General features: G+C 39.8%; 5 protein-coding genes across 9 annotated transcripts in view; 1 reads left to right on the top strand and 4 right to left on the bottom strand.

The window, feature by feature from the left end:
- Positions 1 to 1,099, top strand: part of herpud2 (HERPUD family member 2) — an 8,851-nt gene extending 7,752 nt beyond the window's left edge. Inside the window, exon 9 of the mRNA XM_084051899.1 lies at positions 1 to 1,099. This exon is cut by the window's left edge and continues 597 nt beyond it. The gene's annotated coding sequence lies outside the window, so the exon portion shown is untranslated.
- Positions 1,100 to 2,059: 960 nt separating this feature from the next.
- On the bottom strand, positions 2,060 to 7,782 carry LOC311042292 (uncharacterized protein). The gene is made up of 7 exons (XM_084052940.1): positions 7,645 to 7,782; positions 7,370 to 7,555; positions 6,708 to 6,858; positions 5,801 to 6,021; positions 4,871 to 5,028; positions 4,571 to 4,773; positions 2,060 to 2,224 (listed from the first exon to the last, which is right to left on the bottom strand). Exons 1-6 carry the CDS (start codon positions 7,777 to 7,779, stop codon positions 4,593 to 4,595), a joined length of 1,032 nt encoding a protein of 343 aa, XP_083909066.1. The 5' UTR covers positions 7,780 to 7,782; the 3' UTR covers positions 2,060 to 2,224; positions 4,571 to 4,592.
- Positions 7,783 to 7,898: 116 nt separating this feature from the next.
- Positions 7,899 to 11,769, bottom strand: LOC311041787 (uncharacterized protein FLJ43738-like; the record flags this gene model as incomplete). Its single annotated transcript, XM_084052274.1, has 7 exons — positions 7,899 to 8,187; positions 8,425 to 8,619; positions 8,896 to 9,797; positions 9,954 to 10,138; positions 10,405 to 10,530; positions 11,025 to 11,241; positions 11,635 to 11,769. 7 exons carry the CDS (start codon positions 11,767 to 11,769, stop codon positions 7,899 to 7,901), a joined length of 2,049 nt encoding a protein of 682 aa, XP_083908400.1.
- Positions 11,770 to 28,896: 17,127 nt separating this feature from the next.
- LOC311042237 (uncharacterized protein) lies at positions 28,897 to 47,064 on the bottom strand. 3 transcript variants are annotated; one of them, XM_084052858.1, is made up of 26 exons: positions 46,910 to 47,064; positions 45,640 to 45,674; positions 44,552 to 44,591; positions 44,401 to 44,460; positions 44,058 to 44,140; positions 43,910 to 43,962; positions 42,684 to 42,702; positions 42,505 to 42,548; positions 42,355 to 42,407; positions 38,176 to 42,195; positions 37,940 to 38,063; positions 37,717 to 37,784; positions 37,131 to 37,229; positions 36,925 to 37,040; positions 36,279 to 36,369; positions 34,653 to 34,769; positions 34,484 to 34,571; positions 34,321 to 34,386; positions 34,034 to 34,073; positions 33,800 to 33,904; positions 33,380 to 33,480; positions 33,211 to 33,273; positions 32,533 to 32,645; positions 31,974 to 32,095; positions 31,424 to 31,549; positions 28,897 to 30,919 (listed from the first exon to the last, which is right to left on the bottom strand). In XM_084052858.1, exons 2-26 carry the CDS (start codon positions 45,666 to 45,668, stop codon positions 30,808 to 30,810), a joined length of 5,952 nt encoding a protein of 1,983 aa, XP_083908984.1. In that variant the 5' UTR covers positions 45,669 to 45,674; positions 46,910 to 47,064; the 3' UTR covers positions 28,897 to 30,807. The 3 variants fall into 3 exon arrangements, with proteins under 3 accessions (XP_083908984.1, XP_083908983.1, XP_083908985.1); XM_084052857.1 differs by having other exon boundaries at positions 46,919 to 47,064; XM_084052859.1 differs by having other exon boundaries at positions 42,684 to 42,699; positions 46,919 to 47,064.
- Positions 47,065 to 54,550: 7,486 nt separating this feature from the next.
- tbx20 (T-box transcription factor 20) lies at positions 54,551 to 63,799 on the bottom strand (the record flags this gene model as incomplete). Of its 3 annotated transcripts, none has more annotated exons than XM_084050997.1 (7): positions 54,551 to 55,037; positions 56,275 to 56,381; positions 56,967 to 57,125; positions 60,493 to 60,601; positions 61,145 to 61,309; positions 62,441 to 62,675; positions 63,670 to 63,799. In XM_084050997.1, 7 exons carry the CDS (start codon positions 63,797 to 63,799, stop codon positions 54,551 to 54,553), a joined length of 1,392 nt encoding a protein of 463 aa, XP_083907123.1. The 3 variants fall into 3 exon arrangements, with proteins under 3 accessions (XP_083907123.1, XP_083907124.1, XP_083907125.1); XM_084050998.1 differs by having other exon boundaries at positions 56,305 to 56,381; XM_084050999.1 differs by having other exon boundaries at positions 54,551 to 54,998; positions 56,305 to 56,381.
- Positions 63,800 to 72,089: the final 8,290 nt, after the last annotated feature.

The raw sequence follows: 72,089 nt of genomic DNA, 5'->3' as shown, positions 1-72,089 counted from the left end.
CATACACATGTCAATATGTATATGTAAATATAATAATACATTTAAAGTTTGTGACACCTGTATGCTTCAATGTCTGTTGAGGGGCTGTCAGTTTTTACCAGATTCAAGTTTGAATGTATCCAAAGTTAAAGAGAATTTGTTTGTAGTACATCAAACCTGTATTTTCATAATAACAAGCAATCCCAAAACAATTATTGTGAATGGTTGTAACTGTATTGCCTCTGAGAGTAGAATTAAGGGTAGAGAGAAGTCACAATTATGAACACACGTGCAGTCTATGAAACATGTTAATTTCTGGTGAAAGAACATCATGATTGATAATATGAAAGACTGATTAGGCGATGAAACCCGCGAGACTGATGTAGTCGATACCGTTAACGACTGGAGCTGTCCTCTGTAAATTCCTTGCACGTAGTGAATTTCATGTACAGGCTGTACGCAGATAAAACAAAATACAACATAATCGGACCGTAGCGCAAAACAGCACACATACACAATGTATGCAGTCAGTGACAGAAACCTCATCACTGTTGGACAAACAATCCAGATTAACTGAACAAATGAATAATAGGATCATGTCACACAGTCTAACACTTCATTTTATTTGGTTAAAAAATATAATGTGTGAAGTCAAAACATTTGGGTGCTGTGACCTTCTTATGGGGTGCTTAAGCACCGTTTCTGTATGGAACCACACCTCTTTTTCAGAAAAACAAATCAGAGTTACGGTCATGGTGTGAATTCGGCGTAAGGGTAGTTACAGTTAGATAGACATGATGGGTGTAGTCTTCCATTGTAAGCAAGAGATGAGGTTAAAATGAAAGTGATGAGGGATGTGGTATTTAACACAGGAACAAGGAAAAGTATTTGCTTCCCATTAGAATTTAATGGGATTTGTGTGTACAAAATGATATTAAAACCCACATCTGTGATGAGATGTACGTGCATTCTGAAGATGCACATATAAATACTGCTGCAACTGAAGCACATTGTTTTCCCCTCTGTGTATTTGAGCATTATGTATTTACATATGTAAGTATATGCATCTTTAAATGACTGAATATATGCTTTTTTGAATAAAAGCCATGTTGCAGTTTTATTCATTGGCTGTTTTATTGTCCTGTTGTGATACTGTAGTACTTGCCATGTCCTGTAGGCGGTGCCATTTGCTTACAGTAGGTCAGATTTGAGATGGTATGGGGACGCTTTGTAGCATTGCTCTCTTCCCTAAATTCCCCTGGTCTCTAGAGCATTCTATGAGCAAGTTACTGTGTGTGAAAATAATATAGTATACATTATCAAAAGAAGCCAAATGCCAAATCCTCTGAGGATGTCCTTCTCAGATTGGTTTTCACTGCAGACCCTCAATACTTTGATTACTGTATCATGGATAATTGTTTTTGATTGAATTGAATTGATTGTTGAGTTGAATTGACATTCACTTTATGTTGACATGAGGAGTTGTTTTAATTCACACTTTAGATTTAGGTGGAGTTACACATGCAAATAGCCAATGGTAAAATATCCTCCCACCCTGAACAGGTCTTGGTAGCACTTTGCAAATGAGCTTTAAGCAGAATAATATAAAACTGTGAAAGAAAACTGCACTAAATCACAAGCTTTTTCTTACATACTGTACATTGAAGAGTGAAACAGTATGGGGAAAAACTTTACTAGTAATTCATGTATTATGTAATTACACTACTGTTCCATATGTTAATACAAGCCGTTATTAAGTGTTCATTCACATTTTACATGCACAGGTATACCCAGCCTGCTACTGTCAGACAGAGGTGAGCGGGGAAGCAGTTCAGACAGCGATGCACTTCGGAGAGTCCTCCAAAACCCCCTAATCGAATGACCATGGATTTTTGTGTTGCTGGTCGTAGAAGGCCCAATTAATTATGCATGACAGCGGCTTGACGGCCATTTGATTTCGTTACACACGCCCCCCTCACCGAGCCGCCGATCCAATCGGGTTACGACAGACCCCCCCCCCCCTTCAGAAGGTTAGACTCTCCTTATCAGTGGGAGAGATTTCCTAAAGATGGTGTTCGGGGCCTTGTAGGACATTTCATCATCATAATAAGCTCTTGTTATGCAGCCGCTCTCCTGCTTCTCTGCTATCAGGCCTCGTTGTCTTTGGAAGAGCTGCAGTTTGGCTGGACACCTGCCACAGACGACAGAGGGGAGATACACAGCCCTGGGGAAAATTGAGAGACAACTGCAAAATGATCAGTTACTTGTTTGCTATTTATAAGCATGTATTTGAGTAAAATTAACATTTTGTTTAAATTGCAAATGAAAAATATTTATTTGCGGAAAATGACAACTGGTCAATATAATCAGACCTTTAATATAGCAAAGAAAACACATTCAGGATCCAACAATTGGTGGAATGACCCTGGTTTCCTTAACTAAGGCACCACTAACACTGTTGTTGCCATACAACTGGTCTCATTGCAAAGTCTTTATACTTTTCCTCGTTAAATAAGAATAAGTACAGGTGATCACATAGGAAGTACCTCATCAAGTAGAATAATGTGTAATGTTGGAATTCAACAGAATGGAATTGCTGCCATACATGTGGAGATGCTAATTTATGACAAATTTGGAGATTTTACCAGAGTTGCAGATGGTGACACTGAGTTTATTAGGTATTATGCAAAGACATATGAAGAATAGAGATAGAAGACAATTGGAATGGGATGGTGATGCAACACATCAACTGCCTATGTTGAAGCGACTCTTAAATAAACCACATACCGTATCTTGGTCTCTACATGTATAAGCTACATATTAAAGTAACATACATTTAGTCAACTTTGTGACCTATGCCTGACGGTGTCTGCTTAACGTATAATATAGTTCTTGCATCATTTGGTTAGTGTAAGCCTACTATGACTGATAACATGTTTAGGTTGCTGTAGGGAGGCAAATGTATGTATGACCTAACTACATCCTAAGCAGGACAATACCCTTATGCTGAGTAAACTTGAACTGTTTCAGTTCCCATTCACTAATGGGAAGTGACTTGTTTGTAACCACTAAGGCAGACTGAACATAATCTAATACCAATAAACATAATTGTGCAGTGTTCTGGTATAAAAGGCCAACGTCATTTAAAGCCTGCATATAGTTTGGAACTACAGTATGTGCTTCGTCATTGACAAAAAAAAATTGGTCCCACTTCAAATCTTCCCCAGGGTCCCACAAATGTCAGGTGAGGCTATGGAGAAGAGACAAGGAAACCACTACTGGAGCCCACATGTCACAATATATTTAGATGACGACAACAATCTCCAAGTCTATCCACAAAATTGCTTTTTGTCAGGACAGAAATTTTACTTCAGTCAGCAGGCAGTGAATTTGGTTAATTTTGAAGGACATTTTATGGACAGACAATGTAAACAACTGCTTGGGGTGCCCGAGCATCAAAGGGCTATACACCAGATAACTAGCACGTCCCCATCTACATGCACAGCGTTGCAGTGTTCAGGTTCCACTGCATACTATACATCTCAGAGTCCCCCGCATCGCCAGGACGTTCTACAACAGCACCATTGAGAACATCCTGACGAGCTGCACCACTGCCTGGTATGGGAACTGCACTGCCCGTTATCACAGAGAGGTACAGTGGATGGTGTGGATGCACATGGCCAATTGACCATTGGCATATGCAGAGACTGAGGAAGCTGATTCTCCCAGGTAGGATCTCCCAGGTAGGAACTGGAGTTGATATTTCAATTTGTGAACTCTGACTCAATTTGGACTCTGTCCGTCCTCATCCATTCTAATCCATTTTTTCTACTTAGTGGGTTGACCAATCAATCTAACATTGCACATCAGTATGGCCATTGGCATATTCAAGGACTGACAAAGATGATTTTCCCAGGCAGGGACTGACAAAGCAACATTTTCACTTTTCCCAAATGTAAGCTGTTTACTAGCATTCTTGCCAAAGGCTAAAGGTCACAGTCCCATAGCTTGGAAAAACGCCATGCCGTGGATTTATTTGTCGGTTGGTTGGTAGGGGTGTGCTTTTTTAGGCTGTGTTGTGCCAGGGTGTGTCAGAGAGAACGCCAGCAGAGATCAAGAAAGCTTTTTCAACAGTGCAAATATATAAAGGACTTATGCAGAGCAAGCAGTCGACCCAGCAAGGCTGGGCTATATAAACTTGGCACATGGAAACAATCTTGTGTTTGTATCAACAAAGCGCAGGAGTTTTAATTACCGTCTCATCAATTGTGTCTGCAAGAACCCACTGTAGCACCAGCATCCTACAGTGACATAACAGCCAATCAGCGGACGACAGGGACATTGATACAGTTATGTGGACATTCCCATACATTTTTGTCCTTAGTTGGTTGGTCAGTCGATCGAAAATTGCACATGGGCATTGACCATTGGCATATGCAGAGACTGACAAAGCTGATTTTACCCTTTTCCCAAAATGAATCTGTTTCTTAACATTTTTGCCACAGGCTATGGGATCTGCAGTTGCGGTCCCAAGTCCCCATGTACAGTATGGACTAGTGTTCCTGGAAGGTTGATCTTTCTAGGTACTGACCTCTATATGTTCCCATGGTAGATTATATGGCTGTTTTGCATGTGTTCCCATCAGGAACGTGACTCTGAACAATATAGATTCTCTTCTCTTCCTCCGTTAGGGGCCAAGGCCTTCCTCTTTCTCTGTCAGGGGCAAGGCCTTCCTCATCTGTCAGGGGCAAGGCTTTCTGCTTGTACAGGAAGGAACGCTGCCCACAGTGCTCCCTGCAACAAGCACCACACAACATTTATAAAGGAAGCTCCTATCTTTAATTTGACTTTTGCTACACAAACAGTAAAGGTTGTAACTTCAAGAACTTACACAAAATGGTACTTTTTGTACAAGGATTGATGTCTGGGGATGGCATTATTCTTGCACGTGAGATTCTTCTCCATGAAGGGCCCTGGAGCCAGAGCAATACTTTGTCCTTTTTCCACTACGCCATCAACTGAGTTGATCACGGACTGCACAGGTAAGACCTACAAACAACATGCACTTAAGTTAAGCACCTAAAGGGTTTTACTGTATGTTAACTGAAAAGCAACATAATTGAAACCGCAAAAGAAGCATTGGAACACTGAACCACTCAAAACTAATACACATCTATCAAATGCATCTAACAGTTTGCACTGCAATATAGTCATAGTATCAGGTCTATTACATAACAACAATGCCAAAGAGTAAAACGCATGCAAATTACTACATGTAGGAGTTTTGAAGATGCTGGTGGAGGATGTCTAGGAGGACATTTCCCATGATAGCCACATTAACAAAGGCAGTTCATAAATGAAGACAATCCAAATAGCTTAACTTTTATGAGCCATTCTGGTCACTTCAGCTCCATTAACAGTTTGTACAAATTCCCTTTTCAGGGAGACAGCTATGCAGTAAAATTGGGATTGTTACTTTACTGGGTATATAGACCAGGCCAACAAAAAATCTTGGGGGAAAAGAGTTCATTATATAATACTAATTAACAAAAACTGTAATACACCTGGTGACATATGAAATGACTGATGACATACTATGTGTACAGATGCTTCCAGATGCCACATATCGCCCTTTGGTGTGATCTGGGTTTATATTGAAACAACTCATTGTGAAATGATCAAACAATACAGGCAGTGAGCTGTCAATGGTAGGAACAATAGAGACATAGAGGACAGACATAATAATATTTCATCTTGCTTGGATTTAATTATACTGATTAATCAGGATGATTACACATGAACAGAATAGTGACTATTTTACCTTCAGTGCCATGCCTGGCTTCCTGAGTGAGTATTTCTGGGGCTTATCTTTCAGTATTTCCTCAAACCTCCCTGAACCTCTTCGCAGGTGGCACATGAACTCTGGGAGCTGTCCGTTGACTCGAGGGACGACGCTGTTGCTGCTGTCCCACAGTATCTTTCTCTGCCACCTGTTATACTGTTCTCTGGCTGCTTGACACTGCTCCTGCTTCAGAGCCTCTCCTTGAGAGAGAGAGACACACACACACACACACACACACACACACACACACACACACACACACACACACACACACACACACACACACACACACACACACACACACACACACACACACACACACACACACACACACACACACACACACACGCTGTGGCTAATTTGCAAAGCTCTAAACAGGGAACTTTATAAAGAACACTAAATAGAAATAAGGCACATGTATTACTTTATTCAAATAATATACAAAGACTTTATATGAAGACTAAAATCTGTAATCATTTATCATCAGTCTGTATCTAGTGGTTATGTGTCTACTTGACCGTCGGCTTCGTGCCCAGATCAGTGCCAATATCGCATGGTATAAAGTAGCACTATTATTGCTGAATTACACTGACAAATACTCTTTCGTTTCATATGTGTTGCATAGTATTATTTAAAACACAGCAAATATAAGACCATATTAGCTATGTTTACCATTTTTATATCCACTGGTAACAGTCGAGGCAGGAAGCATTATTTCTTTTCACATTTGGGCATATTGAGAGACATAGAGACAGAGATTTCTGGATTGTTTTGATATAGTTGAGTGGAATATAACTGAGAATATATGCTTATTACGCCCGGTAATGGTATTTATTTCTGCCCCCAAGTGAACATCACATAATAATGGCTGCAGTACAACCCCTACCTGTTAGGTGAATGGTGAGAGGTTGAAGGTTGAAGACGGGAGGTGGTTTACTGTAGAGCTGAAAATCCAGTGAATGCTGGCTCCACGGCCATGCGCCTCGAGTAAGTGTGGGCTTCAGAGTATTTGCATGTAGAATGTTCTCTCTCCATGGCTGTGGGCACACCCATACAATGGTCGTAATAACAGCAACATTATTTATAGTTAGTTGTTAGTTCAAACTCCAGGGTTAGTCATGAGAGACAGCAACATTGATTGCATTAAACCTTGGGTGTCACAGTATCTCTCATTATATAGTGTAGTCACAGGCATGATCTCCGTTCTTCACAGAGGCCTGACTGACTGTCTTGTACTGTACTGGTTCATTATTCTCTAATATACAGCCCTTCAAAGATACAGTGTAGAGAGACAAGAAACATGGAGAAAGAGAGGGGTGTGACTTGCAGTCGGTAGGCCAGAAATCAAACTAAGGACTAAGTAAGGAGACAAAATAATAATGTTAACAACCACAATTCTTGTTTGAAATTCTTGAGAGAGGTGATCTTGCTGCCATAGAGAAGGACGTTAGAAAATACATGATAAAAACCCCTAAATAATGTGCCCAGACTGTAAGGAATTCCTCTGTGGGCTCTTAGATTAACCCTATGTTCAGCAGTGATAATTACCTTCTTCAGCTCGGCCACGCGGGCTTCATCTGGACGTCTGGGATGCTCATGGGAATAGTCACTGCTTGCATGTGAGAAGCATTTGGAAGGGGCACTAGATGATCTGGACCTGGGTTTGGTCACATCCCCCGGCTCCACAGTGGCACTGCGATACTGCTGACTGTAGGTGAACCTCCGACCTGGCATCTGATGAACATACTGTATGATCAGAGGCATGATGCCACACTGGACATTTAACAGTTAAAAGTACAACATGATGTCTGGTCTTGCTGAACCTTAGCCATCTCCTTGCACAACAGTTCCCATGCTTCCTCGTTTGAGTTAAAGGTCTGGATGCTGTAATTGTGGGCCAGCCTGGAAGCAGTGTTTTCGGCCACACACACGGTGGATTTTGGCTTCTGCAACTGCATACTGGCGTGTTGCACTTCTTTAATGTTAGCCTGATATATTATGTGAAATATTAATGTAAATATGAACACATAAATATGAAACCGATATAAAACTGTTAGATACGATACATATGATAGAGTTATAGATTATGCTCTTTTAGGTCTATATACTGTACCTGAATAAAGTCCTTGATTTGTTTATGATCTTTCATGGATTCTCTTTTATCCATGTTGAGGGGTCTGCATGTCTTCTCTGAGATGAGTACAGAAGACATGTCTGTCTGAGGAGGGTTCACTTCTAGCTTTTGCCCACTCTTCCCAGTAAACGTGCCAAATTCCCTGCTCATGCTGAGAACCATGTCAGCTGAGGGGAACAGCTTGTTCTGCACTGCATCTTTTAGTTGCCTCGCTTGGCACATTTGGCTTAACCTAAGAAAAAATATAATTCACACAATATTGGTTAAAACGCTGAACTACACTCCACCCATATTCTATATTTTTCTGAATAATAAGTATGACCTTTTATAATGATTCTAAGTTAAGACCACACTGCAGCCTAACTCTGCGGTCAAATCTGCAGTGTTCATTTACAGTAGAGTAACTCCGACTCACTCTTAGAGTTAAAGGAACATTCTGAGTTTTAATGTATACTGTACATATTAATACCGTGACACAGCTTGAAAGCAGGAGTGAGGGACCATGTCTCTAATATAGACCAGAGGATGCCTCATGATCATCTCCAGTGGCGTGTGAAGATGGACAGGCCTCAGAGACAAATCTAGTGAGTCATAGATGCGCTTGGAGAAAGTTAGGCCTGAATTGTAGAGAACATTCACCTGCTCCTCCTCAGTCCCATCCAGCCTGCAAATACAATTGTTTGTTGTGAATTATTGTCTGTGCTGAAAAACAACAAAGCAACCTAGAGGTGTGCATAGTTGAGCCACATGGCTGTTTCAGACCAAGTTTACAGTATTTACGTGTTTCCAGTATCCTCATGTGTGGACACGAGTGGCATGCATACATACTGATAAATACAGTGAGCTTCATTAGGCTATAGTAGTTTTGCACTAATGCTTCCTGCAGTTCAACTAATATTCATGAGATTCAAGAGATTACAGAAAGTGTTGGCAGACTTACTTTGGTGGGACTGTCTGCCAAAGTATTTTGATGGCTTGATGTTTGAGCCCCTCAAGAACAAAAATGTGTATATTTTCATCTAACATGTGGAATCCTGTTACAAAATCCAGCTCCTTGTCCTCCCCGCCCATGGAATTATTTTTAAAAGTGGACAGGACTCTGTGAATTGTTTCCATGGATGGTAAACCTAGTTGGAAAGCGGATGCATTGATTCTCAGAATCTCCGACCTCAGCTTGGTCATTGTGGAAACATTCTCATACCTAAAGAGATACACGATGCGTCCGTATGGGCAATGTGAAGACCCCACTTCACAGCGATCGCTCAGCGGAAAAGCGACTTTGATCTTGACTTTGAGTTCAGAATTGGAATTAAGGTAGTGGCCCTGGGGCATGGGCTGTTTGCCAAGGATATCAGCAGCACCTGGTGGATTCATCCTTTCAGCCTTTTTTAACCTAGCCCATACACTTCTCTCAGTGGCCAGTAGCTGAGGTGGAGGGGAACATCTGATGGGCAAGTGCAGCTTGAGGCTTGTCTGACCGAGTAGCAGCTCAGACAGGTCGAGACTCGCAAGACCGTAAGAGTTATACACACTGGTCTTCTTCTTGAAGGGATTGTGGGTAGTACGTTTCCCACTGACCAGTGCAGTATTGTTCACCTTGTCATCATCCAACCCTGTGCCAAACTGTGCAGGGGGTTGGTCTGACTTCTTGTCGCGATCGTGAACCTCTATCTCCAGTGGAGGACCTGTCAAGAACTCTTGGAGTTCTCCTGGACTCATCAATCCAGTCAGGATAACATTCACATCTTTGAAGGAGACATTGTTACTGTGTCCTTGATAACTTGTCCTGTGCGTTTTCAGGTTATGGACGTTATACTGGCAATACACCGGCAAGCATTTCTCCTAAGAATAGGGATATGATATTTACACCAGAGCTCAGAACTACATGGCAAACTCACAACTCAAAATTGTGTGATTCAGAAAATATAAAGCATCAGTGATTGATGAATTAAATAAAGGTACAACAAATCGATCATTCTAACTTTGCGAGTTTGTTACCTCTAGGACATGGAAGGGGACTGGGGATGATGGCATGGAGGTGGCTGACAGTATAGTGATGACCAGTGGATTTAGTTCAGCTTTCAGATGATCACATAGTAATGGTCTGTCCAGAGATATGTTGAACATGGCTTCATTTATTGCAGGTGAACAAGTAGAGAAGCGATCAGTCAGTGTCGTCTCTCCTGGTAGGTGCATAAATAACACAGTGAAGACTTACTGATAAAAGTGATCACCAAACTTAAGAATTCAAATAGGCTTTTTGTTTTGTTTTTGGTGTGTAACGCGATATGATCTGATGATTTGATGGGACATCATTAATATATGGGATCACATTTAATTATATTATTCCTTAACCTTAGTGGCATGGAATTCGTATTGACACAAGATATTTATATTGGAATACTTGACAATTTTTACTTTAATTTACATGAACAAAGAAATGATATACCTGCCAGCAAATGAACAAGGTTGATTTCAGCTGAGGCGAAAGCGTTCCTTTTGACATTCTCCAGATGAGCTGCATCACTTGCAGGTTTCTTTTTTGCTGCAGCCAAATTCATGTCCTTGAGGAAAGCTGAGGAAAGAATTATTTAAATAACTCTCATTTGAAGCACACAATTATAGTAGAAAATGGAGGCAAAGATGTACAATTATATAGCAAATGGCGTTTTTGTACTTTTGCTAAAGCCAATTGCCATAATCAAAGGCGCTGTCTCATTTGCAAGGTGACTTCCTAGGTAGGTACTGTAGCATTCTTAGGAAATATGGTCACTTAATTTATGACTGTGTCATTATCATAACATTACTGTAGGAAGCATAGGACACATCAGGCATCAGATACATTACCTATTGATGGCCAATTTGACCGAAACGTAAATAATTATAAAAGACACAATTTTTGGGGGTGGCTCTCTATCACATATTTGATTTAAGTAATTTCTATCAATGATTAACACAATCTGATTCATATAATCCCTTCTATTTTTTACTCTGTCTTTCCTGTTCAGTTCAAGCAGAAAGGCCATACTTGTAAGTCCTTACAAAAAGCTTCAATAAACTCAGACTTACCAAACATGTCAGTTGTGTCCTCGGGTTGCGTCTGTGGCAGTCTGAAGGCTGGTCTGTCAAAGCGAGCCTTGTTGGACACTTTGTCCTTGCCTTCCCATATCTTTAAGATGATCTTGTGTGAAAGAAGTTTGATCAGCAGTTCTTTGGTAACGCTGACACTGAAAGACTGAGACCAACCAACCCATATCTGATCTCCTTCATGCCAAGGCCTCAGAATCTGTTCACCGGTACATTAAACATTAGATGCATTCATGTTTGGGTTACTCACTTTAAATTATAGACAGCATTATATCCAGTTAATGGTGTTTCCATGATAATTGCTCTGATAAGTACTATCCATTTACCGCCAATAAATGCTTAACATTCTAAGTAAATGTCACTTTTGTAAAGTGGAACACTGTACAGTACTTATAATGGATGCGAGTTGACCATTCACATAAAGAGGAATCAATCAAGCGTGCTAAAGTGAAAATAAACCATCTTAATCCCTTGAGAGGGATTGGCCATTATCTGTAACTCTAAACCAACTTGTCTTTGTTCACTGCTCGAGTTCATGAATTGTTCATACTGGGGATACACGCACACATGCTCACTCTAAGGTAGTGTTTACCTTGGACTCGTTTTTTCTGTATATTTTCGCAGTTGGCCCAAACATTGCAAGGTCCACTTTGACTGTCTCTGTGTCATCTGGCAGTAAATTGTATTCAATATGATAGTAGCCCTGAGCTTTTGGGGTGTCGACCATGTGACCGGAAGGAACTTTCTTTGGCTTTGTCCTGGCCTTTTCAGCAACTACGTGGGATTGCTCAGCCTCTCCTAAAAGGGAACATGTGCATATTGAGTATAAATGTGATCAGGGAAATCAACTATTTGTCTAACAGACATTGGATATGGGAAATTACCTCTTGGAATAGCTACTGCAATATAAACTGTCCATGAGACTTCATAACTGTCACTACTGTGTGAAATTACTTCCTCAACAGGTGAACCTGAATGAAACCCATTTGACAGGTCCTGGTCCATGGATGATTGCAAATCAGTCTCAGAGGAAAGATGTTCATTATCTTTGCAAAGAAATGCATTATCTGCATCCACACCAATATGACCTGGCACTGAATAGCAGAGATGTTTCTCTGAAAGGCTTGTCTTCAAGACTGATTCCTCTGTAATAGTTTCCATCTGTATGAAAAAGACAAAAGGATGTTAATTATCAATATAGGCTATATTAATGGTAAAGTTTTGCTATTTTTCATACAATAATAGAGAGTGAGAGGAGAAAGAAATGCAATCATTTCAGTTTACATGCAGTGGTTAGTCTATATGATGCACTAGCTGCCAGCTGCCAGCCCCCATCAATGTCACTGTCAACTGATAATATTTTGAGCAATCAACACAACCAGCATGGGCACAAGTTGTCCCCAAAAACACAGGTGCTTCCTAATTGAAAGTAGATTTTCATTATGTAAGTTTAGCATGTGGGAACATTAACAAAGGATATTTCAATATAAACCTTTGTGTAGCATGTTGTATGGAAACAACTCCAATTATTAAATAACACAGTGATAATAGCTTCACAATATAATATCAATCAAACCAATCCTGCGGTTCTATATATATATATATATATATATATATATATATATATATATATATATATATATATATATATATATATATATATATATATATATATATATATATATATATATATATATATATATATATATATATCCTACCGTATGTTATTATTATTATTGAATACAGATAAAATCAGTAGCGTTAGTAGCGTTTTCTTTTTTTGACAGCCAAACTTACTTCTGATTGGACAAACTTGTGAAAACAAGTCCTCTTTGTAGCTCCCGAGTCCTAGAATCCACTTAAATGGTATTTATTCCCAATATATTTAATCCCATGTTTTGTGGGTAGACTGGAAAAGTTCTATCCTACAGACAGATACAACACATGTTCCCATGACAACCTGTGTACTGAAGAGGTGAGTAATCGCAATGTATGCAAACACCCCATATCCCGAAAGCCACACTGTGATTGGCTTATTGGTTGGCAAGTGGAAACGAAATTCGCCATGGAAACGCATAGGGGGCGCACTTTTATATTTTGTAGATGTCATTATACCTGCCAAGGGACAACAAGCCAGGCTGTCTATGGCACTTTTACAGAAATGTGTATGAATGTGCATTGTGTCTGTAGCTCTAAACTGTATACATAAAAAATATGAAATGGAATATGTACTCAGTGGAGACTGTTATATGTATATGAACTGGAAATTAATTAATTAGTGACGGAAGCACCAACCAGCACGAATGACAATCAAATGAAATGTCCTCATTCGAGTCATTGTGAATGAGAGTATGAAGACTAAGTGTGTTCAATATGGAGAAGGATATTGTTACCACCTCTCTGTGACATATCAACTGTCTCAAAGACATCAATATGACTTCTTAATTAATATGTTCTACTTAAAACGTGCTGTAATGGTTAAAACATGTCTTTTGTTAGACAGGTCTATATGTGATAGTAATCACATTGCTATAGACTTTATAGACTCGAGTATTTGTTCAATAACAGGTTTCTCCTTCTCTCCAGCTCTTCTTTTTTTTTTTAAGTTGAAGATATACTGATAGTAATCATTGCCATTGAAGTGTTTGTTCAGTAACTGGCATCTCTCCATCACTGAAGCTCTTTATTAAACAAAAAAACTTTATTAAATTAAAAAAAGGTTTTCAAAGGTAGCCTCCTGCAGAGCCAAGCTGTAAAAAGTCCAACCAAAACATATGCAAAACAAGTGCTCATGTCCTCTTGCCATCCTGGGGAAAACCATACAGACAAGATGGTAGAGCTTATGAAACAACGTATCTTTGGATTAGGAGACTGATAGAGAAACATAGAAATTGTGTTTCTTCAACTTGTTATTTTTTCAGGATTCAAATTCAAAAACATCAAAAGTAGCAGATCTACAAGCTCAAAATACGTCGCTTTGCGCCCCGTTTACAGCTTGCAGATCTGCTACTTTAGATACTTTTGTGTGACGCTGTAGTGTGTATATTATAATATTGAAAAACTGTATGTTTCTTTTTTTTGTAAAGTGTTTGTGTTGGATTTTACAGGTGGAAACACCACAGGCCTGTGTGTGTAAACGGAACCAAATGGACCTGTGGGTCCTTCTGGTTCCATTGCACACTCTCAAAGTGAAATTAGCACTGAGGATTTTACAGTGTAGATTGGGCACCCAGTATAGAAAAATGTTATACAGCTGAATCATGTCAGAAAATCTGAACTATTCATGTCTCAAGTGGCCCATGATGATGCAACAGACCTGAAGGACTTCCAGGAGGAAGTGAGATGTAAAACATGGAAGAGTGGAGGATCAGGAATGTATTTAGAGGTGTGAGGGGAAAACCAGAGAGAAGCCTGAGGCATCTTCAACTCACCAGTCGTGCCCCAAAAGACCCTCAGCGGATGATGTCATCTGTAGGCAGCTGCCCACACACACACACACACACACACACACACACACACACACACACACACACACACACACACACACACACACACACAGAGTGTTGTTTTTAATTAATGCAGACCTCAGAGGATACGATTCAAATGTTACAATAACACTAATTAAATCTCACATGGGTCAATGCCTTGTGTTTATTTGATGAGATTGTCCAAAGTATAGGTTCAATACCTTTATATAGATTTATAATTCCCCTACAATGTTGTAGAGTATGATAATGTAACTTTATATCAAAATGTGCCAAAATAATTTATTGTTAATTCAGAGTGAGTGTGTTAAATTAAACACACGCACGCAGGCGCGCACGCACGTGCACACGCACACACGCACACACACAGTACTATAGTGTCTCATAGTGGCCCTCACATTGAAGTCTGAAAACTAATGGTGGACAAATGCTATGTTTAATATGGCATAATTAATATCATTATAAATGGCAAGTGGATGTACACATCAAATTCTGCCCGAACCCGGCCGTACCCGACCCGACGTTTTCGGGCTGGGCCGGGCCCATAATCCTATCCTACTACTATAATTGACAAGGCCTCCGAAGTTTGTCCGGGGTTCGAGTCATTGTGAATGAGAGTATGAAGACTAAGTGTGTTCAATATGGAGAAGGATATTGTTACCAGCTCTGTGACATATCAACTGTCTCAAAGACATCAATATGACTTCTTAATTAATATGTTCTACTTAAAACGTGCTGTAATGGTTAAAACATGTCTTTTGTTAGACAGGTCTATATGTGATAGTAATCACATTGCTATAGACTTTATAGACTCGAGTATTTGTTAACAGGTTTCTCCTTCTCTCCAGCTCTTCTTTTTTTTTTAAGTTGAAGCTCTATATACTGATAGTAATCATTGCCATTGAAGTGTTTGTTCAGTAACTGGCATCTCTCCATCACTGAAGCTCTTTATTAAACAGAAAAAAGGTTTTCAGAGGTAGCCTCCTGCAGAGCCAAGCTGTAAAAAGTCCAACCAAAACATATGCAAAACAAGTGCTCATGTCCTCTTGCCATCCTGGGGAAAACCATACAGACGAGATGGTAGAGCTTATGAAACAACGTATCTTTGGATTAGGAGACTGATAGAGAAACCTAGAAATTGTGTTTCTTCAACTTGTTATTTTTTCAGGATTCAAATTCAAAAACATCTAAAGTAGCAGATCTACAAGCTCAAAATACGTCGCTTTGCGCCTCGTTTACAGCTTGCAGATCTGCTACTTTAGATACTTTTGTGTGACGCTGTAGTGTGTATATTATAATATTGAACAACTATATGTTTCTTTTTTTTGTAAAGTGTTTGTGTTGGATTTTACAGGTGGAAACACCACAGGCCTGTGTGTGTAAACGGAACAAAATGGACCTGTGGGTCCTTCTGGTTCCATTGCACACTCTCAAAGTGAAATTAGCACTGAGGATTTTACAGTGTAGATTGGGCACCCAGTATAGAAAAATGTTATACAGCTGAATCATGTCAGAAAATCTGAACTATTCATGTCTCAAGTGGCCCATGATGATGCAACAGAACTGAAGGACTTCCAGGAGGAAGTGAGATGTAAAACATGGAAGAGTGGAGGATCAGGAATGTATTTAGAGGTGTGAGGGGAAAACCAGAGAGAAGCCTGAGGCATCTTCAACTCACCAGTCGTGCCCCAAAAGACCCTCAGCGGATGATGTCATCTGTAGGCAGCTGCCCGCACACACACACACACACACACACACACACACACACACACACACACACACACACACACACACACACACACACACACACACACACAGAGTGTTGTTTTTAATTAAGGCAGACCTTAACCTTCAAATGTTACAATAACACTAATTAAATCTCACATGGGTCAATGCCTTGCTAAATCAGCCGCTCTGATTAAATGTGTTTATTTGATGAGATTGTCCAAAGTATAAGTTCAATACCTTTATATAGATTCATAATTCCCCTACAATGTTGTAGAGTAGAATAATCTAATGGTCTACAAACGCTATGTTTAATTGCAATTAAACATGATCAGGCATAATCAATATCATTATAAATGGCAAGTGGATGAACACATCAAATTCTGCCCGAACCCGGCCGTACCCGACCGACCCGACGTTTTCGGGCTGGGCCGGGCCCATAATCTTATCCTACTACTACAATTGACAATTACACTTTTTTGGGGTCTTTCTGGCCTAAAAGTTTGATAATTGCCAGTAGGGCTCAGATAGGTCCAGGCCTTAATGTTCAGGCCCGTTGAGAACTCTAATGTTAAGTCATGCCCCTACTTCTGCCTCTGCCCACATGGGTGTTGTGAAAGATTACGTAGTGGCATAAGCTGGCACAGGGGATGGCACAGCACCGTGTATAAAACGTAACAACTGGACAATGTATTTAGAAAGGTGGGGGTCAGACAGACGAGGAGAGTCATGAGGGCTTCTCAAGACACACACCTGCTTTCATACCTGAACTTGACCTTGCTATTGTTCTCTTCATTCTCTGCTCTGTCTTCCTCATCTCCCTCTTCTTGTGATTCACAGGCAATGCTTAATCTCGGCAGATTTGACCAGGCTGGAGACTTTGTTCTGGGGGGTTTGTTTGCAATCCACAACAAAATCACCTTTCCTGAGGTGGACTTCACCTCAAGGCAACTGGACTACAATTGCAGTAGGTGAGTATCACACATGCAAATAGCAAGAAGGTAGATATAGAAAGGCCTAACCAGGGACAGGGGTCGCAGATTAACCTCGGCTAGAAACCCCACATACAATTCATGTGTGTATAACTTGATACATTGTTTTTTATATTGTCCCTGTCAAATAAACATAGACATAAAGCAAGAGAACAGGGCAACTTGTTTTGACAGTTTTGATAGTATGTTTATTTCTACAAATATATTGTTTTGTGTTAGTTTTTACACTGAGGCGTTCAGGTTTGCCCAGACCATGGAGTTTGCCATCACAGAGATCAACAGAAACCCCAGCCTGCTGCCCAATGTGACTCTGGGCTATAGGATCTATGACGACTGTTTCATGCTGAGAGGTGCTCTCCATGCAGCGATGTCATTAGTCAACGGGAGAGAGGAGCGATTTGAATTGGACGAGAGCTGTGTCGGGTCCCCTCCGGTGCTGGGCATTGTGGGCCCCTGCTGCACAGCAAACTCTATCGCCGTCTCTAGTGTGTTGGGTCTGTACAGAGTGCCCATGGTAACTTTATTTCTTCATCTCTAGTGTGGTAGGTCTGTACAGAGTGCCCATGGTAAGTCTGGTAAAGCCTTTTGCCAGCTCCAATTTGATATATGCTCAATTTTGGTTATTTATTTACAAATGTGATGAACATCATATATTGACTTTTTTACAGCTTGAAATACTTGATATTTGTTACAGAATTTCCATATTTCAACTTTGAAAGTTTTCTTTTTTTCCCTCTCTCTCTCTCTCTCTCTCTCTCGTAAATTAATGCCCTACTTCGTTACACAAAAGTACCAAAAATATCCGATCTACAAGCTCACAACGTACCATGATGTGACACGTTGTAGATCAGCTATTTGTGTGTGTTTTTTTTTTAAGTTAAAGTGTTTAAGTCTGTGTGGGTTTTCATAAACATTTCACCAATGAAAATTATTAGCTTTTGACTAAATAATAACTACATTAGATCCATTGGAGCAGAGTTTTTTTTTCTTATTACATTTATTGAAAAATAAGTGGCTTTCTGCCGACAGCGACAGCATTTTATTTGCAGACAGACCATGTGAGTGGAGTAGCTGTAGTTTACAACCCTCGTAGACGTATTTACGATTCTGACGTCTTCAATCTACGAGAGTTGTAGGGTGCACGTCCCATGCAGGGGAGCACTTTCTGCACTTTACCCCGCGACACTCCAAACATGTTCAAATTGAAAATAAAAGGTGCTTACCGCAAAGCCCCAAATGTTAACGACCTTCGCGGGGTAGTAGTGATCCCCGTCGAGGTATATCTTTCAATAAAGAAGTCTTTTAATCCAGCTTGTGTCGGAATCTTCACTGTTCTTCTTTTGTTTTAAATGAGTTTGAACTGCGCATTAGCGATTTGGCGGTCGGGAGGTGTATTGCGCATAGAAAACACAATGTATCAATACACCTCCCGACCGCCAAATCGCTAATGCACTGGTCAAACTCATTTTAAACAAAAGAAGAAGCAGTTCGCAATACACCTCCCGACCGCCAAATCGCTCATGCGCAGTTCAAACTCATTTAAAACAAAAGAAGAACAGTGAAGATTCCGACACAAGCTGGATTAAAAGACTTCTTTATTGAAAGATATACCTCGACGGGGATCACTACTACCCCGCGAAGGTCGTTAACATTTGGGGCTTTGCGGTAAGCACCTTTTATTTTCAATTTGAACATGTTTGGAGTGTCGCGGGGTAAAGTGCAGAAAGTGCTCCCCTGCATGGGACGTGCACCCTACAACTCTCGTAGATTGAAGACGTCAGAATCGTAAATACGTCTACGAGGGTTGTAAACTACAGCTATGAGTGGAGCATATTTTGGTTTTCAGAGTGTCAGAGCGCAATGGACCTGAAGAGGTTTCATTCTCTGCCCGGACCTAAAAGTAGGATAATATCCTATATGTGTCCCCATGTTTTCTAACCTTATACCATGGGTTCTTCAACCCCCCCCCAGAATAAGGATGATAGGGTTCAAGTGGTTAATTAAAAAAAAACAGTTCCCATCATTCAAACATTTGGCGTTACTTGTAGTAACTCTGAGGACCCCCTAGAGGTCCCAGACCCCCTGCTGAACACCCCTGCCTTAAACCCTATGTATCAATCACTTTGGTCAATGCAAAAAAAGGTTTCAAAATGCAACATGTGTGCACAACGCACGTCCCTGGTCTCGTAAGATCCCGTAGGTCATTCCTAAAGGTTTTCTGCTTAACTGTCTGTAAAGTCTGACTGTTTAATTCCTCATCAACAGCAGACCTCAGACTAACAAGGAAAATAAATCCAAGGCACTCCGTCTTCCAGTGGAAATAATATATCGTCTCTGTCGGGTGGAAACCTCATATGTTCAAAACCGATACTTTTCAGGATTCAAATTCAAAAGCATCAAAAGTAGCAGATCTATAAGTTCGAAACGTGTCGCTTCACGCTGCGTTTCGAGCTTGTAGATCTGCTACTTTTGATGCTTTTGTGTGACGCTGTAGTGTGATCAGGGCGTTTATATACGAAAAAAACACAAAAAGTAAAAATATGGAGATAACAGGTTTTCTGCCCGACAACAAGGATATATGACCTACACGTGTTGAACCTCTCAGGTCTTCATTGTGGTCTGAAGTGCCCTGGATGTCTTTCTACCTCCCTGTTCCACCAAAGAGCACCTGTCCAGTGAGACGCTTCCTTCACTTGTCTTAAATGGTTAATTCAAACGTCAGTTATGTTTTGTTTTTTTATCAGTCAATTGAAGGTGACAATTTTAAATGGAAGTGTTCTGCTTTCTGCTGCTTTTACCTCTTTTAGTGAGTCCTTTCAAATGCTTTCGGGAGAGGCCGAGGGGGTGATATCCCACTGGATTTATTTTTATATTCTCCTGTGCTCATAATGCTCATATTCTCTGCTTGCAGGGGACGTTTGGGGAATGAAAAAAAGCATATTCCAGATGTTTCTGTCTTTTTACAGATCAGTTACTTTGCCACCTGCCCCTGTCTGAGTGACCGTCACCAGTTCCCCTCCTTCTTTAGAACAATCCCAAGTGGAGCCTCCACGGTGAACGATAGATGTGTTTTTTAGTTTGTCTTAGTTAGTTTTGTAATTACACACAACACAGTTTCACTTGGTTATCATTGTTGTAAAGGCCTCTTTTTTATTCTTACTTCAGTTACCTAAAATGTTTTTTTTTTAAATTATTATCATTTTTTAATTTATTATTTTTTTGTTATTCCATTACTTTTAGTTATCTATAATAACCCTGATCTAGACTAATTAAATATCCGTCCAATCAGGTGCGAGCTATCCTCCAGATGATGAGGCGTTTTGGGTGGACCTGGGTAGGACTGGTGGTCGATGATGACGATGAAGGCCACAGTATCGCCAGGATCCTCCGGTCAGAGCTGGACCACTCTGGTCTGGGATGTCTGGCGTACGTGGAGGTTATGGGCCCGTACTATAGCACCTTTAAGAAGATCGTCACTGTGATGAAGGAATCCACGGCTCGTGTGGTCATTTATTACGCACAACATCTGTTAAATGTCATGGAAATGGCAAGCTTATTTATTGTTATATTTTGGCACATTTATTGTAAGCACCTTACAAAGAAATGTTCAAACTCTATGTCTGTCTGTGTGTCTGTACGTCTGCCGGTAGTTCACATACCTCGAGAACAGTCCGACCGTCTTCAAAGTCAGTGTGCACGTCACCAACGATTCTGTTCAACCCATTAGGTGGAATCGCAGAATGTGACAGGTCTGCAGTGGCTGACCAGGACTGGCCTTACAACATACACTAGACTCCAGCAACCTTCCTTCATGCCCTACATGACAGGACACCTGGGCCCCGCAGTCCACCGTGGAGACATACCAGGTCTGAGGGACTTCCTGATGAAAATAGATCCTAACAATGACCCTGACAACACTGTAGTGAGTCTTTTGTTTCATTCACTATTTAAAGGTAGTTGAAGTGATTTTCTTTGGTTAAAATAAGTGTTGAATAGCTCTATATTCTGATAGTACTCATTGCTGTAGAGTATTTGTTCAGTAACAGGGGTCTCAATGTCTCTCCTGCTCTTTATTAAACAGAAAATGCATTTTCAGGTCGGGATGCCAATTATATCCAATCAGGATAGAGAACTCAGACAGGATACAGAATAACAAAGTGGAATTGGAAGTGACAAATAAATGAGCAGAAAACATGTTGAACTGGAACACTATAACATTGAAGCTGATGAATGGGCACTCTCTCCTTATTGGCAGATTTTTTGTCACCTACCTGAAAATGTATTTTCTGTTTATTAAAGAGCTGGACAGACAGGAAGACCCCTGTTACTGAACAAACACTCTATAGCAATGATTACTATCACAATATAGAGCTATTTAACATTGTTACTGAACAAACACTAGCAATGATTACTATCACAATATAAAGCTATTTAACACTGTTACTGAACAAACACTCTATAGCAATGATTACTATCACAATACAGAGCTATTCAACACTCTTACCGAACAAACACTGATAGCAATGATTACTATCACAATAGGCCTATAGAGCTATTTGGCACTGTTACTGAACAAACACTCTATAGCAATGATTATTATCACAATATAGATCACTTACCCTACCTTTAAGCTACAATTTTAAACTGATGTCTGCTAATGTAATTGTAAATGTCTGCTAGTAATTCACATGGTTTCATGGTGTGTGTTCAGGTGAGGGAGTTTTGGGAGGAGACATTTGAGTGTGAATTTAACATTTCGGTGGCTGATGATGAGTATAATGATGAAGATCAGATGATGATCAGCTCCCTTGATGCGTGTACTGATTGTACACTTGGACACCTTCCTCCCACTGAGGAAGGAATCTGTACTGGAAAAGAGGACCTTGGAAAAACTAACTTTTTGGATATGTCTGACCTGAGGGGAGAGTATAATGCATACAAGGCTGTGTATTCTTTGGCCCATGCCCTCCATGACATGCTGCAGTGTGAGCCAGGAAGAGGGCCTTTCATTGGGCACAGCTGTGCCAGTGTGCAGACAATACAGCCATGGCAGGTATACAATATCAATTCACACAATACACACATCTGTTAAGGTTTTCTATTTGGACTCAGAATAGTAATAACATCTAAATAGTGCCTTACTTTGATCAGAGGTGGGGGAGCCAACTTTTAGATATTGGGCAGTTAGCAAACCCAACTACTCTGTAAGTTTCTGTGATTGCCACAGCACATTCCTCCTAATTATTGCTTGGAAAATATCATTTGAATCTCATTTCCCATCTTGTAAAATAAGATACAAATCTAAAATAGCAATATACTATCCCTGTAATTATTTCAGATTTAGGAAGGTAAGATACAACTCTTGTAGTAAAGGCAGACTGACACCATATATTAACTACAATGAATAGCCTATTATTTGATATTAGCTACCACAAAATGACATGTCTTGTCATAGATCATATGTGCAACCAAGTCCTTCTTAACAAAATGTACTGTCATTTACATCACTTAACAATAAACAGACAGCCAACAAAATTTCTCTTCATTTACATCAAATCTGGCCACTGATGTCTGCACACAGCTGCTATAGAAATATAGTGAATAGAACACACCTTTCATTGACTGTCATCATGCAAGTCTAACCTGCAGTGCACATGCACAACATTCAGATAGATGGCCTGTGTATGTAGTCAGACCCTCATACTTATTTCTTATCTAGGCTTTGATTGATCATTATACTTTGTTTTGATGTAGCCTTCACAACGTGTTGTTTGACATTCTAGATGAGCACGCTTGGGGCTGTTCTCTTCTGTTAGACTATCTCTCTCCTCTCTGCGATCCACCTACACCCCCAAAGCACATAAACCCTTAAGGCCAAGTGAAGGCTATTCTGTACTGTAGTAGTTCTACTCATCCATATTAGTACCGTTTATCGGACACATCGCTTGCTAAATAGTTTCACAAACATGGGGAAGTGCAGTGTGTGAGTTGATATTGTTTAATTCCCTTGTTGTATACACACTTTCTAGCTTTTGTATTACCTGGAAAAAGTCAACTTCACCACATCATCTGGGGATGATGTATCATTTGATGAGAATGGAGATGCTTTACCCTATATCTTGGATATTGTGAACTGGAAGTGGCTCCCTGATGGAAATTTAACGGTTCAAAATGTAGGTGTGTTCAAGAAGTCAGCCTCCGGAGATGAAGAACTCATCCTTGATGAAGACAAAATCTTCTGGAGCTTTGAATCCACAAAGGTCACTTCAGCTTTCTAAAATAACCTATGCTGATCTCATGATGTGAATGTTATTTAGTTTAGTCTGAGATTAATCATAGATAATATCCTCTGTAGCCTCCTCGGTCAGTGTGCAGTGAGAGCTGTTCTCCTGGAACCCGTGTGGCCAGAAGGAAAGGAGAACCTGTCTGCTGCTTTGACTGCATTGCTTGTTCTGAGGGAGAGATCAGCAACAAGACAGGTTAGTTTACATTGCTAGTCCATACCCAGGGATGCTCACACCCAAACTATGTGCGTACTTGAGACTAAGAATTACAGCTGCCGCTACAGATCCATAGTCTGTGGCAAAGAAATACCAAGAAAAGTCAGAGCCCATGTGCAAGTTCCGATCATTTGGTCAACTCACTAAGGAGATAAGTGGTTACAGACAGACAGACAGACAGACATTGGGATAGGATGTAACAATGTAGGCTACCTTTAGGACAATACTTTACTTGTCTGACCCTGTAACCTTGCTGTCTATGTTAGACTCTACAGAATGCACCAGTTGTCCAGAGGACTTCTGGTCCAGTCCCCAGCGTGACCACTGTGTCCCTAAGGAGATGGAGTTCCTCTCATACCATGAGGCCCTTGGTATCTCCTTGACAACCATCTCATTGTTAGGCACACTTATCTGTGCGATTGTCATGGGAATTTTTGTTTATCATCGACACACGCCCATGGTGCGCGCCAACAACTCAGAACTCAGCTTCCAACTCTTGCTGTCACTCAAACTATGTTTCCTGTGCTCTCTTCTTTTCATTGGCCGTCCCAGACTTTGGACCTGTCAACTAAGGCATGCAGTATTTGGGATCAGCTTTGTGCTGTGTGTCTCGTGTATCCTGGTAAAGACTATGGTGGTGTTGGCTGTGTTCAAGGCCTCCAAGCCTGGGGGTGCAGACATTATGAAGTTGTTCGGTGCTATGCAGCAGAGAGGAATAGTTCTGGCTCTTACTTCCATTCAGGCAATAATCTGCACAGCCTGGCTTGTGTCTGCCTCACCAACTCCTCATAAAAACACACAATACCACAGTGAGAAGATAGTTTTTGAGTGTGAAGTGGGATCAACAGTTGGTTTTGCAGTGTTACTAGGTTATATTGGTTCACTGGCACTCCTCAGCTTCGTCCTAGCATTGATGGCAAGGAATCTCCCAGACAACTTCAATGAAGCCAAGTTAATCACGTTCAGCATGTCAATCTTCTGTGCCGTGTGGATAGCCTTCATCCCAGCATATATCAGCTCTCCAGGCAAATATTCAGATGTAGTGGAGGTATTTGCTATTTTAGCATCCAGTTTCGGCCTTTTGTTGGTATTTTTTGGACCAAAGTGTTATATAATTATTTTGAAACCTGAGAGAAACACTAAGAAAGCCATCATGGGTCGCGGAACATAGAAGCAGAAATTCAAAGACAATACATTTTATGTGTATTTTGTAACAATAGGTGTGTATGCAGTCTGGTCAGAGATGCAAACATCTATTATCTATGATAAATAAAAGTTAATGAAAAGTTGAATACCCTCCTTTGTTCATGGTCAAAAGGGAGAAAACAGCAGCCGCAAACTCAAACACTGTGCAGGTACCTAAGAGTTTAATGCAAGCTTTCAGGCTTGATTGATTGATTGATTGATTGAATACTCTATTAATAGCTTGCATTTTGTACAGAAGTACGATTTACAATCATTGTTAAAAGGATAACACAAAAAGCCCTATGGGCTTGTTTCCATTGAGGTCCTGTGATTTCAATTAATTAAAACATTTAAAGACAATTAGCTTAGAGGGCTTATGTAGGACCATTTACAAATTGCAGACAAGTGCTCTTTTATGGCGGCTTTGAAGGAGGGTAAGGAGTCACACTTTTTGATGCTTGTTTGGAAGGGCATTCCACATTTTGGTAACCTGACTCCGCCAGATGGAAGAAGCTTGCGTCACATTTGTTTCACAGGCTACTTCCATCTGGAATACACGCTGAGGAAGGCCTGTGAGGCCGAAACGTCCGGTATATGAGTGCTGCTGGGGTCTAAAAAGACTTCAACTAAACAACATCCTAAATGGATGAAAGTGAGTGCTGGTACAGTAGTTTATTCAAAGAAAATACTTCCATCTGGGACCTTGGTAGTACAATTGATGAAGGGGCGGTCCCTTTTTTTCAAGCTACTTGGCAGGTGATTGGATGGGACCGTCTGTCTATCACCGTCTATCAACCAATCATATTGACGTGTCTACATAACATATAGTAGCTGCGCCAGCAGTAGTTCTTTCGTATACTATTCAACCATGATGAATCGTGAAAGAACTACAACGCAATAAGCTTCTCGATGGCGTCACATTCGGTCTCGCCAAGATCCCACCCCTAGAAGCCGCTGATTGGTTCGCACACGCAGCCGTGTGGAGTAGCCCTACTCTCTGAGCGAGTCCAGATGGAGGCTGGATTGTGATGGGAAATTCAATACCGCCCGCATCTGGCGGAGTCAGGTCAAAATGTTGGTGGCATAGCAGTAGAACAGATTCGACCTCATGTTTGTGCCGAATCTGGGTTGAGTGAGATCAGTGGAGCTCCCTCTGGTGTTGTGCCTGAAGTAGTCTGACAGGTCCTTTCCTTTGCGTATCTTGAAGACCAGGTCCAGCTTGAATGTGCGCCTGCTGTTTTCTCTCTTTCACACTGATTTCATTCTGCTCCAGCACCTCATAATTAACGGCTGAGCGGTGGGTTATTTCCGTGGTCAAAAGGCTTGAAAACAACATGATCTGTATGAGCATATTGTATCAACACTATGATACAATATGCACAATAGACCGTACATACAATGTACATTCCTCTGAATCTCTGATAATAATAACTAATCAACCTGATGTTCTAAGTCAGGAGGTCACTGTCTTTGCATTTGCTGATACAAACTGTTTGGTCCAACCATAAATTAATAATGAATTCATTCTAACTTCAAATAAAACTGATAGCAACTGATATTGGATCTTGTTTAGTCGATACACTTATTTGTTTTAGCTCTTGCTCATTTGATTTTGCTATTTTGTCTCATCTGTTTACGAAAGTAGGTAGCTGATATATTGCACTTTTACCTTAGCGCTAGGTATACTCTTGGTTGCTTGTTTTTGCAGAAAATGCACTTAAGACTTGGGGTGATTAGTAGTTTCGTTCTAGCCTGACACTCAGCCCGAATTTTCATTTCGTTTCACTCCATTATTCAGTCTGAAAGCCCTCTCAATGCAGCCGATTGCTGAGATGGGGGCGTGACCAAAGTTTTTTTTTTCAAAGACTCTTTGGCGATTGGTTCATACTGGATTATCCCGATCCCGATTCGTCGTACAGATTTTCAACCGAGGCTGAGACCTCCTATGAGAGCGTCACCAGACCAGAATCGCCTGAACATATTTTTTTAATGGGCGTGGCTAGCGATTCACGGCTGGAGCCAGGCTAGTTTCGTTCCCTACCTATGTTGAATGCACTTATTGTAAGTCGCTTTGGATAAAAGCGTCTGCTAAATGACTGTAATGTAATGTAATGTAATATCACAGGAATTGCTATGATGTGATTTATTTGATAATTTTATTTGGGAAACCCTTTTAGTTGACATAAGAAGCAACAATTAATTCTTAGAAAAATACAAAATAAATCACAATCAACTTTGTCACATCACATGTTTGCAGGTGTTGACATTTGTTTTTGTGCAAGCTCCATCTGATTTTGTTGTTTTCTTGAACAAGAAACGAAAAGAGGGGGCCGAGGAGAACAAGGAGGACAACAGTAGAGAAAAACATGCCATGGAGAGGCAACAATCTAAGATATCTACATTAGAGTTCTCAAATTCTACCCGAACTCGACCCGTCCCGTCCCGTCCCGACCGACGTTTTCGGGCAGAGCCGGGCCTCAAAGTATGCTAATTAGTCGGGCCGAGCTGAGCCGAGGGCTCCATATCTTATTTTTTAATTACGTTTATTACATTTTTATAATAATACCATTTTTAATTCTGTTCTGTCTGACTCTGAATGTGTATTTATCTATTATGAAGATGCCGCTGACGGCGCTGACTGACTGGCGTTAACTTTCAGTCACTACAGTCAGGCTGCTCAGGCAGCAGACAGAGAGTAGAGATAAAGAAGGTCTGCTGTGCATGCTGCTTTGTTATCAGATCAGATGCTGATATATACTTACTATATACTATATATACTTACTGCAGGCTGGTGTTGCGCACCAAATAGACATTAAATCTACAAGCCCACTGAGGTCTACATATGCATCACGATCTAACACGTTTAGAACTTGCAGATCGGTTCTTAACAGGGCCATAAATCAGACAGTGGCAGTGTGATGCGATTGGGGGCGTGTACGATTGGTTAACAACAGGTCAGACTCGGAGACAACAGAGTGTGAAGGAACAAGGAAAATGGATGCTAATAAAACATGTCTTTTGTTAAAAGGTTAAATGTCTGTATGTGATAGTAATCATTAGACTTTATAGACTTGAGTATTTGTTCAATAACAGGTTTCCCCTTCTCTCCAGCTCTTTTTTGGAATTTATTTTTAAGTTGAAGCTCTATGTACTGATAGTAATCATTGCTATTGAAGTGTTTGTTCAGTAACAACCAATCTGGGAACCCATCAAATAAAAATGAAAAACAGCTTCCTCTGCTGTTTTTCACTTATTCATTTGACTCTGGGCGGAGCTGTACGGAGGACCCTTGCTGAATCCGTTCTTGAGATTAAGTAACAACAGGCATCTCTCCATCACTGAAGCTCTTTATTAAACAGAAAATACGTTTTCAGAGGTAGCCTCCTGCAGAGCCAAGCTGTAAAAAGGCCAACCAAAACATGTGCAAAACAAGTGCTCATGTCCCCATGCCATCCTGGAGAAAACCATAGCCATAATGAACACATTACTCTCTGTATCGGTAGCTGGTAATTATGACTTCCTTGTCTGTTTTTCTTGAGGAGCTACAGTGGCATTTGCAAATAGATATAAAAAAGGATCAGCTATTGCAAGTATCTAAACATTATGGAATTATTGTGAAAGAGAAGACTTTACACACAATAAATTATATTTATTTTAAAATGTAGCTACAACAGGTTCATAGGCTGGTCAGTGGTGGAAGGCAACATGACTTACGGGTTAGAGTTGTGGTGTGCGACTTTGAAAGTCATGCCAGTATGTGCAAGCCAAGGCATAAGTAATTTTACATAAGTACAATTTTGACGTACTTTTAATTTCAATGTTTCTTATTTCAATGTTGTATACTTTACTCTACTACATCTCAGAGGAAAATATATTTAAAATACTTTTTAGATGAATACAAAACAGACATTCATTATTTTCATTGTTTTAATGATTTTTGTAATACAAAACATACATTAACTGATGGATTATAGGTTGTTAGTTTTTAGCGGTGCCAACCGCTCTACACTTGACTCTGTCCGTATGTCCGTCCGTCCGTATGAGCACGGGATGAGCACGGCAAAGAAGCAACACATACAAACACACGCACACGCACACACACACACACGGACTTGGAGATTGCCTATGCCATCTCTCCTCTCATTGGCCACACGTGCCACTGCTTATCAAAGAGGGGTCCAGGGACCCCCAGCGTATGTTATGTCCGTCCGCCCGTTTCAGCACGGGATGAGCACGGGATTTTAAACAGCTATAACTCCAGTTTGCAGCATGCCACCAAGTCCAAATATGGTATGTGGACTTAGACCACCAATAGGGACGAGCATGAATTGCTGAAGTTATCAAAGAGGGGTCCAGGGACCCCCAGCGTATGTTATGTCCGTCCGCCCGTTTAAGCACGGGATGAGCACGGGATTTTAAACAGCTATAACTCCAGTTTGCAGCATGCCACCAAGTCCAAATATGGTATGTGGACTTAGACCACCAATAGGGACGAGCATGAATTGCTGAAGTTATCAAAGAGGGGTCCAGGGACCCCCAGCGTATGTTATGTCCGTCCGCCCGTTTAAGCACGGGATGAGCACGGGATTTTAAACAGCTATTACTGCAGTTTGCAGCATGCCACCAAGTCCAAATTTGGTATGTGGACTTAGACCACCAATAGGGACGAGCATGAATTGCTGAAGCCCCGCCCCCTCTGTCTTCCCATTGGCTGGCCTTTAAACAGCCATAACTCAAGTTCGCAGCATGCTAGGGAGTACACATTTTGTACATGGACTAAAACCACCAATAGGGACGAACTGTAATTACTTAAGCCCCGCCCCCTCTGTCTGCCCATTGGCTGGGCTTTAAACAGCCATCATTCCAGTTTGCAGCATGCTACCAAGTAAAAATTTGGTAAGTGGACTCAGACCACCAATAGGGACAAACTGAAATTAGTTAAGCCCCGCCCCAAAGGCACCGCTTCCTTCACAAAGGGTGTGATTTTTTACATGGATTAAAGCAAAATAAAATCTCAGGACTGAAAAATGTTGTGAGGCCAAGTCCTAATCTGCGATTTGTGAAACGTCAAAGGAGCCCCCTACACAAAAGTGCAGTGTTTCATAAACAAGCTAAAATAATTATGTTTTGGTAGCCATAGAGCCAGCCAGTAAAGAAATTGCAGATTGGCTTTAACCTGCTTTTATGAGATATCCTAAATCATTGGGGTTTTCTGGAAGATCGAACATGTATTCTATCGCTAGACCGCTTCGAATACTCTTTCATCTTGAAATGACTAAGAACCGGAAATAGGCTATCTTCAAGCTTACAACGCATCACAGATGCATTGTAAGCTTCTAGATAGCCTATTTTCAGTGAGTGGCTGACTTCTATGGAATCCAAATGACTGAAATCAGGCGACTGAAAACTTCAAGTCTAGTCCTCAACCGTGGTGTCCTGTTGTGGCCAAAGAGCCAGGCCATACTGTAATATATACACACAATCAGATATTTTAGTCATACAAACGGGTTAGTGCAAGATTCCTGTCAGTGTAGGCACATAATGCCTTAACCAGATCCTTACCCTAACCACCCCAACCACATGTCTAAACCTAACATAGATTATTTAATGAAACTATACCAAACACTATATGATTTGTCAGGGGTGCTGTTTATCATTCCTCTGTTCCTACACTTTGTGAGATCTAGCACAAACTATACTACAGACGGGAAACCCCCCAAAATTAAGACATTTAGGACACTGTCCAGAACATTGACCAGATGGATAGTAATTACCGGTAATCAATCTACAAATATACATTTTAATGGGTAAAATGAAAATATAAGAAAACTAAAATAGAACACATTGCTACAGTAAATGTAGCAGGATCAAAGGCTTCTCATTGAGGTCTGTCTCCACAAAGTAGAGTGTCATTAATCCTCTTGACTATCTTGGTCAAGTAGTTTCTGGCTGGGGTGATTGAAAACACGATTTCCTCCATCTGATGGATCCTTCAAAAATATGGGCACAAGTCAAACTATTAATTATCATTACATGCACACCTGAGAAGCACCAATAATGGCATGCTTTGAATTGGCTATAACAGGGTTCTAAATATCAGACAAGTGGGTGACTATAACAGTTTTACCATCAGTCATTTGACCTTTAGGAAAGTACTGGTCCCATTTGGATGTTGTATCCAATCCATCAAGAGTCCAGAAGCCAGTGTTCCATTTAAACATAGCACCAACCAGGTACGGTATATCAAATGCAGATGTGCAAACGTTTCTCCATAGCAACTTCCATGTATCAAAGTAAACATTACATAATTGTATATCAGGTCAATATACAATTACATGTTTAATGTAGCATTGTAAGTTTGAAATAACATGGAAGTCAAAGCAACAACAATGATTTTCAACTGGTTTCGTTTTAGCCGTGATTTGTTTGGCATCCAGAAGACATTATTTTGTCCCTGGGGCAATATTTCCAGTCATCTTAATGGCTACACTTACGTGGTGTTTCCGATGCAGTTTCTGAAGTTGTGCACTTGAGGAAGACAGAAGGGATAGCCTGAGGTGAGCTCTATGGTCAGCTCAAACTTGGCAAACGCCTGGAGACTGCTGAACAGCAGACGAACCCTGGAAGGAGTAAATTGCTTCATGTGACTTGGCATCCAAAAAACTATTGGGTTAGACTAAAGGGCACTGAGCCACGTCATTAAATTGATTTCACCTCATAGTGATAATGCATGAATGAGTTTTTAAGGGAATGCCAATAGTCGTTAGGCAATGCTTCCAACACAGGTAGGGGGGTCATGTAAAATATATTAAAATATTTAGAGCATGAAAGCAATAGTTTGAGCCCTTGGCAGTAAGAATTATCAGTATGTCTTCATTAGAAATTAGTTTCTTAAAGCCCACTGGTCTCATTTGCAAATGCCTATCCCTGTTGAAAACAGGGAATTTTCATCACTTCAAGATACTGCTCATGCACCAGCAGCACTTTAAAAAGATGCTCAATATCTACAGCAATATAACCGTTTCCATCAGTAACAATTCTTACTGTGTGTCCACACAGCTGATGTCCAGCAGATTCAGCCTCTGAGCTCCCCACTTTTTCATCAAGAGCACCTCCTCTCCAAGCAGACGGCAGCGACACACAGCCAGGCTCACATTGTGAAGCAGCTGGACATAAAAGCAGAGAAAGAATACCTTGGAGTGAACATTTTGCCATGGGATACTTTCACCACACTTCCCTGCCGTATAACAAGTATAATCATGAAATAGGCTTCCAAGTACACAAACATCACATGCAAGTGTTTTTCTTGACCAATTACAATTAAAGGATCAATTCCACATGAACCCTAGCATCTCTATTCTGGGGCAAACATTCAATGAAAATAGCAGATCTTCAAGCTCACAACAGGCCACGCTACAATGCGAGCTTGCACATCGGCTATTATTTTCCAGAGGTTATGTTGAAGGGAAAAATGGCACGGACCAAGTACAGAGCCCTGGGGGACCCCAGCCAACTAAGTGTAGGGTTTGAGTGGTCAAGTGAAGCAGGAAAATATTGTAGTGAAATATGTAACCTGTTGTCTTTACCTTCTATTTACACTTACCGCTGTAACGTAATGACTGGTGGGATACTTTTTCACCCAAGTGTTTCCTTCTTCCTCGATGTACTGGGACAGCAGTTTGTGAACAAGCCGGGCGTGACACTGTGACTTTTCATCTAGATTTTAAAAAGATGTACAAAGAGCAGAATCTATCACCTCATTTTTCCTGTTTATACAGACCTGCCTAAACACAATGTTTTTGATCTAGGGGTGGGCAATATATGTCTAGGCTATAATGTATAATGCTATAATGTATAATGCAATAGATATATTCAATATCAAGAGGATTCATTTAGGGGTAAACACTTAATCAAAATAAGTCTCTCTCAATGTTCTTGTCTTTGTTTGCTAGTCTGATTCTAGTAAACAGACAAAACATGGAGGTACATTGTTAAATTGAGTGATTAAAGACATTTACTGAAAATCGTGGGCATGACATTATACAGCGAAAATAGGTGAACATTTGCCAAAAATAGATCTAAAAACTCACAATGGGTTGTGAGCTTGTAGATGGGCTATTTTCCACACAGAGGTTTGGTTTAGAGGGCAAAAAGGAGTGGACCAAGAGTGTAAAAATAGACTCTTACAGGTCCAGAGTAAAACTGACACTAAGATTTGTGCAGTGCAGAAGAGCAGGGTGGCTCAGACAATGTCATTTGACTTTTAGCTACCAGTACTCACCATCCAGTTGAAGCTTCAAAGTGATGTCTGATATATTCCTCTCACAAGCATCAGTATAGTCTCCTTAGAAACAAATCAGAAAGGACTTCAGCAATGACACAATTATATGGAAGAGAAACATCAACTTCTGCTGGCAACAGTGTTCAAAGTCCTGTGTCAGATAGCTTACCATGATGCTCCTCAAACACCACCTCTAGATACATGGTGTTGTGGAGAAAGGTATACACTGCATGGTTTTCTGTCTTCTCCTTAAGCTTCCATTCATTCAGCCTGCAGTAAAGAAATTACAATATATATATATATACACACACAATCTTATGCCTTATGGACATCAAAAGTCTCTTGCACACCTGAATAAAATATTTGTACAGGTGTACCTTCTAAGTTTATACAATGATGTTATCCTTATCCTTATGTTGTATTCATTTGGCAGCACATGCCTGAAGCGAAATGTTGCCAATTAATGTATTCTTTATTGAGCAAGTGCAGACAGTGTGCAGGTGTTTTTTTTATATATTACTGGATAACATCTGAAAGTAAAACTTGTTATGGAGAAACCAATATTGCCACAACTTTGTTGAACACTGACATGTCCAATGTTGTGATGTGGTTCTGAAGATGGCAAGTCTCAGCTCTGAGCCTGTCCAGTTTGTCCACAGTCTGTTTCTTCTGAATCTCCAGTTCATACATTTGTCTGTGGTAGAGCAAAAAAACACACACATTCTTCTGTATCATTGTATTGACTTTGCTGATAATATTAATTCTAGATAAAATGATCATAAAGGAGGCTGATTTTGTTTATGCTATGGCAGGTTCAACTTACCTTTCGTTATCAGCCGTCTTCCTTGTGACTCTCTCCAATCCTGTGTTGAAATAACTTATTAATATCTGCAATTAATAAAGGTTTGCAACTGCAGCTTTACACTGTAGTTCATCTAGAGTGTTACATTTTGTACATGGTGACATTCAATGGCATACTTACACAGTAACGATGTGTACTTGGAGTACTGATACAGAGTTCCATACATAAGAATAAGGCCACAGTTTCATAGGTCATTGAAAACAAAAACATTCATATTGAAATGAAAGCATAATACTATACAACTTTACCTTGTTGCTTTGACTTCAATGTTGGTTCAGTGGTATTTAAATCAGTCCCTTCAACTGCAGCAAGTTCTAGGGTGAAATGAAGAAAAAAAAACAAAGCTATTCACACCATTTAACAGAACAAACACATGCCGGTACTGTATATTTGTCCATCTAAGCGTGATACCTGTTTGTAAGTCATTTATACAGTCGTCCAGGCTTTTCAGCATCTCGTCTACTGCTTCAACTTTTCCTTTCAACTTCTGCTGCTCCTCCTGAGAAGATTGGAAAAGTCACAAATACTCAAAAAGAAATAGATTACATCTAAAATAATATTGTAATTCAATGGCTCTTACCAGATAGGCTCGGTGAAGATTTGAGTACAAGGACTCTTTCATTTCATGTGCCTGAACCTTAGCTCTCCTTCTGAAGAATTTGCTTCTTTCTTTCAGTTTTGCACCAAAACATTTCAGCTGAGGACAGTAAAAAGTGAGGATTATTATCTACTGAGGATTATTATTAGGTGTAAAAAACAACATAAAAACGTTTCACGTTCCACATCTTCCTTAGGCCTTTAGAAATCATATATCACCTGAAAAAAATCAGACCTACAAGCTCACAACACATTTCAATGTGACGCATTGTGAGCTTGTAGATCGGCTATTTCCACTATTAACATTATAACAGAATATTATTAAGTATGTATTTTGACTGATTGTTTATTTTGATTATTAGTACTGGTCAATGTCAGTAATTTCTTTGTAAATTATTTAAGTAATTTGTCATATCTGCCCTGTGCAACTTTTGTTTAGAAAGCCTAAAAGGCAAACAGTAATGTCATTTAACATATCGTCGGTGTCCAGCCGGGACCAGCTAACTCCATTTTCAGTTTTTTTTTCATAAATCAATGCTATTGAACCCCCTTTACATCTGTGTACAGTTTTTTTTATAATAACCTATGAAAAGTATTAAAAAGCGCCTCTGACGAAAACTCCCAACTCCATTGGATCCTCAAACTGTCCGTCAAAAACAAACAACTCCCCCCTCCTCTCATGCTCTCCACTGCTGCATACTATATATACAGGGTTTTTGCCAATTGTCAAATATAGATACTACAGATTTAAAAAAACGTAATTCAGACTTTTTTTTGGACCAATTGTCAGATATAAATTTGGACAGTTTTCACTGTGTAATTTCAGCGTTAAACCAATATGCAGGATGTGACTGAATATCACTCATGTCAGACTGCATTCATGCTTTACCCTTCACCTTTAGCAGAGACTTTAAGTGAACAGTCATTTGCTCTCGGCTCTGGTCACCGTTTTGCGGGGTGTTTTCACCAACCCAGTGACTGGAAGGTTTAGGCAACACACAACACACAACAGTGTAATAATAAAATGTTGTGATGTGTTGTGAGCTTTGAGATTCATTGTCAGCTGTTCTTATCAATGATTTACAAAACCTCCTAACTCCACTCAATGATGGACAAAACCTCCTAACTCCACTTGAGCTGGATTTGGGTAAAGTGGTGATAATATAATGACACATGCAAGTATCTGATCATATATAAAGTCACAATACCAAGTTTGATGAGGCAGTATTGCTTTGTTTTAAAAATATAAGGTTTTCTTCATTTTCTGAAAATATTATATTTTGTTTTTCATTTCCTGAACAATTACCATTTTGGAGTTAGCTGGTTCCGGCCGGACAGCAGAGATATGAATAAATATGTTCCAAAGGCCAGTGCCAAAAATAACAAAATGCTTATAATCACAATTATTTGTATGACAATTAATCGTCAAGTAAAATTGCATGATTGTGACAGCCCTACACACTGCATTATGACATGGCGCTGCAAGCTTGTACATCTGCTATTTTTGAGAACTACTGATTTAGAAGGCCTAGAATCGGCCTCAGGTCTTAATCAATGGGTTAAAAACAGCAGTGTACCAATGTGAAATAACACAATGCATGTGTCATACCTCTTTCTCTGAGAGGTCTCTCACTGCATCCCAAAGAGGTCTGTTGACACTCTGTACAAGACCCTCTTGGTCTTTCATCCGAACCTTCAATCTGGGAGGAACAAGAAGGGGAAACAAGACAAAAATCATCACTGTAGTCATGTCTTTGTGGTCAATGTTTTTCTTTTTTTGGCACTCTGAACAAGCTTTTGAGCACATGTTAGGTCTGTGTGAGTTGAATAAGAGTCAATTGAGGTCACATGGACAAAGAAACCACATTTTAAATAATAGACATTTTCATTTTGGGATTTTATAAGTCTGTTAAGCATCCATGCAATTTGGACAAGCCTGACACAAAACACTATTTGACTAAATATTAAATAGAAAAACATAACCACTGTGACATGACATGAGAATGGATAAAGCCTGAGTATCAGTAAATCCCAGGAATCAGCTGTCAAACTGCTCAACAGTTCAAATATTGACAATCTATATTTCAACACATATTTCACACTATATACATAGCCTACAGTATATCTTCTGTGTGTGTGTGTGTGTGTGTGTGTGTGTGTGTGTGTGAGAGTGTGAAAGGAAAAAAAGAAAAACAATATACACTTCAAATCAAATGTATATGCCAAAACTAAAGTACCAAAACTAAAGTACAAACCCCTCCATTATCTCTGCAAGGTGTTGGTAGTCTTTCTCATATACTCTCTGTTTTGGACGGTTGATATGCAGGTCTCTGAGCAGATCCTCTGGTTTGTGATCCAAATCAAATGCAAGCTACAGAAATAAAATCACATGACTACACCAGCATTGCCATTATATATATATTTCCATTGTTTAAGTGTTATAATGTGAAAATCACCCTACTTTTGCAGGAAGAACACTCTGGCGAGAGTTATAGAAGACAAAGTCAACGCCGAAGCATTTGAAGAACTCTAACATGGTTATGTTTCCATCATCCAGTTTCTGTAACAAAAACATAAAATTAAGAGAAAATAGTACATTTTTGTGTGCTTTTGTAACCCTTTTTCTCCCCAATTTAGTCGTTATATGGCAATTGATTCCTCCCCACACACATTTCTGTGTTGTCACTGCTGTTTTAACCTACCAGTGAGGAGCCCCCACCGGGAGGACGTAGAGCCTTCGTCCTACTCCTCCCGCCCAACATTCCCTGCTGACAGGTGCCGCCGCAGCCTGCAGGATTACGTACAGTGACTATTTTCCCTCCCCGTCCGGCTTCCCTCCCCCGAACACGGGCCAATTGTGTTCGTGTAGACGCTCGACAAAGCCTGATGCACCACGGTGGATCTAAACCCACAACCTCTGCGGTGGTGGGCAGGCACTTTACCACTGCGCCACCCGAGCGCCCCCACAAAATATGATAAAAATAAAATAAAATAAAATATGTTTGAAACAATTGTCTCTTTAAAGGAAAGTTGCAAACGCATGTTACCTTATGTATATTACTTATCCAGTCGGTAACATCTTCAAGTTGGGATTCAAGCAGGCTTGGTTTGAAACCTGAAAAAATACAAAAAGACAGAAAAAAGGTTTAAAGTTGAGAAAGAGACATACACTGGAGTAGTACACTGTATTAAAGGACAAGATGCAGTTGAGTATGTAAACAAAGAAAACTCAGCAAATTATAACTAAACCCATTTACTTGATGAACTTACTGGACTCAAGTGTAGCTTCACATCGAAGACTGGTTGTGTTGCTATTGTTTGAAGAATCTATGGGCTGTGTAATGACGCTCGAAGATGCAGTTAGGTTATTGTCACACACAACAGATAATGGTCCCTGGAGAGAAAAAAATAATAATTAAGATTTGTTTTGACCACAAAAGGAAAATAATCTGAAATCTCAAACTGAACTAAATTAAGAGATTAGAATATATTCTGATTTAATTTACCATCCCCTGGATGCTGTCAATCAATGGTCTCCTTCTCTTGTCATCTTCATCAGTATCTTTGAGATAGTCTTCCGGCAGGGTTCTCTTTTTGCCTTGGACAATGTTGGGGACAACCTCTTCAAAAATGTCACACTCCACTTCATTGGTCCCCTGGGGAGCTTTAGCCTCCAGTGATTCTGACAAATCCTCTTCACTGGGGCAGTTGGGCATAACTTCATCATGAATGTCACCATACTGTTCTTGCATCAGCATGTTGCCACTCAGCTCATGGCTGTCATTTGTGGTTTCGGACGGCCTATTTCTCTGCGGGAGTTTGGGTATGAAGCACCCCATTGACAGTCTGGATGTGAGCCGTTTACTCTTCAAGTTGAGAGGAGCCATTACAGGGGACCGTTTCTCTGGAGTACAATGCCCCCCGTCAGTCTGTGCCACTTCAGAATCACGTTCCACAACAGGCAGATATATGGCTTTTGTATCCAAGGCCTGCTCCAATTGAGATGCAGCAGTGCAGCCGTCCGTGGTGAACTTTTTATTGGCCTCATGTATGTTTTGGCTTATACGCCTTAACTTTGACTGGAGGTCTGTTAAACTAACTCTTTTGGTCTTAGCATCTTCTGAAGATAACTTAACTTTGTGGACTCCGGGACCAAACGTGGCTGAGCTTCCCGATCTGTATTCTAAAGACCTACATTCTTGACCCAGTTCAAGATTTTTGCTCTGGACCATTTCCTTTGACTCAAGAGAATCTGGAACAGTTTTTCTTCCAGAAATCATTGCACCCATTGGTGCGTCCAATTGTTCAATTTGCATGTTTAACATATGTGTTGCTACACCCAGTGCTTGAGAGCTGCGTTCGTCTCTTGACAGGTCCCCAGATGGTGCACTTGTCTGAGGGATGTCAAGGTTACCGCTTTTCCCAGTCGCAACTGCAGTGAACATGTATTTTGATTCAGTAGCAACATTATGGTTTCTTGACATATCCAGCTCAACAGAATCAGGTGAAATGTCATGACTAAGGCCTTGGTTCCCAAAATGATTAATCACTTCAACATATTTCACCTGATTAACAGGAGGAAGCTGCTTCACCATTCTTGTGGTTTCAGTGCCAATAGCAACCGTCTGACTTCTTGTCAGCTCCATATCATCCAAATTTAAAATGTGGCCCGTCTTAGTTTCTTCCACATTTATCCTCACCTTTCCGTGTTCCTCAACCGCGGTTGTGTTACTTTGGGGCAAATGACAAACATTCTGGGAAGCATTTTCTATGACTTGAACTTCTGAAAGGCATTGGCTATTTGATTCCAATGTGCTTACTGGTCCTCCTGTGCCCACACCCATTGAAGGCTTCACAGTGTCAAGATAGTTTTCTTCAATGACCCTTGTTTGACACATTGTGAATTCCATGGTATCAGAATCAGCTTTCGTTCTATTCTCCATTTCATGAGATGCTTGGTGAAACAAGCTGTTCAAGGGGTTATCTGACTGTGGCATTCGTGAGCCACTCATCTGAGTAATATGATCAATGGAAACAGTTAAAGGTTTAGTCATGTCCATGCCACACCCATCGTCAGCTGGTTGGGAAGTTGTCATAAAGGCCAGACTCTTTCGCTTCTTGATATGAAAAGGGCTGACTGCATGGAGGATTTTGGCATCAATGGCAACTGTCTTGCTTCTTGTCACGTCCATGTCATCAGATTCCGAAGTAATGGGCCTTGTACCTTCTCCCTGACATATCCTCTCAAATCCACTCTTTGAGATTTTGATAACTTTTCCATTTGACTTCAGAGTGTCGACTGATCCCCCAGTGCAAACACTCAGCGACATCTTTGCTGCATTTAAATGTTTTTCTTCGGTGCTAGAAACGGTTAATGCCTTAGTCATGTCCATGCCACACTTATCATCAGAGGCATTGTCATCTTTGTGGGAAGCTGTCCTGATAGTCAGACCCTTTTGCTTTTTAATTGGATAAGGATTGGCTGCGTACAGGCTTTTGGCATCGATGGCAACTGTCTGGCTTCTCGTTATTTCCATGTCATCAATGTCCTGTGAAACTTCCACTTGACATTCCATCCTATTGTTACCTTTGAAATCTTTTGAAAATAGATTTTCATTTGACTCCAACGTGCTGATTGGTCCTCCAATATCAACACTCACCAATGGCTTTACCACATCAAAATGTTTTGCTTCAATGACTCTAGTGTGACACATTGTGAACTCCATGTCACCAGAATCTGCTTCCTTTGTATCCAATGTCTCCATTTCATTCATTGTTTTTGGAAACAAGCTGTTCAAAGGTTTGTCTGACGTCATTGAGCCACTTGACTGTGTAATATGATCAATGGAAACAGTTAAAGCTTTTGTCATGTCCATGCCACACTCATCAGAGGCATTATTTGCTGTTTGGGAAGCTGTCATAAAGGCCAGACCCATTCGCTTTTTGATGTGCAAAGGATTGACCGTGTGGAGGGTTTTGGCATCAATGGCAACTGTCTGACTTCTTGTCATGTCCATGTCATCAGGTTCAGAAGTAGTCTTCTGTGCACCTTCTCTCTGACATAGCATTGTAGCATTGACCATGTGGAGGGTTTTGGCATCGATGGAAACTGTCTGGCTTCTTGTCATGTCCATGTCAGCAGGTTCAGAAGTAATGTTCTGCGCCCCTTCTCTCTGACGTAGCATTGTATCAATACCATTGTCCTCTTTTGAAAAGAAATGTCTAGTTGACTCCAGTGTGCCAAATGGTCCCCCAGCACCAACTCTCAATGAGGGCTTTGTGATATCACAGTGTTTTGCTTCAATAACCCTACTTTGACACATTGAAAACTCTGTGTTGCCAGACTCAAAGACATTGCACGCTTTGTTGGAAGCCGTCATGGACATACTCAATCTCTTTTTGCTTTGTAAAAGAGGAAGAATTGTATCAACAGTTTTGGCATCAATGGCAACGGTCTGACTTCTTGTTATGTCCATGTCATCAGATTCAACAATGATGTGCCTTGTATCTTCTATTCCATTGCCATGTTTTGAAACGCTCGAAGAGGGCGTTGCCCTAGTTTGACACTTTGTTAACTCCATGTCATCAGACTCGCCTCCAAAGACATTGCGGCCTAAGGTGGAAGCACTCATGAAAGACAGACTCTTTCTTTTTTTGTTCTGTAAAGGATTGATCATGTAGAGGCTTTTGGCATCAATAGCAACTGTCTGGCTTATTGTCATGTCCATGTCATCAGATTCAGACGTATTGTACATTGTAGCTTCTCTTTCTCCTCCCTGGCATAAGGTATGATGTGCCTTGTCAAAACTTTGAGAGATCATTTTGGGAGACACATGGGCCAAACTCAGACCCGGTTTGCTCCTCGATTTATTTTGAGGTGGCTCAGTCCTGCATAATTTGGACTCGATGCCAACCGTTTGGTTTTTGGTGAGTTCCACGTCATCAAGGTTAGATGATGTATAGGCCTGCACTTCAGTGCCCATCTGTGTTGGCATGAGACGGTCAGACGGCAGGTATAAATCTTTTTCACTTTTTCTGCTTTTGACTTGTGGCTTTTCCATCACGGTTGACGAAGTTGGAGTCTGATTCTCCTTATCAGCAACCGATCTTAGCGCTTTGAGCCGAGCGAGGAAGGGAAGTGGATCAACAATTTGATCTTGATTCTGATCTCTGGTCCGATCTTCTTGCAGGGATGGTGCAGCAACAGCATTGTGCATGACTTTGGTCACAGGATCAGCCCTAGCAAGGACGTTTTCTGGATACAATCCATGGTCTGATGAGGATATTTTTACTGGAAGTGGAGTCTCAGCTTCTTTATTGTCAAAGGAGAAAGTAAAATTCATACTTCCACAAGTAGGCAAACTTTTGAAGTTAAGTTCAGGCAGAACAGCTTGTGATTCCAAATCATTAGCAATGATTACAGTGTGACTTTGCGTTACATCCATATATTCAGCATCATCCCCGTCAAACATCACTGTTCTCTCTCCATAGTCATCTTGGGTACCATGGTGGACCCAGGACATCTCCTGAGGAAGACATTGACTCAGCAATTACAATTGTATGCTCACTAAAAACTGCCACACACACACACACACACACACACACACAGTGCTCATGTCATTGTACATACTAGACAGCATTTTGTTATGTTAATTCATCTGTAACGGGAAACGGGTATAACTCACCTTGTTCCTTTGTTGAGCTGCATGTAGAGGAGCATTCAACAAGGTTTCCATATCTAAATTAGAGGCAGGAATTTAAATATACATTATGCAGGCTTTACATGCAAGAAAGAAAAAGTGCAAATAGAAGAAGAAATCATATTTCCAATTTACCAGTAACTGGCTGAGCTCCTTTAGCAGTGATCCCCACCTGGACCCTTTAGGTAAAATTAAAACAAATGAAATAAACTTAAATATTTCTATTCCTATAGAGACCAGCAAAAATTTAATTAGCTGGTCAGTTAATCAATCTGAAATGTGGAAAGTAATGACTCACGATGAAGGCAACTTACCTCTTATCACAGTTATCTGCTGATTTGGGGAAAAGATTTGAGAATATGTTTAATGAGTTAAGTGACGTGCAGATGCAGATCAGCTCGTTTTTCAGCTGCACCACTATCACTTAAAATCAAAACATACCCAGTCAGCTGTTATGCAAACAGAACAATTAAATACGGTTTCCAAGAATATTAAGAAATATAGAAGTTATTAAAATGCAAAAGCAATAATTCAGATTCCCCCTTTTATCTGGTTTTATGGAAAATAAAAATAAATGTAAGGTTACATGATCATGTTTTTATCTACTTGAACTAGTATATTAGAGTCAGAATAAAGAAGCATTATTGGGACTAATGTGGATCTAATGTAATCAGCAAATTTGTTACATGAATCATATTCCTTCATAAAGGGGATTAGATCAATTAAAAAAGAAAAAGCTAGATATCAAGTGTGTGATGACTTTAGAGAAACTGACATTTCTAAAGCCTTTGAGTCCCAATACTTTAGAACGGCTATTTTCGCTATTCGTCATACACAGACACCGATATAGAGCTTAAGTGGCAGGGGTTTTCATAACCATAGGAACTATGGATTTTGCAGCATTTACTAAAATTGATTGTGTCCACAGCACACTTCTTGTCACTATTACCAGGGCTGTCACGATTATTTATGACATTTTACTTGATGATTAATCGTCACTCAAATAATTATGATTAATGATTTAATTGTGTTCCTGTAAATAATAATAAAAAACATTTCTGCTTGGGTTTTAGGCTTCGTAAACAAAGGTTGCACACGGCAGATATGACAAAATAATATACATAATAATGACTTTATACGTAAAAAAAAAACAATAGTGGAAATAGCCAATCTACAAACTCAAAACGCGTTTGAGCTTGTAGATCTGCCATTTCCACTATTCATATTTTTCTTGAAAATATATGTAAATTCTTCAACATGGACATGATTATGGTGATTATGCAAAAAATAATTGTTGTGTGATTATCTCAAATAATTGCGATTAGGCGATTATGTAATAATTGTGACAGGCCTAACTATTACTGTTGAATAAACAGCTTCCCATAGATCAGGGGACTTGACTTGGCCATGGAACTGACAGGGACAAATTCTCAATGTGATTGAACAAAAGAAGTCAACATTAAGTTTTAGTAATTAAGTTAAGTAATTAAGTAATTAACTTTTTTAAGGAGTAGGTTCAAAATCAGTAAAACATACTTACTTGTCGATAGGGTCTGTAGGGGAGTACGGACAGGGGATCCATGGTCAGCATCCCTGTATATACAAAAGGAAAGAATTGTCAACATTTCAAGAATGTCTTGATGGAAAAAAAAACTAAAAACAAACTGAAACATTTTCTAGGATCTCACTTTGAAAACAGAAGAACATTATTGGCAGGGGCAAAACTGACTCTTCTCGAGACCCTTTTCTCCACAGGTTTGGCAACCTCCACCTTTAAGTAAAGAAGGAAAAAAAGTGAATAAGCTATGCTGTTCACATTTGGTAATAGCGAGTACTACTATAAGCTGGATTGCATTTTAAAAAGTTCACGACAAGATAGAAAATCCTGAAGGCAAGTATTGCAGTAGAAAATGGAAACATGATCATTTTTAGGGAGATGAAAATAGCCTTGTATGACTGTATTGACGAAGATCCAGTGATAGAAATCGAATGCAACGGAGGCTGAAATATAATATGCATAATATAATTTACCTGGAGTTCCACTTTCTCTGGGTCAGAAAGTTTGACAGAGGTCCGCGGTGCTTTTAAAATCTGAAAAGAAAGATTAGCCCATCATAAAATGTGTCAGTCTTGTGATGAGCAGTGAGACCACTGAAATGCCAACTTCACATGGTGCACTGACCGATGAAAGGCGTCGTCCTCTGGAAGATCTGACGTTTTCGCTGTAAAATAAGAGGAAATACAAATTGTATTCAGGTGGCAATAGCCAAACAGCTACCTGTCATGTCATGCTAATGTTGATTTATCAACCTTTCCCCTGGGTCAAGTGGTGGATGAAAGCATAGAATGGAAAATTCACATTGGCCTTTAGCCCTGATGAAGGCAGCATGGGCTGCTGAAATGATGGTTTTGAGAATAAATCAATGCACTGACCTCATTAAATCTATGCATCAGAACTACTGTATGAGTGTGGAGCAACTCTTAATTGTTGACAATTAGGTGTGCTGATGTTTAACAATTGTACCAATTGTATAACATTGGGGACATTTACTAAGTACCCACCAGATAAGATTGAATCCAAAAGTATGCAATACATTGTGAGAAAACTTAGGTAGGAAAAATAATGCACAGAAATACTAAACATTTACATGGCTTGAATAGTCAATGATGTGATGTAAGAAAAAGAAAAGAAAAGAAAGAGAAAGGCAAAAACATTTCCATGATGAAACAGACCCTTGGGTTTGCCATTTAAAGTTGCACTATGTAACTTTCCTCTTCTACCTCAGATTTGAACCCGGTTTCCTGCTGAATTTACTATTGAGCTAATAGCCTGCTTGCTCAGGGGATAAATTGAATCTGACCAACCATCAGGTCAAACTTTGTGTCAGATCCTGTGTCTAGGTGAGACATGACCTTTGACATGATTTGAAATGTCTGAATAGCAGGGAGACAAAAACAACCACCCCAATTGTATAAGTTATATTGTATTAACATACTCTACCATGCAGATTGGGCAAAATTACATTTTATTCATTAAAAATAGTTACATAGTGCCGCCCAGCTAATTAGCAAAAGTGCATGGTTGATAATAAAGTTATACATAGACTTTGTGCCATTTGTGTACCGTACATCACCTTTTAAGCAAGAGGAACAGGAACTTACTTTACATGGTCTATTCTTTTTTAAATGGCAATACTTTTGCTTTGTGTTTTATGTTATTAACAACCAAAACATTATGAATAAGATTAAGAACTCAACCCGGTCACTCACTCATTCTTTGCAGAATCAAGTGGCTCCATCTTCAGCTGTGGGATGGGAAAACAATCCTAGTCAGCCATGAACCCAAAATATCATCAGTATATACCATAAGCATAGATCAGTAACTCAGCGTTTGGCAGTGAATAGTTTGTTCGGTTTTGCTTTTCCACGTCAAAATACTAAAGCAGATCAGTAACATTAAGCCTACTTATTACTTTGATAACCTAAAAACAAGAAGAATAATGACTAGACTATGCTAGGTAATGTATAATGAAATGGGTAACAGCCAGGATAGGTGGGCACCAAGGAAGAGTGAGTTAAATTGGCTATTTTCCCCAAAATTATGAAAAAAAATACATATTTGGAAAATGTGTCAAGTAAAGTATACATGATTAGAACATGCTTAAACATTTGTCAATAAAGATCTAATATTTCTACAATTGCTGCAAAACCTGTATATCCAGTCGGTTTGGGGCATAAAGAAGTTGAAGGATAAAATGAAGTCTAATAAGGATGTACCTTGCATTTTCACATCATGTATACTTGACATTAATAATATTTATTATTATTATTATTATTATTATTATTATTATAATGATGTACCGTGCATGTGAACATGCACGGTACATCATTATAATAATAATGTATTATAATGTTCACATCATGAATACTTTACATTACTTAGGACCATTTTTCAAATATTTTATTCTTTAAGATTTTGGACAAAATAGACAATTTTACAGGGGTGCCCACTGCCCAGATGTCCCTGGTGCCCACCTATCCTGTATCCACCATGAAAACGCATACTTATGTTTAATAGCCAGCTTAACCTAGGTCAGGGACTTTGACATTTTTGTATTTGACTTTCCATGGTCTAATACAGTGGTTCTCAACCTGCGGGTCGGGACCCCCAGGGGGGTGTAAATAAAAATAGCAGATCTACAAACTTATGGATCTGCTATTTCACAATATTTATCTGTGGAACCGAGTAAAACTAAAAGTAAAGTCTAACTCAAATATGATTATTTTGGGGGGGTCCCCAGTTCGAATATGATTATTTTGGGGGGTCCCCAGTTCAAATATGATTAGTTGAGGGGTTGAGAACCACTGGTCTAATATACAATATGCGATGTACATATAATATGTACATACGTATGTTAAATAATTTCAAGTACATCAAAAATTACAATGAAATTCAACTGCTCAAGTGGCTAAGACGTCTTGCTAACGGCTAACGTTAGGTAGCATATAACGTCGTGAACAACAATACAACCACCAAAACTCACATTACCTCGTAGCTGTTGTAGCTGTGGGCACGCTGAACCCACCACTGCTTTCTCTATGTTATTTTGAAAACTTGTTTTGTTTTCATGTCGTTTTATTTATATTAGCTCAGCCGTTTAGAATGGATGGAAGTTGTTGTCAGTTTTTTGAATTTTCCGCCTCTACTCGACAGGGACGTCACTAGTGTTGCCAGATGCTGTGAGAGAAACAAGCAACCAGGTATATGAAAACAAGCCCAAAAGAAGCAACTAAGCCACATGAGAACTTTAAACCGAATGCATTTGCTATATGACATTTTTCAAAAACTCTTGCAATAACATTTGGAATATTAGGAATATTTTTTTGAAACATTCTAACAACTCAAATAAGAAACAAGCCCCACAAACCGCAACCCGCAACTACCAATTACAAGCAACTTTACAGAAAAACAAGCCCAAAGTTGCTTATAATAAGCAGACATGGCAACACTACACGTCACATCCACATCCACCTTCCGGTTCCACACACATACGCACTTTTCTTCTTTTTTGGCTGAAACAGTCACACATTTTTGTTTAAAATGTACTGATTACTTACAGCAATATGTAATGATTTATTTACTTAGTTAGTTATTTAGTTATTACAAACCGTGGCCCTACAACCTGCTATTATGTGTTTTGTACTGTAACGTTGCACTGAAAATGATGACCTAACCAATTTCGTTGCTCCGGATATTGGCCGCCTCAGCAAGAAAGACTTATGAGTGAGTAACCTCGCGTCACCAGACTTTACACCACCCATGAGTGAGTGACATGCCTGAAAAAGTCCTCTGAAGAAGATGACTATGCCTATGGTGGTTGATTTGGTAATCAGTGGTGCACAGTAACTAAGTTAAGTACATGTACTCAAGTACTGTACTTAAGTACAATTTTGAGGTGTAGAGTGTCTCCAACTTTTACTCCACTACCAGGGCCGGAGTGGGACTCCAAATCTGTCCGGGAGATACACGCCCACCCAGGCCACCCTGCGCGCGCGCAGCGCGCGCCGATTTTTTTGGGGGGCCCTTTTTTTTGGGGGCCTTATTTTTTGGGGGCCTTACAAAAGGGGGGCCTTTTTGGGGGTTAAAGGTAGGGGGGAGGCCCGCAGCTGCACTGAGCTGCAAGCAACACTGACTGCATTGAATTGAAATTGACTGTGGTTGGCCTGGCCTGAGCTTTGGAGAGATCTTTTTTTGCTGCATCACTTAAGCGCCGCGCTGGCTGTGGATGGCTGGCCTGACCTGATATTTTTTTTTTATGCAAAAAAAAAAAAAAAAAAAAAAAAAAAAAATTCAGGCAGGCCACTAGAGGGCAGGCCACCGGGAATAGTCCCGGTCCTCCCGACGGCCAATCCGGGCCTGTCCACTACATCTCAGGCACATATAGTACTTTTACTCCACTACAATTACTAGTAGATACTATGTAGATTTTGATTATTATTACAAAAATACATTAACCACTTCCACCCATCCAGACATTTAAAAATAGACTAGTACTTTCTACTTTTGGTACTTTAAGTACATTTTTATACCAATACTTTTGTACTTTTATTCAATTAAATTTTGAATTCCGGACTTTTACTTGTAACAGAAAGTAATACTTCAGTATTGATTGATACTTTTACTTAGGTAAAATTGGAATACTTTTTCCACCACTGTTGGGAATCATCTGAAGGCGACCATGTGGAGGAAACAGGTCCGGCTACTAAAGTACTGTAGGTAGCCTAAAATAAACAAACCGCCGCTATCAGCTTTGTGCAACAGTAAAACAGCGGCCTCTGGGGTCACATTATTTGGTAGCGCACACATTTCGGTGTAACACCATTTAGCGCAGCATCTTGTCAACTTTTTGGACACTGTCGTAGCCTACTCCGGCTACTCGTATTAGTTTAGTTTATGTCGAACTTGGTAGTGTAATAGCTAGATTACTGTTCTATGGTCAGTGGTGGAAAAAGTACTCACATTTTGTACATAAGTAAAAGTATCAATAGTAATACTGCAATGTAGAAATACTCTGTTACGTAAAAGTCAAGAATTCAAAATGTATTTTAGTAAAAGTACAAAAGTATTAGTATCAAAATGTACTTAAAGTACCAAAAGTAAAAGTAGGCCTAGTCATTGGCAGAAAGTTCAAAATGACTTTCCACCACTACCTATGGTTAATGGGTCATGCTTGTGTGTAGATTTCATGTAAACTGGTGCCTGTTATTTCTATTCACAGTCACATTGATAAACACTAATCACAGGTAATGTTTTTTTAGGTCGGGGTGAAGTGTTCAAAATACTTATCCTCCGTAGTAGTTGTGCCTTTAATTCATTACCAGCACTGCAATTGCACCACAAATCTATAGAACTAGACAATGTTATCAGTAAAGTATACATTTTGTTTATTTAAAGTTGTGTAAGCCAAGGCACAAAATGACACCTCTTAAAATATTTATTGAATGTCAAATAAAATAAGACAAATTTAGCAAAACCCCACTTGTGTGTTTGAACCACTGTGTTTATGCTCTGTTTTGTCCTTGTTTTTACCCATGTGCACAACCAGTCTATCCCAGAAATTGACAACAAGCAGTGCAAGAAACCAGAATCAGCTTTCATGGGTGCCAAAATGCTAATGAGGAACTACAGAAAAAACAGAGAGACACAAAATCAGAGAGACACAGGTAGGAGATCCAACTCTGAGTGAGCAGTTATTAGACGCAAACAAAACTTTAGATCGCACAAAGAAGTAGCTACTGGTTATGCTGCAGGATTTTCATGTGCCATTCATAAATATGGTAAACTATACATGTATCCCTTGTATTTTTCATTTTCCCAGGGAGGCAGAGTAATGTGATGCCTCTATAGCAGTGGTTACCAAAGATTTTCTACTATTATGTGATCTGCAATTATTAGGTTTTTTTTTCCAATTAGAGTCAAAATGTGCTGTTGTGTTGACCATAACATGATAGATTTGCATATGACTACAATATAGCTAGCACGATACATTGTCTGCAAGTTAGTCATTCTAACTTTCTAATATGAATAGAAGAAGGAAGGCACTGGAGCAAACTCAGACAATTAAAGCGTTTTTTTATTTATATGGTGCAGGCAAATAACGTGACAACTTTTCAATGTCAATACATCTTCATCAGGTCATCTTCATCAGGTCACTGTTTTTGCCAGACACTGTTGTGTGACAAAGTATACAATTACGTGCTTAATTGATTCATTGGTATATAAAAAAATCGGAAAAAATTAAGTAAACATGTGCTTCTTGATTATTCGATTAATCAAAAAGAATTTGATAGAATAATCGATAAGAAAGGAATGGCGGGTTTTAGCCTTAATTACCATAATACTGACTGTTTTTGGATGACACAGCTATTTAATAGCCATGCACTTCCAGCTACCAGCCAGTCACCACACCATAGATAACTATCTCACTCTTGTACAGTGCTAAATGCCGCCTCCAACATTGTAATGCACACCGACTGGCCTCCGCCAGACGATGCAAACGACCGCTAAAAGCCAGAGGGGGGGTTGGGGGGCAAAATGCAAAATTGATGGAAATGACATTAGATTCAGCTTGCGTTCCTCACTGTGTAAATTATGCCTGTGATGCCCCAAAATGGACTCTCTAACCCAACTGTTGGCTCCAATTTGCTTGGCCATACCTCACGGTGGCCTGTCTGCCCTTCCCCTTTCCCTTTAATCCAATCAGGGCCGCACTGGATGTTATTTATTTGTTTATTTATTTATTTACAAGGGATGTAACTGATTCTTATCAGGGTAGAAGTGGTCCCTTCTTCCTGGTGAAACGGTGACTAACGTCCAGCCATCGATCCGCTGGTTTGCCTGTGGTGGCGGGTGATGCTTCTGGTGATAGACGTGTGTGTGTGTGTGTGTGTGTGTGTGTGTGTGTGTGTGTGTGTGTGTGTGTGTGTGTGTGTGTGTGTGTGTGTGTGTGTGTGTGTGTGTGTGTGTGTGTGTGTGTGTGTGTGTGTGTGTGTGTGTGTGTGTCACAATAGTTAATATGGTGGGTTTGGTTGCATTTTGAAACTATGAGAGAATGTGGTGTAATATGAATTCATTCTGAACAACAGCATGGTAACTCAGCCTGTGTTGATCAGAGACCAGTCACTGTCATAATTCAAAGTTGAATTAGTTGGAGATCCTTGACCAATGCCCCTGTTCATGAAGCATTGTGAGTTCAAGCCTTATTTTTTAACTCTATGGTTCAAGCCCATGCTCTAAAAGACCCTCTTATCTTTAGCCTATATACTGTACTGTAACTTTATTACAATTCCTTACCATACAGTTATGGAAATACTGTATGCCTATGATATTAAGCAAAGCGATAACTACAATAAATTACTGTAAAGAAAATGTGTTTATAATAAAGCAGCTATCTCATTTTAGTCAAAAGAAGGTTGGATGTTAGATACCTTCTGTCAAAAAAAATTAGGTGCATAGTTCTGGTTTTAGTTTTTTACTCTGTATAACTCATCTGACTAGGTTTGATTCTTTGCAAAACAACTACAGTCATTTCAATAAATGTAGCACTAGGTGGCAGCAGAGGATTAGCCTGTGAGGCCTGAGCAACTCTTCACTCTAGCTGAGCTGATGAAACAGCCAGGCTGTTTTGGGACGTTTGGATTGTTTTACATTGAATGAAGTCCATTGCAATTGCTCAACATAGAATTGAAAACTTGAACCACAAACAATAAAAATGTCAATAAAAATGTACATTGTTTTTTAGTTTTCTTTAGCACAGTAATGGTGCTTTGATATGGGCAGTAACATCCTTATATTATTTACCGTATAACAGTGCTCATTCATGTTTCAGTGTTATACTAAAACAGATGCCACTTCATCCTGATTTTATAGGTTAAATGAAATAATAATTGTCCGGTTAAATATCACTCAGTAATTTTGGTTTCACATTATTTCAGTTCAAACTTTTTTCATCTCATACTCTCTAACTTATTATTTATTGTTTTTAATGTAAGCTACTTCATGATAATGATTGAACACATAACTCAAAATCTTTGGGTGGTGATATATATTCTTCAAGGTTTACAAATAACTCTTTAAATGCGCATAATACATTAAACATTTTCAGAGAGCGAAATAAATATATTGCACATAAAAAAAATCAAAAAACAACCTCCTTAGATGTCATATTCAGATTACAAATGACATACAAAGTAAAACAAAATTGCATGAAAGCCAATTATTTTCAGTGGAAAAAAAATCATGATGTGCATTTTGTTCAAATGGAAAGAAACATTGTCCTTGATGATGAAGTGTTTTGCATTTACATGAAGGAAATCAAAGTTCCATATATTGTACAACCAATGAAAACAATAGATGGCATACCAGGGTTAGATTTCCTAAGGCTTTGTTTGATGGCTAGATGAGTTAAAATCTGCTTGCATTCAAATAATATGCAAGGGGTCATAGAAAATGTAGCATCCCGTGTTCAATCATCAGTTTGTACTGCAACAAACTTAAACAGTCACAGCAAGTCAAACTGCAACATTGACACAATACTAGGGCAGTTATACTATACAGTATATCAATATAATTTTTTGATTCATAATTTCCATGTTCCTCTTTTTACTTGGTTACTAATCAGCTGTTCTTACATCTGTGTTCATGTGGAATGGCACTATATTGGCATTTCATCATCTGTTTTACAATTTAGTTTTTACACTCCCATCTCCCAGTCCCAACCCACCATCACAGTTCCCATTGCCCACCTTACTACCTACACTTAACAGACACACAGTTGGTGCCTTTATTTTAAAAAAACAAATGAAGTCAATGTAATTATTTGGACCAAGTGCATAAAAATGGAACCCTGCTTAGGTCATAATTTTGTCTTTGCAGAGAATTCCATAGTTCAATGCTCACATAATTCAAAATTCAGGTGCTGCTAATCAACTATTCAAAAAAGCAACATTGCACACAATACTTTTTTATGAGTATACCATATATATAAAAAAATGAGCTGCCTTAATATGTGTTTTTCCTACTATCCATTAAATTGCCGTCCATTTTCATGCACCTGGTCCCTTTAGTGGGAGGCTTACAACCAGTGCAACAACCGAATTGTAGTTCATTAGCAAATGTATCACCCCTGCTCTTCTCTTTTCTCCCCTGCTCTAAATGAGGCACCAGAGAGTAATTATTTAACAGGTGTGGACTTCCTCCCAGAATGCTGTCGGCGCACAGCGTCAGCCAGCCATACAGTAGATTTGTGTGCTAACACAGGCCATAGAGACTGATAGCGGGTTGTTAGGTTTGCCATCGATACGGCAAGACATGAATGATCTGCTTGCTTTTCTAGGCGGATTTGAGAGGGGTTTTAAAGCTACAAGACCCTATAAATTATCTCAATTTCCCTTCAAACCAGTGAAAACAGTTGAGTGCTCAGCTACAACTTCACACCAGCACTGAGAATACTGCAATGATGCCAAGAATGGCTATATTTTCCGATAGTTTCAGTTTATATATTTACAAACTGAATAAACTGAAATGTGACCATTTTCCGGCTAAAGGTATATTTGCCAGTGGTGCAAAAAGCCTAAAACGCTGTTTTAAGGTATTGTTATCTCATATTATCCCATACAAAGTTTCCCCAATGTATTTGTCTACTGCAGGGTGGCATGCGTCCTATGATTTGGCACTCTACAGTGAGGATTTCCTATGAGTAAGTGTAACACTTGCATCTTTGTACATTGCATTCTATTATACACTTGTCAAAATCGTGAACAGAACTTTTGGTTTCATTTTGCACTGCACAGTACACATGTCTGGCTACAAAGAAAAGGGAGTGATGACTGCTCACCCTCCACACACAGTATATGTTTTCAAACCTCTACAATATGGTCTTCACTTGTTCTTCCATTGTTCTTGGACATAAAATGCACATCTTTGTCCAGATCGGGCATGGGATCCTTTGTCCAGACCAAGATTCAAAATGTTGAGGTGAGAGGATGCTCTCCAAAATGAGTGGTTTCACCTAGTGATGGCAGAACCACGCAACACTTGTTCCACAACATTGGCTGCCCTCTTCAGAGGCTGAGCTGAAACCATTTAGTGTGTAGTCACTGTCCAATCGCTGTTAAAACCTTAATGTTTAGAGTCACAAAGTTTGCTCTATCAAGTGAGGCTCAGCAAATGCCTACAGAGACAATAACTAATAATTTATTCAGCCCGCTTTTGTAGCCAGGGCCAAAGTACAATATTTTGTTTTGCATTTAGTTTTGTTTTTTACTCACACTGACTGAGTCTTTTTTTTCTTCTTCTTTTTTTTTTTTTTTTTACAAAATCACTGGTGTTAACACAAAGTCATTAGGTCTTCATAGCAACCACTGGACCTGGTTTCAGCAGGTCCCGAGAGAATCACCATCCCTCTCTCTGATATAGCTGGTAGCATGCCTCTCCAGATTGTTAAAGTCACCTCAGTTGTCATGGGTGAAGTATTTACAAAGACCAGGAAAGAAACAGGAAAGGGATAATGACTCAGGGTGGCAAAATTGATGATGCTGTCTTTGTACTGGGAATGACCATTGGATCGAGGGTTGAACCAGGTCAGGTGGCCATGCAGCCTGTCTCTATCCCAGGACGGAATCATACGAAAGGGGTCATAACCGTGGAAGAGTGACGTAGTCCCTGGATGGCGGCATATGGGCCCTGCTGGAAGTAGTGGTGGTAACGAGGCATATGGAAGGAAGGGAAGGAGGGCCCACTGCCCTGCATGGTACCCGCCAGGGCGGTGGGCGTCAGGGGCATGCCCAGGCGGCTGTAGGGGGGCAGAGATCCCTGGATGGGGTGGGGCAGGGAGGTGGCGCCGGCACCCATGGCTGAGAGGGACTGGGGATGCTGGAAGCCACCGAATCCAGATGTGGTGGTCACCCAGGAGCTCAGGGAGAGGTTGTCTGAGGCAGTGAACGCTGAGCCCATACCCCTGGCGTGTGCCGAGAGTCCATCTTCTCCTAGGTTGTCGTCGTCTCCTGCGTACGTACGGATTGGCGACCGTGCGTACGAGTGCTTATGGATCAAACTCTCAACACTTTCCCTGCAGCAAAAGCCAAACAAAGACACCCAAAATATATCTCTGCTTTCATTTTAGATTTTCATTTTAACGTGTTTATGCTAAGCTATATTTTATTATTGAGCAGTAGACATTAGCCAATGCTAAACCATTTTTTATACTAATAAACTACAGCAAATATGCATCCAAATATGCATCTAAATATATTATTTGTATATGCCCTGTAGACTGCATAGATGTTTTTGTACACCGCATGCGCACTCTTCTGAAAAACACATTAGCTCATTTGAGTCTTGTCAGACAGGCCTTTAAACACAGTGACAGAAATTGTGGGGGAGGCTGTGTGTGTGTGTGGTTGGACAGAGAGGAGGCAAGGAGTGGTCTGCATCATAAGAGCCATGCGTCCACATTAGCCCCCCCTCCCACCAATTAGGTTAGGAAAGTGCAATATCTGTCAGCGAAGCAGTACAAATGTGTGTGTTTTTATCAGCGCTGGGCCTGTCTGGTACAGAGGCCACCCCGGTCCCTACAATGCAGGGCAGGAGGGAATGGGGGAGATGAGGGCGGGGCAAGCTGGTTTCAATCAGTCACCACAGCCAATTGAATTACACCGTGTTTTAGTGCAGTGGCCGACTCCAGACTAATGTGATTTCTGCAGCTCCCTGTAGATCAATTGATCAGATCTAATTCACAGCCCTCAAAAAGAGAATGGCACAGAGGGAGGGAGACAGAGAGAAAGGAGTTGTTTGTCTGGTTCTGTTGTGGCAGTCTTTGACTTTGGGTGTTTGATTGAGGCAAATGGGCTGATGGTTTGATTCTGTCAGGTGATTTTGGCAGCATAGTGCAGGAATCAGGAATTACGAGAAGTGTTTTTTTTTCTCCCAAGGTCATAAAATCTTTTCGATTGTGTGTGTGTGTGTGTGTGTGTGTGTGTGTGTGTGTGTGTGTGTGTGTGTGTGTGTGTGTGTGTGTGTGTGCGTGTGCGTGTGCGTGTGTGCGTGCGCTCGTGCACTCGCGTGCATGTATGTGTAATCATAATGTGTATGTGTACGTGTCTGTGGGGAAAGTCTTGAAAACTGCATGGTGACTGATCCACCATATCTCTCTCAACACCTCCCATATGGACACACAAACACACATGGCTAAAGCTGCGCAAGAAACTCTTAAACTTGTGTATCTACTAATGAATAGCTTTTATCAGTCGGTGCAAACCAACTCATCACTCCCATTCCAATTGCACGCACACAAACATGGTCATTCAGTGTTTATCTTATCAGAGGTTCTGGGGACAGAAATGAACAAACAGTGGAGAACCAAGAATTCCCTGTACCTCTCCATGTCTGTCAGCCGCGAGGAGTCCCGGAAGCCTTTGGCGAACGGGTTACTGTCGATCTTCAGCTTGGTTATCTGTAAAACACATAGGCCCCCATGCACTGATTACACACCATTTATCTTCTCTCTCTCTCTAATGCATACATAAACTTTTTCTTGCTCTCTCCCCCACCCTTTCTTTGTCTTTCAATCTCTATTTTGTTTTTTACTCTCCTGTATCAGTATCATTCTCTTAATCTGGTACAGGAGAATGTACAGCTTTTAGGCACACAAAGGAGGTCAGCTTTAATGTTTCTGGCTCAAAAGGCCCTTCTATTTAACTTTTTAAAATGTAACATTTGTATATAGACAGATATTGTGCCGTTGTCATATACTCCTTTTTAGGTTTTTATTTTTTCCCCGATCTCACAAGTTGCTCAAGAGCATCTGCACTTGCCTGTAAATTGCTATGTATGTACTGTGTAGGTTAACAAGGCTGAAAATTGCTGAATAATCTCAAAAATACAAATGAATCAATTTAATTTTTAGGTTATTTGAGAAGGTTTGTTGATTTCGTCTCTCTGATAACAATCATTTAGTGATGAAGACCTCTGATTTGTACACCCTGAGAGTATAAATGGAACCAAATGGATCCATAAACAGAATTTTAAAGTGGCTCACCAGCTGGTTCTGATAGGCTGTGACTGCAGTGAAGACTGTCTCAGTGAAGACAAAGGTGCGAAACTCTTCAGACTTCAAGTTGAGCAGGGAAGCGGTGTGGTCCTTCTTCTTAATGATGTGGACACGTGGTTGGTACTTGTGCATGGAGTTGAGAATGATCTGCAAATTATACTGACAATCAGAATCAGTATATTTGTCGGCGGGAATACACATATTTAAAGATATTCACTGTAGTCATATTGGCAATGAAGAGTCTCAAGGCACAATGGCACCCAGTACAGGGAAAACACCTAAGTATATAGACACTACAGTACAAGAACAGTATACTATGGCTCATAAAGTACAGTTAGACACAGAGAGACACAATAATAAGGATATATGCCTTAAATAATAAATAATATGGATAGTAATCAGTTTGATGGATGCTTTTATCCATCCAATACATTAAAAAACCCTATGAGTGATGCATCAAGGTTAGAGTCTATTTACTTTCACTTCAATCAATTCAAAATGTAAAATTAAACTTATTGGTTCTTTCATGGCAGAGGATTCTTCCTCAGTTATATATTGTGTAATTAAAGCTACGATCCAAGTCTTCTTTTAATGAGTAAATGTTATTTTGAATGAGTATGTTAATACAATAATTATATAGCTCATCTGCAGTAGTTGGAGGTGGTGTCCCTGTTCTTCCACTGAGAAATTGCTGCACCGTTCGGTAATTATTGACATAAAATGTACGGATTGTAGCTTTAAAATCAAACGCCTCCAGTTTGCGACGTTTTTTTTAATAAATGTTTTTAGTAAATCCGCCCCGATCCTGTAAGACATCAGACCATTCCAAGTGGAACCAACCCAATGTGGACAGTGTTGATGACAAGCACCCATTTTAGAAGGAAAGCTAATGAAATTTAATTTGAATTATTTCAAATTTAAAAAGGAAAATTTAAAGACTGAAATTTATGCTTTTCACTACAGAATGGTTCCTCTTTTTTTTTTATTGTTCACCTATTTCATCTAATAGAGAGATGCAATTATTCAGACATCCCAATGCCTCCGTCAGCCACATAGCTGAATTATCACTGTCAAACAGATAAAGAAGCCATGGTTTTCATCCGAGTGTGCAGAGGAGAGAAGAGTGAATGTCTTGCTGTAAATCTGAAAATACGTGGGTGAAGTGAGAGAGAATAGAATAATTAGAGAAATTAATGAGTGCCTTATACTGAAAGAGAGAGAAAAACTAAAGATAGATACAGAGAGGAGAGAGAGACATATGCTATCAAGGAGTGGGAAAAAAAACAGGCAGAGCTAGCTGGCATGACTGGACACCAGAAGAGTGGCAGAGTGGGAGGAGTAGGATGCAGGGAGAGAAGAGTGTGAAAAGATAAACATGTTAACACTACAGCATCACTGTACGTGCAAGACATTCACCCTCCGCCGCTCGCTCTGATGAAGACCATGGCTCCGTTTATCTGTTTGACAGTAATAATTCAGCTATGTGGTTGACTGTATTGTCATGGACATAATAGTAAAGGCTGTGTTGTGTTCTATTACATACCCCTATATTTTACCTCGCTACGGAAAATAATGAACCATTATCCTTTTTTTTTTGTCTCCCTCTATGGGAAGTTAGCGACTCGGGCGAGTAGTGAGTTATTATTTTTCCTCCCAAGATAATGAAGCACATTGTGGTGTATTCTGTTATACAGCGTTATAGACAGTAATGCTCCAGCCAAGAATTCAGTGTACAGTGGACACTTCTTTCAGTCTAGAGAGTCGCAGGAATCTAGTGTCTTTATAGAATAAATATAACCTTCATATTGTATAATAAATGCATTGCCATTCTTTCTTTCTTTCTTTCTTTAGCATTTGTGATATATTCATGACAGGACAAGTAGAGTACTAAACCTAACCCTGTGTAGAGAGAGAGATGACAACTTGGGTCAACACGGTTGACACACTAACCGGTTATCTACCAGGATGCCCTAATTGTCTTTAATTTAGTCACATCATGTGCTAGCCTATAAGAAGCTAGTGTAAATACATGATTAAATAAATAAAGGCTGTCTATAGTAACAATAGTGAACACGGTGCTACTTTATCCATGCGATTCAGCCAAAGATTTTCTGCCCTTTATGATTTCTCTGACTCAGAGACATAGGAAGTTAATGACTCTGGTGAATAAATGAATTATCTAAGGCATTACTGTGTCATACAGATGAAAGTAAATGTTATGTTCTATCAAAACAATGTTATCAGGGATTGTTGCTCTGCTCTAGACAAGAAGTCAGCTAATCTTGCTTTTCTCAGTCACTTTGTCTGTGTTTTCTGACTCATGAAGTCTCCAGATTCATTGCACTTTATTATTATTATTATTATTATTATTTATTATTAAATCAGTGGTGTGAGAATTATATTCAGGAATAGGATTTACCTTATATTAATTATTTTTTGGGTCGAAAAGATCGGAAGGATTGATCAACTTTGAGATCAGTAAAATAGATTATTGTTTTGAAGTATAATATAAGAATATTTTCTTGAACTATAGACTACATTTGAAGACAAATATTTGGCTGCTGGGCAGCCGGCTGAGATTTAAGGCATTACATTACAGATTCATGTTTTTCACATACACAAATGTCGTTATTATTTGATATGGTTTACTGGTTTAATTGTTTTATATCCCATGGATAATAAAATGTCTGTTTTATGATTACATTTTTTTTAGCTAATTGAATGTAATGCCTTAAATACAGGGGATGCAGTTATTTTTTAAAGCGTAATTTTATATAAAATGTATACTGTTTAGATGCAAACACTTTTTATTTTATCTATTTTGTAGCAGAGAAATCACTCTTGAACACATTTATTTTATAGGCTACTATTGTCAGGAAGTTATATTCCAGTCGAATATATAAGTGACATGCATGTATCAAACCTGCTCAAATGCTTTTTAAAAAACAGATTGTATAATTTGTATGAGGCTATTTACTGACAATCAATTATTTTATTTTATTTTTTATTGATATCTTCATTAATTAAAGCTATTTTGTTTTAAACGATGGCAGGTTTTCGATTGTCATTTGAAAATGAAAAAAGTCAGAGAAACACAAGAGGGACAAAGGCAGGAAAATGTTACTTCATGAAAAGTATATTCGATGTCATTTTTACGGTATCCTAATCTTTCCCAATTAATGGAAGTCAATTTTTTAAAAAGTGACAGGGGATTTAAAGAGCAAATTGCTCCGATTGTTTAATAAAGGGATGCTAATTATGAGTTGGCCTTTTTTTTTTAAATATGGTAGTAAATTCGTGTCACGATTGCAAATAAGCCTATCTCTGAAGTCTATCTCTCTGATCCAATCCAATATATGGCTTGCATGTTGCGCGTAGCCTACTCAAAACTTCATCGGAAATAACCATGGGCAGCAGACCAGACTATAGGCCTATAGGCGATCCATTACACAATGGCTAAGCCCAAATATTTTGTGATGTGTTTCCATAGCTACAGAAAATCATATAAACTTACATGTCCATGTTGGTCCAGTTCGTTGTTTGTGAGTTTGACTTTCTCGAATGACACCATTTGTTTTAGGAGCTGTTCTCCGGTAAATGGCGAGTCGGGGTGCACATACAATCTGTAGAATAAGAAAATAAGTTAATGAAATCGTATTTATAGTTAGGCTACGTCCAACCGACTATATGCTATAATAGGCCTATATAATATACTCCACCAAAGAGTGTACAATCAAACCAACACATTTGTATTAGTGCCGTGCGCGTAGTAGGCCTAGTGCTGAACTTGAAATGTTTGCCTGAAGACGTTTTGCCTGATTTACATACATACAATAGGCTACATTAAAGAGATAGTTCACAAAAAAATACTTTTTATCTATCGAGATTAGTCACCTCATGGAGACTCGAGCGAATTCATGGATATTTTTTTGTTTTTGTCGTATTCCTAAACCAATCATTTGATGACCAGCGGACCGGTATAGGCACCGCTGCCGGTCATCAAATTATTGGCTTAGGAATGCGACAAAAACTACAAAATATCCATGAATTGAAGTCTCCATGGCCATGAGTTAGACGATTCTTGTTTTGATAAGAATCGAGCCTATAAATCCTTCAAATGGAGTGTGTTAGTGTTGGTGTGGAGTGGATATAACAATGTTGCACACCTTGCCGGGAGAGGTGGGTCCGCTTTCCCCGCCACCAGCCATGATGACCTGTGGTACGCATACCGGTACCGTTTGTTGTCGACCGGGACGATGTCCATCAGAACGATGTATTTGGCGTCCGGGTCCACCCCGGAGAATGACACGCGGATGGTGGGGAACATTCTTCTGTTGGAGGGGAGAGGGGAGGACAGGCTGCTTAACAACATGACTCCGGCCACCGATCTCCCTTTACAGAGAAATATTTAGGCTATATAATCTCGGGAAGAGTCAAACAAAAGATTATGGTGTAGCCGGCGTGTTTTTGTTTTGAGCCCACATTCCTTTGGCTTTTCCCCATGAATCGTCTTTTTTTAAGCTTGTCTTTCTAAAGCAGTGGTTTTCATCCCTTTTCATATCAAGGTCCCTTATTTATTCAATTCGGCATTTGAGCCACGGACCACCATTTGATGAGATTTAGCCTCTCAAAAACTTAGAATATTTTGTTATCGTTGGATACGATTTCGTCCATAATTCCATGCTCTATAGGAGAGATAACAGGCCAACGTTGATCGAAATAACAATTCTTTAATTAAGTCATGCAGATATTTAACAATAATGTAACTCTTGACGTCTTGAGAGAGTATAAAATGAAACCAAATGGACTTTTTACACTCTCAAGAGTTAAAGATCTATAAGGGTCCATTTGGTTACCAACTCTTCATCATTTAGCTGGGGACCACCTGGAACCCCCTCAAGAAGCATTGGTGGTCCCCGGAGGAGGACCACTGGTTGAGAAGTGTTTTTTCTTGTCTCATAGGCCTAATAACTTGATAATATTCAGTAGCGTGCACAATGTGTGTTACTGGTTACATTATATGTAGGCTATACCTGAAGACATCCACTCGTGAAATAGAACATTTACATTTTAGAAACTAAAAAAGAAAAAAGGCGATGACCTGTCACCTGTCATGGTTCAGTTGGCTATAACCATAAAATGACGCACGACTTTATTAAAATAACGAGTGCGCACCATGAGCACCATGAGTGCAAATCTTAATTCTTATATTTTAAAGTGAAGTGAACATTTGTAACTCAAATCTGTGGGGGTTCCCTGGAACAAAATATTTCGAGATGGGGGTCCACGGCCAAATACATATTGGGTGGTCCTTGACATGAAAAAGTTTGAGAACCATACACTGATATTTTTCAAAAAACTGTTAGGAATCAGGATTTAGAAGACATTTGTGTAGAATCGGCCTCATATTATATCATATACCACACACAATTAGCATCATTTATTGGGGTGGGAATGTTTACCTTCCAGACTTGGTAATGATCATCTCAGTGCCGAGCTCATGGAACTTGTCCCAGAGTTCCTTGGTCTCGAGGCTGCAGGAGATCTTGGCCATCTCCTCGCTGGGGACGCTGGGAGTGGTGGGAATGAGCGGCTCCGTGCACACTGTGGGCGCGCTCCCGCTGAAGTCTCCGTGTCCGTCCAGGGATGACAGCTCGCCCAGACCCTGACTGCACGACGACTTCTCTACGAATTGCTCTTCAGAGAGGCAAAAACAACAACAGTTGTTTATTTACATTTGTAGTTGTGATGACTGATGTGAATAGAATAAACCATTGAGAAGCTGCAGAACTGTAGCCTATCTGTGACTAATAACATTTTTATGATTATTGTGATGATGAGTATTATTATTATTATTATTATTATTAATAATAATATTATTATAATCCTATTATTATTATTTCAGTCTGTATAGCCTACTCAATTGATACATAGGGAATAGGCTATCATTTAAAGAAAATTAACATGATATGATAACATGATATTTTGTATAAGACTAATAATAAAATAAAATAATTCATAAATGGCAGTCAGGAAAATAATTTGTTCAGTTTAAATAAATAAAAATGACAGTGCCAGTGACAGAGTAGATGATAAACTAATCTGATTGTACAAAGTATAACTTCAGTTAAAAATTTAAATGAGTAGCCTATCCTATATGCCTCCGAATATGTGAGGCTTTGTCTAGAATTAAAATGTATCTATAGCCTACCTGACCAATGAAATTAAAATTAAAACAGGATATGGAAGATATAGTGGACATGTCATTTGAATCCGTTGTGTCCGATTGGACACAACGGATTAGGCTTATTGGTCTAGCAAATTAGGCTAGTCTACGTTTGATTTAATGTCAAGTTAGACATGACGGCTAAATGCACCACCATACATAGGCCTACAGTCTGTGATTTTAGGAAACTTTAATTTTGAAAAATATATCCACCAGTCTGTGATCTTAGGAAAGTTTAGTGATGAAAGAAAGATATAGGCTACAACAGGCTATTCCTATCCGTGATCTGACTTTCTTCGTCAACCATCTCATCGGCTAGCCCAACATATAGCTGTTAAATAAATAGCCTGATATATTGTGGTATGTTGTAGATTTTTGAAAAGCTATTATTTAAACATATATAGCCTAATCTAAACTCTGAACTTGAGTTGCGCAGTTTGAACCGCTGGCCTCGTATAAGTTTACCGAGAGGTTTGATGGTGTTCTCCTCCGTCTCCTTCTCCTTGGGTTTCCCACTGGACATGAGAGCGGCTATCGAAAATGCATTTGCCCGAGATGAGAGCTGCGGTTTCGGCGAGGACGTGGTGTACTCCATGATGGAAATAAAAAGAACTGAAAATGATCTTCCAAAAAGCTCGAACCGCTCGCGTCGTCTCTAGCGTCCCCGGCTAAAAACGCTGCGCAATTTCTTTCCCTTGACCTCGGATAATGTTACGCTAAATTATCAGATTTACAACGTTGGTCTCCTGTTGCTCGTCTGTTGCATCGTTAGAAGGCTGGCTTCATCGCGTTCTTCCTATAGGCTTCCAGCTCTGGAGCCAAATGGTCATTGTGGAGATTGGATCTTCGTCCTCCTCTTAATTCCAGTCCCCCTCCATCGCTATCGCGCACAACCAATCGCTACGTCGGCATCGACGTCACATTTCCACTGTGCAACAGACAGAATAGTAACTCTTGATAGCAGCCGAACAACCAATTAAATACAACTTCTCTTCCCCCTCCAACCTACACGTTGCCGCAAAAACTGATATGGCTGCAACGTGATATAGCTATCGATCAATGTTTCTCAACTAAAACAACTTTGCCCATGCATGTCTATTAGGCAGTGGTGTAAAGTGTAACTAAGTACATTTACTCAAGTACTGTACTTAAGTACAATTTTGACGTATATTTACTTTGGAGTATTTCCAATTTTCAATAACTTTACTTCCACTCCACTATCTCAGAGGCAAATATTGTACTTTTACTCCACTACAATTATTTGAAAACTTTGTGAGCTTGTAGATCTGCTATTTTCAAAGGATTTTTATACATTTTATACATTTGAAAACTTGTGAAATGGGACCTATTAGACTTGTTCGTACCGCACTTTGTCGCAAACAGCAGGTGATTATCATTGGCATTGATTGCACCATATTATATTGCAAATCACGTGAGGACATTATTGAACACAAGAGACAGTCATGTATTTTTTGGCAAGGAGCGTGTCGGATGCAAAGCCCTTCACTATTAATTGAACTCTGAGAGTGTCTAAAAAAGTTACCACTGATGATGTTACTGTATGTGGAATGTATATAGCCTTCAATCGTGTATTATACCCGCATGCAGCGCAGGCCTATAGCAGCCTATATCAGCTTGTTGTACTGCATTCTCCAAGACGTCAGGTGATGCTGTAGCTCATGCACTTGTGTAAGAATATTATTGTTGCCCTGGTTAATATTCTCTGTATTCAGAGACTGTGCCACGGACACACACTGGAGCCTTATTGAGTGCAAGGGGCAGCAGTCCTGGGTTAATCCCTTCTATGACACACACCAGTGAGCCCCTAATCTGTGCCTTCTCCCCCCCACCCCCCAGCTTTCCCTAAATAACAGGAACCACATGCCCAGCCCAGGGCTTATGCACGAGCCACAACATTGCTTGGTAAACGTTTTTTTGTTATTTGCGTTTATAATTAGATAATATGTATGTATGCTTATTACTTAATAATAACAACAACAACAACAACAACAACAACAACAATCATTATTATCATTGTTGTTGTTGTTGTTGTTATTATTATCAATGGAGATTCGTGACATTTATTTATGGCCACCGGCACCTATTGTATTGTATATTTTATTTACAGACGAATATTTACCGTTGTTTGTTGGGCAAATGCACGAGCCTAAATAACCTTACCCGTCTTTATAGTTAGACGTTTAATTTTATATCAAAGCAAACTGTAAAGACTGGAATGAACAAGAACTCCCTTTTAACTTGATAGGGACTGAGATCCTGTCTAGACGTCACATCAGGCCATCTGAGCGCACAGCTTTATCCAACTGTTTTTCCCTCACTGAGTCAGGGCTGTTACTGCAGACAAAAAGTGGAACGTTAGCTATAAGCACTGGCTGCGTACACGCAAGCACACGCGCACCTATAGACTACTACTACACACACGTATAGGCACAGTAGCACACACGCAAGCCGCGACACAAACTCGCATATATTAGGTGACATAATAATAAGCCTCAGAACTGTTTAGAGAATAGGCTAAATCAGTGTTTCCCAAACGTTTTAGCTCAAGACCCAAAAGAGAAATCAGCTGTTTGCTCGGGACCCAAGTTGAGAGCTTGTAGATCTGCTATTTTCACTACTTTTTAAAACATTTGTTTTCTAATTTAGGGAATCTATTTGATTATTTCTTATTTTATTCATGAAATTCTTTTTGGGAAAAAACATATAATAATAATTAATGACAAATTCAATATTCACTCGTGACCCACGAAAAAATGGGCTAAAGCAAACCTGCTATTATAGCCCACAATATATTGAAGTGATTTAATAACTGATTGAACACTGATCCCTATAGCCGATACACTGAAATAGTGTTTTTGTTTTTTGCTATATCTGATTGTCATGAATCTACTAACACAACATATAAGGCCTGGCCATACGTGGTCATTCTATAGGCCTGTTATAACATGACCTTAGATCAGTGGTCCTCAATGGGTCCAGGGACTCTCTCCTTTAGGCCAGTTTAGGGGGTTCTAAATTGCCTGTAAATAGTTAAGGGGAGACCCTTGACATTTTTAAGTTTGAGAACCACTGCCTTAGATCTTAGGCTATTTTTTGTCAGCTTCTCATTGCCCTTCTTCAACCCCATCCTGGGTGGATCTGTAGCACTTGTGGCACTGCATGTCGCATATCGGCCATGCAGGCTACAGCCATACATAAATAGGCATATTGCCTGTGTTTGGAAACCGCTGACGCGTGACTTTCGTGCGAGGCAGGAGTGAGTGGATCTCCTCTCATCCTCAATGTCACTCACTCTCCTGTAGAGAGATGGTGCTTACATAAACACAAGCCCGGGGATCCACGGGCCACTAAACCCATTACAGGCGACTCCCGAATGCAAATCCGATGCTGCAGATATTTAATAAGGGACCTGTGCTGGCAAATTAGATTACCTTGCAATTGCCAGTGGATAATGTGCTAAAAGCTTTCCCACTTAGCGTAACTCCTTACCGAATATTATTCACACTTTGGGGCCCGGTGTACCGGCGGCCAAAAGCCACCCCTTAAAGAAACAGCCATATATAGGATTAGATAGAATAATCTAAAATACTAGTAATTGTTGACCGATATTTGTCTTGTTTCTCACATCTACAACTGTGGAAACTGTAAATGGCATGCAGGCCCACCCACAGACCGAAAATCCCCTTTCAGGTTAATATCAATGTAAAGAATATTTACGAGCCAAATTCCCCGGACAGATTAGTTGTCGATTGGACCCGTGGCCTTTTAAAGCTGATTTGGAAACATCTCAAGGTCCACCATGGTGTTCTCTTTGTAGCATAATAGGCTATATATGTGTGAAGTGAAATCACATACTCGACTACCACTACAGGCTCAACTCGTTTGAACGGTAGGCCTATACGAGAATTTGATTGACCGGTGCCTATGCTTTGTTTATTTATAATCAGATTAGGATATATCACTGGTTATTAATAATTACTAGCATTGTATGGTGATGATGGTGGTGGTAATAATAATAATAATAATAATAATAATAGAATATATTATTACGAATACAATGTATATATTAATAGGCCTAACAATAATAATCAAACCTATACGTATGGCAACAATTTTGTATTCGTTTTATAGATATAGTAGGCTATGTGGAACTATAGGGCATGCAGGCATGAATTTAAAAAAGTGCATTCACCATCATAAGAACTTTGATCAGACGGTTTTAGGCGATATGAGGCCTGTATATTCTAAATACACTTGGCGACGTTGTCAGTCTCCTCCATCACTCGACTGCTCTCATCTCATTTGCTGTTGCAAAGCTCTTCCTGCAACAAACCTCTATTCTCAGTGTCACGATAACAGGATAGGTGATAGCCTGGTTATTCTGTTAGCCCACAAGCCACACCACTCAGGGGTATGACGATGAAACGATCTGAACAATTATTTCTCGTCGGATAAATGGACACAGCGCGAAAGGTCAGCAACAAACGACAACCAATTCCCAGTAGAGTGGAATTTGAGGAAAAATAATCGCCACTTGATTGAATTGCATCCCGGGACGTTTTGGACCACAATAATGAAATGGCTGTTGTCGTGACCGACACCCGACCCGACACATTCACCTCCCTGGCAATATTTTACTAGATTAAAGAGCAGACAGCAGGGGCGACTATTTGCCTACAGGGAGACATTTAATCCAAGTGTCTGTTTTTGTCAATGTAAATCCCCATTATCGCAGGTGCTGCTGCATATTACATCTCAATATTCGCATGTGTAGGGTTGAAGGGGCCAAAGAGGAATACGAGACGACACCGTTTAATGTAGACTAATACAAGTTGAATAGTTGAAAACACTACAGGCTTTTGAAATAATGAGGGCAGCAGGTTTTATAGATATAGCGTTTATGTCTACATTACCGACATGGTACAATTATCATATTGTCACCCAAGGAATGATAATAACCTATGAATATATAGCACTTTCACTGTTCATGGCCATGATTTAGGAGAAAATTAGGTTAGATTAATCCCATAAAATGATTTATTGGTAAGATGTCTTACCATGCAATTTACATGCCCTTTTGAGGCTGAGAAACATATTAGTGGTAGAAACTCATTTATTACTTATGTATTACCAACCCAATTTAAGTCACAGACAAATAAATGAATAATAAATCATTATACAATGATAGACCCCCCCCCCAGGTGGAAATTGGTGGCATTTTAGGATTGTGGACCATACCATCAGTATAGGCTATTGAAGAATAAGTTGTATTGGAATCAGACCACCACACCAGCCCACATAAACCCCAACATAAGCCAACACATAAAACCCCATTCACACTTTCACATTACACTCAAGGACTAATAGAAATAAGCTCTTCAGCTTTTTCATATCTTTTTCAATAAAAAAACACTTCATTCAATCAAAGTTCCATATTTGAATATACATTTTCAAAAGAGATTTTATTTGAGCTTGGTAATTCAAAGGAAGGGCTCAGTCATTTGTTTTTGTCCTTTCAGGGTTAAAAACAGTGATAAAGTCCATGATGGATAGTAATAAAGCGAGTGCCTTATTTGACAAACTAAACTGTCTAAAACTAAACTGGAAGCATACAATATTAAACCAACATCATGTCTCTCTCTATTCATTGTTTTATTTATTCTCCATGAAAGTTATGTCTAAACAACTTTCCTGAACCTGATTATCTTTAAAAACACACTGGCAGCAATCATTTAGTTGACATAACATTAACAGAGATTTAAAAACATGAATTTCCCCTCTCCTACTTTGGCAGAGTTTTTTTTTCTTTTTTTCTTTTTCATCCAGCAGACACCATAGAAATTAAACAATCGAATTTGAATGTGTAACAACATTCCAAGAGTGTAGACTCACTCACCTGGCTACTGCTATAAGAACTGAAATGATTCAACCCTCAGCAGCACTCAACACACACACGCACACACGCGTGCGCACATGCACTGTCTCAAAGCAGCACCCCAGCACATCCTCCTCCTCACCAGAGCCTGTGGCATGCAGCAGTTGGGTGGTTGCCTCGGTTCATATGACTAATTAGAGCAGCTTCATGCTGCGTTGTTTCTTTTGAAGCTGATTCCTGGTGCTAATTGCCACGTCCGTCCCGGGGCACAGCCAGGTTAAGTTCAAATGCAAGGCAGTCTCTCACTCTCTCCCACATGTTCTCACTCCAAAGTCAAAGTCAAATCAAGTCAAAGTTGTAGCACTTTTACCAAACACGTCTGTAAAAGGGGTGTCAAGGAGAAAAAAAAACTAAAGGAAATAAAATATGTAAAATATAACAAGGAACATGCACATTTTTCAAATGTGCATGTCACATGCTGTTTTCAACACACAAATGCCACCAAGACAAATTTCTGCACACTTAGTTGACTCTCACTGATTGTCTTGTTATAGAAAGTGGCTAAAGTGACAGTGCAGGAGGTTTGTCTTCTATTATAATAGGCAAAATACCTTAACATTGCTGGATTGGGTCACATGCTGAGAACGTGAAATTCAAAAAAGATTTTTTTGGCATTGAGCCTGATACCGTCTCTGAACATGAAAGGGCAGACTCTTTTCTACTCACTGACCCCCACCCCCAGGCTCTACATCACTTTGGGACACTCAGCTGGTCAAACAAGTGTTACATCTTTAAATGGGAATGTTTGACTTTGCCACGCTGCTGAATAATTGATGACCATGGTAAGAAGAGGATTAATGCCACATCTACAGGCACTCCAGAGTGTGTCATAAGTGTTCAAGTGCGGGAGGCAAAGAGTGTGACAGACATCCAGCAAGGAGAAACACAGGACTGTTACACCCTAATCCTTTTTGCAGCATCACACGGTCAGTGGGACTTTTTAGCAGTATAGGGGCGTGGTGCTAAAAGCCAACAGTGGGATGCAGGTTTTAGATACAGCAACCCTCCCTCCTCCTTGGTTTAACCCCCACAAACATGTCTTTAAGGAGGAGTGCTGTAATTGTGTAGTGTTTTTTTCTCAAACCAGATCGACCCAGGTTCTCCCGCGGGGAGGGGGGGGCAGACTGCGAAGATTCACATCACCAAATATGGGTGAGGTGGGAGCCAGTCATCTCCACATGTTAGACTGTAGACTTCACCTTTCAGTAGTTTGACCTCAGCTTCAGAACTCCACACTTCACCTCCACAGATTTTCACTTTGGCTACAAGAGAAGCCTTTTTGAGGTGGGATTTAAACTGGAGGCTCCCCCTGCGCAGTAAAAATCTGGAGTGTTAATTTAACACAGTGCTCAAAATCTTAAAGTTAAGGTTAGAGTTAAATATTCCAGATTGTACTGTGGTAGGACCCCTTTCACATATAAAAGATATGGACAACAGGATGCTTACATTCTTCAAAAACATGTCTTTACCATTGCCAGTCACAGGTGTATGTGTAAAAGTTGCACCGCTTGGTTACTTCCCACACCGATTAACCAATTATTAAAGTATGAGCCGATTAACCGATTATTAAAGTATGAGGACCAGAGATGTAGGTCAATGACACATTTTATTGGATGACGCTTTACATGGGTTGACTGACACAGATGCTTAATGAGCTATATGGCAAATAAAACAATCAATAAACAGAAATAAACAAAGAAATCATCATCATCATTCACAAATGAACAAAGATAACAGAAACCCGTAAATTACTCAAATAATGCATCCAGGTACACTTAGAAGGGGAAACTACAAGACCAGCATGCCTCAACCATCAAGGAAAGACTAGGCATGCCCTGTAAGACCTGCTCTAAATCAGTTCAGGTGTGCCTAGTCCTGCCCACCTAGGACTGGAGGCAGTAAGGAGGATTTTCTACTGTATGATTCCAAATAAACATAAAATATATAAGAGCAGAGGAACGACAAGCTAAACTTTAAAAAAATCAAAATAAGTAGATGGAAAACTTGACACAATGCTCTTCCAACATTAGACATCTAAGATGGTATGGTGGTACGTATGTGTGAATATAAATATTTGTATTTCAGCAGAATTATATGATTAAAAAAAACAAAAAAAGTATTGTTGCACTTCATCCAAACAATCAATTAGAGATAGTGAAAGCCTCTCAGCAAATTAAATGCAAAAATCAATATGAATAATTTTGGAACTGTTGATCTAGTCATGATTGAAAGGACAAAAATCGCTATTCTCCAACAGGGTCTATCACCACATTAAAGTATATTCAATTCCATATGAAGACAGAGACGGGTTTGAAAGGATGCAGATGATTATAGATGTGTGCTTATGAGTAACTGGTTATGTGTATGTAGAGGAGTGTGCATGCGTGTGTGTGTGTGTGTGTGTGTGTGTGTGTGTGTGTGTGTGTGTGTGTGTGTGTGTGTGTGTGTGTGTGCGTGCGTGCGTGCGTGCGTGCGTGCGTGCGTGCGTGCGTGCGTGCGTGCGTGCGTGCGTGCGTGTGTGTGTGTGTCAGAGGGAGTGGGTACACTGTAAATCCTGAGCTTTAATTTAATTCAGAGAGTGTACAAATGGGCCCCTTTTCGGTCTATTTGTACACTCTCTGAGTTAAATTCAAGCTCAGGATTTTACACTGCTGGGTTATGAAGGCGGCAGCGGAGTGTGGAAGCACTGGTGAGCAGGGATCCAGGGTGCTAACAGCCAACCCAGTGAGAGGAGGCGAAACAAGACCATGTGCAAAGAGCCCCTATTAGTAGGGCTGACTTCAACCTTTATTCACTTAAAGAGCCCCCCTTCTCACACAACCCTCCCCCAGGGCCCCTCCGGCGTGATCTCCAAGCACAAGTCCTGGTTCTGTGCACTTGGCATTAGTCGAAATGCTCTCTGTAATTTATGAAAGATTCTTACATAAGT

Source organism: Gymnoscopelus microlampas, assembly GCF_963454915.1.
Source record: "Gymnoscopelus microlampas genome assembly, chromosome: 3".
NCBI classification, from domain to species: domain Eukaryota; kingdom Metazoa; phylum Chordata; class Actinopteri; order Myctophiformes; family Myctophidae; genus Gymnoscopelus; species Gymnoscopelus microlampas.
This window is presented reverse-complemented; position numbering and strand designations above follow the sequence as displayed.

Excerpts from the sequence above, each read along its gene's own strand:
- LOC311042292 (XM_084052940.1), bottom strand. The coding sequence starts at position 7,779 with ATGCAGTTGCAGAAGCCAAAATCCACCGTGTGTGTGGCCGAAAACACT. Across the intron at positions 6,859-7,369 it reads GCGTGGCCGAGCTGAAGAAG|CCATGGAGAGAGAACATTCT; the intron begins GTAATTATCACT and ends GTGTGCCCACAG. Across the intron at positions 6,022-6,707 it reads TCTCACCATTCACCTAACAG|GAGAGGCTCTGAAGCAGGAG; the intron begins GTAGGGGTTGTA and ends CTCTCTCTCAAG.
- LOC311042237 (XM_084052858.1), bottom strand. The coding sequence starts at position 45,668 with ATGGAGCCACTTGATTCTGCAAAGAATGA. Across the intron at positions 33,481-33,799 it reads CACATCACAACATTGGACAT|GCTGAATGAATGGAAGCTTA; the intron begins GTCAGTGTTCAA and ends TCTTTACTGCAG. Across the intron at positions 30,920-31,423 it reads AACTGCATCGGAAACACCAC|GATCCATCAGATGGAGGAAA; the intron begins GTAAGTGTAGCC and ends ATATTTTTGAAG.